The 65,181-nt window shown below is 42.8% G+C and overlaps 1 protein-coding gene across 2 annotated transcripts; it reads left to right on the top strand.

The window, feature by feature from the left end:
* Positions 1-35,451: 35,451 nt before the first annotated feature.
* Positions 35,452-64,348, top strand: LOC137594818 (rho GTPase-activating protein 40). Of its 2 annotated transcripts, none has more exons than XM_068314362.1 (15): positions 35,452-35,596; positions 41,412-41,635; positions 42,428-42,648; positions 43,373-43,451; positions 44,178-44,326; positions 48,398-48,563; positions 49,575-49,666; positions 49,979-50,056; positions 50,746-50,905; positions 55,195-55,277; positions 55,803-56,009; positions 56,310-56,453; positions 56,668-56,819; positions 56,957-57,012; positions 60,500-64,348. In XM_068314362.1, the coding sequence occupies exons 1-15, from the start codon at positions 35,523-35,525 to the stop codon at positions 60,604-60,606; spliced, it is 1,992 nt and encodes a 663-aa protein (XP_068170463.1). In that variant the 5' UTR covers positions 35,452-35,522; the 3' UTR covers positions 60,607-64,348. The 2 variants fall into 2 exon arrangements, with proteins under 2 accessions (XP_068170463.1, XP_068170462.1); XM_068314361.1 differs by lacking the exon at positions 35,452-35,596 and adding an exon at positions 37,332-38,798.
* The last annotated feature ends 833 nt before the right edge of the window (positions 64,349-65,181 follow it).

Below are 65,181 nucleotides of genomic sequence, written 5' to 3'. Positions count from 1 at the left end.
ACATTTTACAATTTTTCATTAGATGAAAGTACCTAAGTGCTTCAAAAACACTAAAAACCAATAAATAAAAGGAAAATACAATTTAAAAATTAGTGCATTATATCAGGAAGTTTGCAAAAGTGAGTTGATCATCAACTAAAGTGCATAGGACATTTTTGTGACACCAGATGTTCCTAAAGTTATTTAGGTCTTTTGTCATTTTATAAAAACCAAATTCTAGTTTTAAGCGACATCTGATGTTACAGCAAAAAACAGTAGCTGCTTCTTGAACAGTATTGTTTTCAATTCTCCTCTTCCTGGTCACGTAAATTGTGAGTTTTGCCTCTCCAGCGATAAAATTTAAAAGCTGCCACTTTCTTTGATTCGATTTATTGTACCCAGCACCGTAAATGAATTTCCTGATACTAAAATTTTCACTGAACAGATTAAATACATTCGTTAGAAGAGTGAAGAGCACTGCAAGTCTCCCACACTCACTAAAAGCATGAAAGACCTGGTTGTTGTCTCATTTCCCAGGTACACACCGAGATATTTGAGACCATCAGTCTTCCAACACAAGTTTTGAGGAAGAACCGGGAGGTTGCCATGCCACTCACCAACAGCAAGGTCTTCACTTTTGTTCCAGTTTACTTTTGCAGCAGTTAAAACATTGAATGAGTTTGTCAAACCCACCAAAACGTCAACATCCCTTTGGTTTTTGATAAGAACAACAACAACATCATCAGCACAGGCAGATAAAAGAATGCTCTCTCTAACACCAGGTAAAATCAAACCGTCGATGCTTTTGCGGATTTTACAGAGGAGGGGTTCCAGAGAGAGTGCATGGAGCATCCCAGACAGGGCACAGTCCTGCCGGATACCCCGATGCACCCTGAAGGGGGCACACAAACTGCCGTTAAACTTCAGAATACTCTCAATGTCACTGTACAAAACCTTGATCTTGGCAATAAACTCAGTGCTGAACCCAAATCTCTCCATAGTTGTCCAGAGGAAGCTGTGCTCAACACGGTCAAATGCCTTTTCCTGATCTAATGAAATGAGACCAGCGTTTATACCCAATGATCTGGAAACCTTCAAAACATCACGAATTAGGTAGACATTGTCTGCCATGGACCTGCCGGGCACACAGTAGGTTTGATCCCGGTGGATGACCTGCTCCATAGCTTCCCTCAGCCTGGTAGCCAAAGCCTTGGAAAGAATCTTGTAATCGGTGCAGAGCAGTGACACAGGGTTCTTGATGTCCTGCAGATTGCCTTTTTTAGGTAGGAGGGCAATGACCGCCCTCCGGCAGGACAGTGGCAAAGAGCCTGAGGCCAGACTTTCGGTAAACACTTCCAGCATATCACGTGCTAGAATGTCCCAGAAGGCTGTATAGAATTCGACCATCAGACCATCGATACCCGGAGATCATCATCCCTGCATGTTCTGCAGGGTAGTGTGGAGTTCCTCTAACGCCAGTGGCTGGTCGAGTTGTGAATTTGTATCCGTGGAGACCTGAGGTAGCTCTGCACAGAACTCCTCTAACAGTGGCTGGTTTTCTCGGTATTCACTGTCATACAAAGATAAATTAAAACTCACAGCTTGCCTTCTGATCTGTCTGGGCTCTGTCAGCTCCTGTCTTGTGTCAGACAGCAGGGAGTGGATCACGTTGGTCTGTCCATGCTTTTTTTCCAGGCCGAAGAAGAAGCTAGAGGGAGCATCCATCTCTGTGATGTTTTGTACCCTGGATCGGACCAGTGCACCCTGTACTTTAGTATCCAACAGGTCGGCTAAAGCCATTCTTTTAGACTTGAGGATTTCAGTACACCTCTGATTTCCTGTGGAAGCGCTTGTTTCTAACTCCACAATCTCAGCCTCCAGGTGTTTCATAGACCGGCAGGTGTCTCGTGTGACGTTCAAAGTATACTGTTGGCACAGGAGTTTTATCTCTGTTTTGCCATAGTCTCACCACTGGCTAAGAGAGGTAAAATCAGCTTTTCTAAGTCTAAAAGTGCTCAAAAAATAACTGAAGATCTCTCTAAAGCCTCTGTCCAAAGCTAAAGTTGAATTAAAATGCCAGTATGCACTCCGAGGTGAAATATTTCTCATCACAACGCAACATAAAACCAGACAAAGAAAGAGAGAAAGATTTTGATTTTTGAAATCACATTTATTTATGAGGTCGATATTACAACATAGTTACCTTAACAAACATCTTACCGTGAACAACATCTAAGAGAGATTCCCTCAAACATGAACTTCTTCTTTTCCTTTTCAAGGAAACACACTTAGTGATTGATTATTTTTCCTCCAGCCATGATGATGACACCAACTTTTGCATTCTCAGAAAAAATGCTTGCAGAGCAAAAGTTTGAGAAGAAATAACATTGATCACATTTGGATTTTTAAGGCAAGAGAATATGATTCTTCTTCTTTTCCTTTCAGCTTTTCCATTCAGGGGTCGCTACAGCGAATCAGTTGCCTCCATCTAACCCTGTCTTCTGTGTGACATCCTCGGCAGGAAAGGCACAGTGGTCAACACAACAGTGCTGGTGTTCAATTCTTGTGAGAGAAGAGGATACTCTTCTCTCACACCAACTACCTTAATGTACTCTTTCATTACATCCATAAACCTCCTCTTTTATCTTCCTCTAGGCCTCCTGCCTGGCAGTTCAAAACTCAGCATCCTTCTACCAATATATTGACTGTCTCTCCTCTGGACATGTACAAACCATCTCAGTCTCGGGCCTCTCTGACTTTATCTCCAAAACCTCTAACGTGTGCTGCCCCTCTGATGTACTCATTCCTGATGCTATCCTTCCTGGTCACTCCCAAAGACAACCTCAGCATCTTCATCTCTGCTACCTCCAGTCTCCTGTCTTTTCCTCAGTGACACTGTCTCTAGACCAAACAACATCGCTGGTCTCACCAGTTTTGTACACCTTTCCTTTCATTTTAGCTGAAACTCTTCTATCACACATTACACCTGACACTTTCCTCCACCCGTACCATCCTGCCTGTACACGCTTCTTCACTTCTTTTCCACACTCTCCATTGCTCTTGACTGTTGACCCTAAGTACTTAAAATCCTCCACCTTCTTGATCTCTTCTCCTTGTAACCTCACTCTTCCACTTGGGTCCCTCTCATTCACACACATGTACTCTGTCTAACCTTTCCAGGACAAACTTCCACCTCTCTAGCTTCTCCTCCACCTTTTCCCTGCACTCACTGCAGATCACAATGTCATCTGCAAACATCATAGTCCACGGAGATTCCTGTCTAACCTCGTCTGTCAGCCTGTCCATCACCATAGCGAACAAGAAGAGGCTCATTCAGAGCTGCTCGCTGATGCAGTCCCACTTCCACCTTGAACTCCCTGTCACACCTACAGCGCACCTCACCACTGTCTTACAGTCCTCATACATGTCCTGCACCGCTCTAACATACTTCTCTGCCACTCCAGACTTCCTCATACAGTACCACAGTTCCTCTCTGGCACCCTGTCATAAGCTTTCTCCAGATTTCCAAAAAAACAATGCAGTTTCTTTTGGCCTTCTCTGTACTTCTCTATCAACATCGTCAAAGCAAATACTGCATCTGTAGTACTCTTTTTTGTCATGAAACCATACTATTGCTCACAAATGCCCACTTCTGCCCTTAGTCTAGCTTCCACTACTCTTTCCCATAACTTCATTGTATTGCTCATCAGCCTTATTCCTCTGTAGTTGCCACAATTCTGCACATCTCCCTTGTTCTTAAAAATGGGCACCAACACACTTCTCCTCCATTCCTCAGGCATCTTCTCACTATCTAAGATCCTGTTGAACAACCCAGTCAGAAACTCTAGACACTTCCATACCTCCGCAGGTATTTCATCAGGACCGACTGCCTTTCCACTCTTCATCCTCTTCAATGCACTCCTCACGTCATCCTGACTAATCTTTGCCATATCCTGGTCCACAACAGTCACCTCTTCTAGTCTTTGTTCTCTCTCATTTTCCACGTTCATCAACTCTTCAAAGTACTCTTCCCATCTTCCCATCACACTACTGGCACCTGTCAATACACTTCCATCCCTATCTTAATCACCCTAACCTGTTGCACGTCCTTCCCATCTCTGTCTCTCTGTCTTGCAAACCTGTATAGATCAGTCTCTCCATCCTTACTGTTCAACCTAGTATACAAGTCATCATAAGCTTCTTGTTTGGCCTTTGCTACCTCTACCTTCACCTTACGCTGCATCTCCCTGTACCCCTGTCTACTCTCCTCAGTCCTCTCAGTGTCCCACTTCTTCTTAGCTAACCTCTTTCTCTGTATACACTCCTGTACCTCCTCATTCCACCACCAAGTCTCCTTATCTACTTTCCTTCCAGATGACACACCAAGTACTCTCCTACCTTTCTGCCTGATCACATTAGCTGTAGTTGTTCGATCATCTGGCAGCACCTCCTGACCACCCAGAGCCTGTCTTAACTCCTTCCTAAAAGTCCTGCAACACTCTTCCTTTTTGGGCTTCCACCGTTTCTTCCTCTGCTCTGCCTTTGTCCTCTTCATCTTCCTCACCACCAGAGTCATCCTACACACCACCATCCTGTGCTGTTTGGCTACACTCTCGCCTGCCACTACTTTGCAATCACTGATCTCCTCAGATTACACCGTCTACACAAGATGTAGTGCACCAACATGTCCATTGAAGTCTTCACCAATGACAACTCTCACTTCTAGGTGTGCTCTGCATCACTTCGTCAAAGTTCAACCAGAATTTCTCCTTCTCCTCCAGCTCACATCCTACCTGTGGAGCATACCCACTAACAACATTGACCATCACACCTTCGACTTCTAGCTTCAGATTCATCACTCTATCTGACACTCTTATTACCTCGAGGACTACTCCATTTCTTTTCCCATCTATACCATGATAGAACAACTTGAACCCTGCTCCTAAACTTCCAGCCTTGCTACCTTTCCACCTGGCCTCCTGGACACACAGTATATCTGCCTTCCTCCTCTCCATCATGTCAACCAACTTTCTAACTTTTCCTGTCATAGTTCCAACATTCAAAGTCCCTACTCTCAGTCCTATACTCTTGGCGTTCCTCTTCTCTCTCTTCCTACGAACACACTTTCCTCCTCTCCTTCTTTGACCAAAAGTAGTCCCATTTCCACCGGTACCCTGTAGGTCAACAGCACCGATGGAGGTCGTTGTTAACCCGGGCCTTGACCAATCCGGTATGGAAGTCTTAGGTTTGATTCGCATGTTTGATTTGGCAAAAGTTGTATGCTGGATGCCCTTCCTGACACAACCCTCTGTATTTATCCGGGCTTGGGACCAGCACAATAAGACACTGGCTTGTGTCCTCTTGTGGCTACATTAAGGCAAGAAAATGTGTCTAAGGTCAATTTTTAGGCTTTTAAAAGCAGATGCAATTGTTTTCCTTCAAGACTGTCAAGAATCAAAAGTATATTCATTTTATTGCCGGAGCTCTCTGGACATAATGACCACGGAAATGTATTTTCATACACAACGAAACATTATGCTGTCTACATAGCCATTTGAATGGTAATGAAACATATTATCCATCAGCAGGCAGAGCAGATCTGTGAAAGTAAAATCACTACATTCATCTCCCTCCATACTGGTTGCTGCTCGCTCACTTCATTTGACATTTTTCATTGTGTCTACAGTTAAAAATCGCTGCCATCACCAGGACATACATAGATAGTTAAGTATGACTAAATATGTTCCTCATTTTCTCCACAGAGGATATGTTCTGTATCTTACGCTGTTGAGGAGAAATGTCCTTAGTCTCTTTTGATTGTATTATAGCTGTGAAATAAAATAGTAGGATTACAATATCCCCATCTGAAATAGGAGTTGAAGAATAAACTAGGATGCTCAATCAAGTAAAGGTAATTGAAACCATCTAAGCAAATTGAGTGTCTTCATATTGATGATTTGTAATGTGTACAAAAGTAAACATTATGTTATAGCTATATTTAAAAGAAAATATTTTACACTTTATGTTTGACAAGTACAGAGAAATGAGTGAGAAATGACTTGAAACCATTCCTCTTTCATCAGTGTAACCCATTATAGTATTGACAGAGCTTTTTGTCCAAGCAGTGCTGTTAACCACATGGCCGCAGGTCAATAACGAAAGTTGCTGTACTCTCCAAAAAGAGAAATAAATTAATACTTTAATTACATTGTGATAAATAATGGACCGACTGAAAATGTGTGCTGATAATAAGAGGATGCTAGCCTGATTCACGGCATGTCCAGAGCTCACATACCTGGGTTTATCGGTTTGTTTCCTTTTCTATGTGTAAATAACCTTGATGCTAAGCTAAGCTAACTGTTGTCTGGTAAGACTTCTGTCAATGTTGAGCTATCAATTTGTTTCCAGAAAATAAAATCTGGCATGTACTAAACTCAAATGTTCTTAGCTGTTTCTTGAAGGTTTACTTTAGTGGGGCCATTAACAACAGAACAAACACCCTTTCATGGATCTCTGCAGAAGTGGGGAAAGTGCAAATCCGTGAAATATGTAAAGTGCAAAGTCTAAGCCTGCATGGCCATAATTTCTAGAAGCTTGGGACCAGGAGGATTATGGTTAAAGAAGAGAGGGTCCACAAACAAATAATTTACTTAACCATTACTGATGACCCACATTCTCAAACTAGCTTGATTTCATATTAAGTTTTCTCCTCATGCATATCTTGAGCCACAAATCCAGTAATACAATTATGATAATCATTATTATTTTCCATGAGGTAAATTTATTATCATGCCTTGAAGATTTACTTCCTCTTATTTTTATAATGTTGTGGTGATTCCCTTATAATCTGGTTATTTTGTTTTGACTGAAGTGCCTGATCAATCAGCATGACTAGACATAAAAGTCTTCCATTCCTCAGAAGTAACTGAAGCACTGAATGATTAATAACTAAAAAGGTCGTGAGCAGAGACTTCCAGAATCTGTGTGGGACTCCTTGGTGCAGTTCACCCTAACAGAGGGCGTCATGGTTGGGGAGCTGTTCTAATTGCACTGCATTTTTTTTCAAAGTGTATTTGCTGTTGCAAATTAGTAGTATTAATAGCATGGTAAACAATATTATTGCTATCTCTAATTCTACTGGTATGTTTTTACGATTAGAAGTCATATGGTGAAGGGCAAACTGTGGTGGGGCTGATGTTTTTAAGTTTAATGTCATGATGGGAAACTGAAATGCCTTGGGCTGTATTCTCTAAGTATTGTCTGGTTTTATGCATTATATCCTATTTCTCCTGCACACTAGACTTTTCAGCACATTCTTCAAATTACGCTACCATGCATATTAAATGAGCACAAGATAATATATAAATATGACTCATGAATTGCTTTCCTTCTCTGAGTCATTTCAGCTCTGGTATTCACATTATGAATGATTTGCTTTTCAAAAAAATAAAATAAAAAGAGTTGTAGAGAGAATTTCATAAATATTGTACACTTCTATCAAGGTGGATCTCAAGACAGCAATTAAAATGAATATTCACCTCACATGATCGCTGGAGGTATGACCACAGAGCGGCAGGAGATATGGGAGGGAAGACGAAAATGTGGGAAAAATAGAAAAGAAGGTGGGGAAAGAAGGCAAAGACAGAAGATAAAGAAAGAAAAACAGGAGATCCCTTAGGGCAGGAGAAAAATCTCAGAGATTCAGAGATACTTTCTCACACAGAGGCTGTCTCATAAGAGTGGTAGTGCAGACAAAGTACTAATTTGATTTTCAGCCTCAATGCATTTGTGACATCTCATGATTATGAAGGAAAATTAATTAGGCCTCGAAGTAAACAATACCAAAAACCTTCTCCATTAACTGAACTTTACCTTTAGCTGGTCTTTAATTGGACTGCTTGCAAAGCATTCATCCTACACACACACCTGCACAAAGATATGACAAACATAACAAATGCTAACAAGCTTGCTTCTCAGCTTTGAAGCATATGGACCATGAGGTCAATGTGTACTCCCTGACTCACGAACCATGAGGTAAACATGTACTCCCTATCTGTTTCTGAGAGCATCCCTCTGATATGGCTAATGATTGTATTCCTGCAAAGGAGTCAGATGAAACCACGCCTGTTATGCAGAATAGTTATGCTGAATAGTATATTAACCACTGTTTCGAGACAAGAAGTTGTCCTTCTCATAATACGTGTTTGGATATTATGTATCTGAGAACGACCCAGAGCTATGTTAATTAAAGTACCACGAACTTCAACCATCATCTCAAGATTTATCAGTCTACCCTGATCATCAAACGAACGTGCAGTGGATGCAGTTAGAAGAAATCCGCTTCCATTAATAGGACAAGTAAAAATACTATAAATAATGGATTTCACGGAAATTCTACAGAAAGCTATTATTTCATTGGGATGGGTATCATTCAGGAAACTTGTAATTAGAGCTGCAAAACAAGGCTTGTTGAATGACCAACTCTGACTATAGCACAACTTTTATAAATCTCTGTGTCCTAAACTTTTTAAGAAGATTGAATTAGATTAGGATTTACAGACTCTGTACACATCTGCTGAAAATTTGGATACCTGGAGAATTCTATTGTTATAACTAATGCTGTACTATAAATCAGTTTCAATAAATATGGCATCAAACAAGATCAAGATATGTTTTTGCATTATGACAAACTTTCATTAGGAGATCTGTAATCCTTACATTAGGAAAGGACCAGGAGTCAGGAGGTGATGATCTTATTTCAGCACAAAGATCTTGATCAAGGGGAAACAGCTATCCTTACACCAGTGGATAAAATACACAGTAAATAAGAACATAAAAGAACACAATAGAAAAAAAAATTATATACTGTGACTATTTTGATGAACAAATCTTTGAAGCAGTGACCTCCTCTCCCCTCCCCAAAAAGTTTTGATATTCTTTTTAATTTTCTGTAAATCCTCTCTGCAATAATTCCCACTATTTCTTTGTAATTTCAACATTTTTCTCTGTATAAACTTCACAAAATAAACAAACAGTAGGGAGTATAATTACAGCAGAAGGGCTAACAATGTATTTTTGATCTATACAGGGTAATTTTCTACTAGCTAATTCCCCCTGATGGTGCGCGATTTCCACCACCAACACCCGGAGCAACCAGCACCTCGGACCCGTGGGCGGCCTCATCGAGAGGAGTCCAAGGGGGACAGGCCTGCATCCAAGAGGGAGGCGCTTGACCCCGGGGGCATGGAGTCCTCGGGGTCCCAGGAATTCTAGCCCGCTTTCCTGTTTTCCCCCACCTCCCGCCCTGGGTCGGTTTTTGGGACGTCAAGGGCCGTCCCTTGAGGGGGGGGGTCCTGTCATGATCACTCCATTCCTGCAATCTGCTCCACAGTTTCCACTATCCCACCTCCCAGCCTGACCACACCTCCTGCTGATCACCCACACCTACAGCCCATCAGCAATCAGTCCGGTATTTAAACCCACGTCTCACACTCAGTCTCTGCCAGATTGTAATCGACCGATGTTTTACTCTCCAGCGTGCTACTCCGGATTGCCTGCCCGATCACGACCTGTTGCGTCCCTGGACTCTCGTCTGCCTCCCAGCCAACCTACCCGCCCTTCGTCCACGGATTCTGCCTTGTCTCTCTGTGCCGGTAAACCTGACCCTCGCCTGTCCAACGACTCTGCCTCCTGTTCCAGCCCCGGTAAACTGACTAGCCTTCTGTCCTTTGACCTCGTCTCCTGCCTGCTCCCTTTCTCTGGAGTGATCCATCGTGTCTCCAGCGTGCCCTGCTGGCCTATCTGTTACCTGCCTACCTGCCGCCTGGGAGACCCATGTTCGACTCCCACTCCACCCAGCCTGAAAATAAACACTGTTGAACTTAACTCCTGTCTTGCCTCTTTGTGCTGCACTTGGGTCCTGTTTGCACCCCGTGACAATTTTGCCAATTACGTTTCCATTGCTCTTATTTTGCTTTCACCAATACACCAACTTTTCCAGCTATAACAGTAGGAGGAAATAGTAGTCATGTTTCTTTTAAAGCACAGTAGGAGGAATTCAAACACTATTAAATTTTAATTGCAATATTATGAGAATAAATTTCTAATTAAGAACAAATCGTGCTATTAGTGGATACGCTGAAGGACTCCAGTTATGGATAAAATGTTAAACTTGTCATCCATCCATCTCCTTGGAGGCTAGACAGTCGTAATCTACGACCTTGCGGGTCACAGGTCTGCTGAAGCCAATCCCAGCTGGCTATGGGCAAGAGGCAGGCTACACCCCTGACGCTTCGCCAGGGCATTGTATCGTATCATATTATGACTTAATAATAACCATAACCCCATAAAATTACAACTTTATTCTTAAGTCTCAGAAATCAGATCATGTTTTAAAAGTGGTCCCAGTACACTACTATTATAAAATAGTAGTGTGACTGTTTTTAATTTCTTTCCATTCATATTTTTAACTTATATTTTGTTTTTTGATTTTTCTCTAACGTTTTCTTTCTTTCTTTCTTGGTAAAGGTTCTAAACAATTATAAACTTAAACATAGGGTTGACACATCATGGAGGTTCACCTTGGGCTAACAACAAATGTGAACCCTCATGGGTGTCTTTCTACAAGCAACTGTTAACGAAGAGGGTTGGAGATCTCCAATGGAGGATTTTACACAGCACTATAGCCGTAAAGAGTTTTATTGTATTTTGAATCCAAATATGTCAGAAAACTGTTTGTTCTGTTCTCACAAGGAAACAATTTTTCACTGCCTCCTAGACTGTCAGAGACTCAGCAATCAATTCCTGTTTTTAGAGGGAATCTTTTTCTCATTTAGTCTTGTTTTTGACAAACAGATATACATTATAGGTTTGAAACACAGGAAGCATCAAAAAAAGGATTGGCAGATTCTTATCTTTCTTATGGGCCAAGCAACGATGGCGATTTATCTAAGCAGGAAGGAAAAGGTTGAAGTTTTGTCTGACTGCAGTGCAGAACCCATTTTAAGAAGAATGTGTCAAACACGAATCAGAATCAATTTGAACTATTTCAGAGCTATGAATGATTTAGACGTTTTACATGTCTTATGTTCTGTGTTAAATGTGGAACTCATGTTCAATCTGTGTTTAGTTTAATTCAAGTATATTTAGTCCACATTTCAAATGATCTTTTTTTTTTAAGTGTGTGTTCCTGTTTGAGTGAATGTGTCCACAAGAGGACACAAGCCAGTGTCTTATTGTGCCGGTCCCAAGCCCGGATAAATACAGAGGGTTACGTCAGGAAGGACATCCAGCGGACAACTATTGCCAAATCAAACATGCGAATCAAACCTAAGACTTCCATACCGGATTGGTCGAGGCCCGGGTTAACAACGACCTCCATCGGTGCTGTTGACCTACAGGGTACCAGTGGAAATTGGACTACCTTTGGTCAAAGAAGGAGAGGAGGAAAGTGTGTTCGTAGGAAGAGAGAGAAGAGGAACGCCAAGAATATAGGACTGAGAGTAGGGACGTTGAATGTTGGAACTATGACAGGAAAAGTTAGAAAGTTGGTTGACATGATGGAGAGGAGGAAGGCAGATATACTTGTGTGTCCAGGAGACCAGGTGGAAAGGTAGCAAGGCTGGAAGTTTAGGAGCAGGGTTCAATTTGTTCTATCATGGTGTAGATAGGAAAAGAAATGGAGTAGTCCTCGAGGTAATAAGAGTGTCAGATAGAGTGATGAGTCTGAAGCTAGAAGTTGAAGGTGTGATGGTCAATGTTGTTAGTGGCTCCACAGGTAGGATGTGAGCTGGAGGAGAAGGAGAAATTCTGGTTGGACTTTGACGAAGTGATGCAGAGCACACCTAGAAGTGAGAGAGTTGTCATTGGTGAAGACTTCAATGGACATGTTGGTGCAAGAAACAGAGGTGATGAGGAGGTGATGGGCAGGTTTGGTATCCAGGAAAGGAACGCGGAAGGCTAGATGGTGGTTTACATTGCAAAAAGGATGGAAATGGCTATAGTGAATACTTTCTTCCAGAAGAGGCAGGAACATATGGTAACCTATAAGAGTGGAGGTAGGAGCACACAGGTAGACTACATCTTGTGTAGACAGTGTAATCTGAGGAGATCAGTGACTGCAAAGTAGTGGTAGGCGAGAGTGTAGCCAAACAGCACAGGATGGTGGCGTGTAGGATGACTCTGGTGGTGAGGAAGATGAAGAGGACAAAGGCAGAGCAGAGGACGAAACGGTGGAAACCCAAAAAGGAAGAGTGTTGCAGGACTTTTAGGAAGGAGTTAAGACAGGCTCAGGGTGGTTAGGAGGTGCTGCCAGATGACTGAACAACTACAGCTAATGTGATCAGGCAGATAGGTAGGAGAGTACTTGGTGTGTCATCTGGAAGGAAAGTAGATAAGGAGACTTGGTGGTGGAATGAGGAGGTACAAGAGTGTATACAGAGAAAGAGGTTAGCTAAGAAGAAGTGGGACACTGAGAGGACTGAGAACAGTAGACAGGAGTACAGGGAGATGCAGCGTAAGGTGAAGGTAGAGGTAGCAAAGGCCAAACAAGAAGCTTATGATGACTTGTATACTAGGTTGAACAGTAAGGATGGAGAGACTGATCTACACAGGTTTGCAAGACAGAGAGGCAGAGATGGGAAGGACGTGCAACAGGTTAGGGTGATTAAGGATAGGGATGGAAGTGTATTGACAGGTGCCAGTAGTGTGATGGGAAGATGGGAAGAGTACTTTGAAGAGTTGATGAACGTGGAAAATGAGAGAGAACAAAGACTAGAAGAGGTGACTGTTGTGGACCAGGATATAGCAAAGATTAGTCAGGATGAAGTGAGGAGTGCATTGAAGAGGATGAACAGTGGAAAGGCAGTTGGTCCTGATGAAATACCTGCGGAGGTATGGAAGTGTCTAGAGTTTCTGACTGGGTTGTTCAACAGGATCTTAGATAGTGAGAAGATGCCTGAGGAATGGAGGAGAAGTGTGTTGGTGCCCATTTTTAAGAACAAGGGAGATGTGCAGCATTGTGGCAACTACAGAGGAATAAAGCTGATGAGCAATACAGTGAAGTTATGGGAAAGAGTAGTGGAAGCTAGACTAAGGGCAGAAGTGGGCATTTGTGAGCAATAGTATGGTTTCATGACAAAAAAGAGTACTACAGATGCAGTATTTGCTTTGACGATGTTGATAGAGAAGTACAGAGAAGGCCAAAAGAAACTGCATTGTGTTTTTTGGAGATCTGGAGAAAGCTTATGACAGGGTGCCAGAGAGGAACTGTGGTACTGTATGAGGAAGTCTGGAGTGGCAGAGAAGTATGTTAGAGCGGTGCAGGACATGTATGAGGACTGTAAGACAGTGGTGAGGTGTGCTGTAGGTGTGACAGGGAGTTCAAGGTGGAAGTGGGACTGCATCAGCGAGCAGCTCTGACTGAGCCTCTTCTTGTTCGCTATGGTGATGGACAGGCTGACAGACGAGGTTAGACAGGAATCTCCGTGGACTATGATGTTTGCAGATGACATTGTGATCTGCAGTGAGTGCAGGGAAAAGGTGGAGGAGAAGCTAGAGGGGTGGAAGTTTGTCCTGGAAAGGTTAGCCGCGGTAAGACAGAGTACATGTGTGTGAATGAGAGGGACCCAAGTGGAAGAGTGAGGTTACAAGGAGAAGAGATCAAGAAGGTGGAGGATTTTAAATACTTAGGGTCAACAGTCCAGAGCAATGGAGAGTGTGGAAAAGAATTGAAGAAGCGTGTACAGGCAGGATGGTACAAGGGGGAGGAAAGTGTCAGGTGTAATGTGTGATAGAAGAGTTTCAGCTAAAATGAAAGGAAAGGTGTACAAAACTGGTGAGACCAGCGATGTTGTTTGGTCTAGAGACAGTGTCACTGAGGAAGACAGGATTAGATGGAGGCAACTGATTCGCTGTAGCGACCCCTGAAGGGAAAAGCTGAAAGGAAAAGAAGAAGAATCACATTCTCTTGCCTTAAAAATCCAAGTGTGATCAATGTTATTTCTTCTCAAACTTTTGCTCTGCAAGCATTTTTTCTGAGAATGCAAAAGTTGGTGTCATCATTATGGCTGGAGGAAAAATAATCAATCACTAAGTGTGTTTCCTTGAAGCACTTACTCTGAGTTATTTTCATATTGCTGACATTCAGACTGAGGATATGAGTTCTGGTTTTAGCATGGAAGACAGCCAGATATAGATTTAAATATTTCTTGTGGTTTTGCCAATCATATCTAGTCATTCACAACATATTTGTGAAGACTTTTTGTGTTTCTCAAACAATAAAATCTTCCTGACAGTGAAATGTCAGAGCTGCAGACATTGATTTCTTTACTTACTATAAGTAAAAGACAAAGTACATCAATGTAAACTACATTTAGAAGTAAATGTCCTTCAGTGATAACCCTAATGAAAGGAAATGAAAGAAGAAATATTATCAGAATAAACTACTATATTGCCTTTTCAGAGAAAAGTATATTATTATGTTATTATTTAATATCATTTAGTTTGACCTGCAAGGCTTCAACTATATACAGTGGTACCTCTAGTTATGAAATTAACTGGTTCTGGAAGAAATATCTTAAGTAGAAAATTTTGTAAGCAGAGACACATTTTCCATGCAAATGCCCTAATCCGTTCCAAGCCCCCCAAAATTCAGACATAAATGTTTTATAAAGCATAAAAATGAATCAAAACATGTAACAAATACATCTTACAATTAGATTATTACATATTAAATAACAGTTGTGCATATTGTAAAAAACAAAGAATGAAGAGTTTTCAACTGCTGTCCTCATTGTTTTTTGCCCTCTTTGGTTCATGCGCTACTTGCCACACCATGCCGAACAAACAGAGTCAATTCCAGTCCTCTTTTTGAATTTCTCGAACCACTCACGCAATGCCTTAAACTTAAACTTTCGCCGACGTTCCCTCGCCTGAATCCTCCTTCACGAGGTCATTACAAATGGCATTTATCTTTTCGCAATTTATGGCCTCGGTCGCCGTGTCACCAGTCATCTCTTTCTCCTTTATCCACAAGAATAACAACCTCTCCATCTCATTTTTCACTGCTGACCTCTAAGTAAATCTACAGAGATGTACTCACTTAACAAAAGAGAGGAATAAAGGAATGTCTGTTGTGGTTCTAAAACCAGACTGGTGGCGCGGAGGTGAAATGTTTCCTTGTGGAATCCTGGCCTCATCACTTTCTCATTGCTCCTCCCCAACTCTCCTGTGTGTCAGTCTGCCTCCTTGTGTGTCCTTTGACATTGTTGATGGTGCTTTCCAGCAGATTCACCTGCCGCTCATCTACTATCAGACCTCTGAAGTATTTCACCTTGTCTCAGTCTCTGCTCTTCCTGATCGTAGCGGTGGTCTCAGCATTCAGGCCTCAGTGTTGATGTGTTCTCAGGTGTGTTTGCCCTGAGCTAATCTGTTTTCTCCTTGTGCTTCAGCTCTCAGCTGGATTTTGCTTCACATTGTGACATCTGCTGCCTTAGCTGCAGGATTCTTTCGAGTCTCGGCTGCCAACAACCTGCACCACCCTCCACCACCACCCCGCCAGGCGTTTTAACACACTGTCTTCACCTATAGCTGGGTTTGAGTCTTACTTTAGTGTCAAATCATTCAACAATAATGTAACACTAACACTAATGTCTGAAACAAATGTTCCTTGAGATGGTTGAGAATTCAAAGCAGATAAGTGTTTCAACTACGTCAATACAAATAAAAGTGATGTAATGCAATAAGTTTCCTCATAGAAATCGAACCACCACAACTACAATTTAAATATTTGCACAAATGTTTTGTTCAAATATGTAAGGGATAAAAAACCTCTGATTTAGATTTATCTGTTAGCGCAGTCTAAGTCATGTATTTGAGGCTACAGACTTCAGTTTCACTGACACTATTCATTTTTTCATTACCTTAGACAGAAGTTCTTTTCCTCATTTTTCTTTTTGATTATATTTAATACATTTAATTTAATCAATCTAAAAGATTTAAATTAATCCCTTTCCTCCACTGCTTGAGTTAATCTAAAGCCCCTAGTTTTTTTGCATTCTTTCCAACGCTGGCTGCATGAAGAATATTCAGTCCCATTCTGGCGCTGAGCTGCTCTCCATCCAGTCCCAGCAGACGATGTGTCACCCTGACAGGAACAATAGCATGGCTGTGAAATAAGACCTGACGGTCTCTGGAGGTTTTTTTTTCAAAGATGTGACAGTAAACCACATCATGGAGCGTCCTCTTTCATCTGGAAATAGCCACAATAAAAACAAGTTCTCCTCTGGCCTCTTATTCTTCTTGGCATTACCACATGCATTTTCTGCCAGTGCCTCAAATGTAAATCTTTGGATAGATCATGACCAAGAAACATTTGAAAAGTTCTGTTTCAGTTACAGTATGGAATTTGCTGTTGCTATTTCAGTGTGGACAAAGTAGACACGGCAGCTTTCCCAGCCTTGAAACGCCCACCAACAGTAACAGCACAGGGGTAATTCACTCTCGGATTGAGGCACACTGTGGTCTGACTCTGTAGCTTTGCTGCTATGGGACTGGCCTCCAGACACCAGAAGAACAGCCATAACAGTGACGCTTTTCAAACTTTCTCTAAACACTGATTGACCATGTGAGGTATGCATACTGTGCCATATTCATAAGAACTAAAGGCAAGTGAGAAGAAAGATAAAAATCCACATCCTTACCAAGCAAATCTTCTAGTTCCCTCCAGGAACCTCCAGATGCATCTGGTGCACCACTCCTCACTCCCTCTGATGCACCTCCTTCAAGCCATCTACACTTAAAATGTGATTGTGTTCAAACCTCTGCCAGTTATCATATCCACAATCTGTGTGACTCAAAAACGTAAACAACAGCACACAAAAACAGTACAGATGGGACATTCGTACAGGGTTAGCTTGAATGTTTTAATCTCCAGCATAGATTAAGAGACTATTTGGATGAGACATGTTGAAAATCACTACATTAATTCAGATTAGATCATGAGAGTTGTTGCTAACACGTTCCATTGGTATGTAGATCGTACTAAAGAATGGATGCTTTTTTGCCATTTTCCCTCTGAGAACCTGCTGCAGGTTTGTGCTCAGTAGGAAGAGAGCGACCTCTGGTGGGCACATTAAAGAACACCTCTGGCGTTCCTTATAAATAGGAACACTGCAGACGAATGAAAAGTCAAAGTATCCATCCATTTTCTGCCGCTGTATCCGCTGTAGCGGGTCACGGGGAGCTGGAGCCTATCCCAGCTGGCATAGGGCGTGAGGCGGGGGACACTCAGGGCAAGACGCCATTTGACCGCGGAGCCACACACAGACAGAAAACCACGCACATAAACACACTACGGACAATTTGGGACTGGCCAATCAACCTGAAGCGCATGCTTTTGGAGGTGGGAGGAAGCCGGAGAACCCGGAGAGAACCCATGCAGACACGGGGAGAACATGCAAACTCCGCACAGAGCGGGACTCGAACCCGAAACCGCCGTGTTGTGAGGCGACGGCGCTACCCACCGCTGCCAAGTAAAAGTATTGATATTTAAAATGTCTTTCATCTGTCTCATACATACATTAAATAATGACTCACTGTCACTACATATTGTTTGCCCTCTAGTGCAGAGAATTATACTATGGCTCTGATGCTCTGATTCTACTATAGTAACTAAATATAGACACCAGGCGGCGCTGATGTGTTGTTCAGAAAGCGATGCTCTTTGTACAATTTTACACTCAACCCAACGACAGCCTTTATGAGACGCTGGGTGGAGGACCTGCAATGCTGCTTTTGACTACACCATGCTGACTTTGCACACTGCCTTAGACTAATATTAATTATAGAATGACCACTGGGGCTCTGCTCTTTCGCCCATTAATGCCCTTAATACCGTACATCCACTGAAAGGGGCACAAAGAACATGGATGTCAACAGACAGAAACTGAAAAAGTTAGTTATTTTAACAAAATGGCACAGAAGTGAATTCTGCAGGATAACTGATTTTATATATTTTATCCTTCAGTTCTTCTGGTGTTGCCAGACTTGCCTTTTAATTTTAATTAAGTACAATTCAAATGCATGGCCTTCATTTTGGGCAATTTTTAAAATTGGAATGTTCAGTACAGTATTATGAAATTTTTGTTCAAATTAAGTGGAGTTCAAAAGCCCTTTTGGTCTAGAATTGAGTGAATTGCAAGATAGGTTTCTGTTCTCACTTTTGAAATCATTGTCACTTTTCACTGTATTATGATGAAAATTATCATCTTCATTCATTTAGTTAGTTCTTTTCCCTTCAATTAATTTCTTCATTTAATTCCTCATTTGACCGTCAACACAACTTGTGCTGCTGAGGCCCCCATTGATACTTTGTTGCCCACGTCAAATCAGGGCTAATCCCAAAGTAGGATATTACCATGCATGAAAGGAGAAGTGGTTAAATATAGCAACTGATTTTAGCCCTGAGTGAATAGTATCCATTGTCTGTGAATTTATGTAATCACCACACTCATGTTAAAATTGTTCTTTGTAAACAGCAGCAAGAAAGAGGTCCAGGCATTTATGTAAGTAATGGCTGTAGTAGAGCACAATAGAATCATGTAGGATGCATGTGATTTCTATTTAGTTAGACTTATTTAGTAGAATTTTGCAGGAATATGAACAGTGGTTAAAGAATCCTCACATCAGCCAGCAGTGATGCTTGCATGTTGACAAAACGGGTCTGACCTCCACACACCGATCTTCTTGTCACTAGAACAATTAAAGATAATAGCATTGCTACTTTGGCAGGGAAGCTAAGAATTGTCACTAGACAAAAGCTGCCACACTGTAGTCGGTTTGGCCCAGGAAACACAAACAGACTCTGAGAGACATCTATTGTGGTGATAGAGGTCGAGACCTGAAGCAACACAGATGCTGCCTTGGCTCAGAGACAAGAGCTGACAGAAAATTAACCTGCCTTGTTGTGCAGTGTACATTCCCTGTGACAGAAAGTACCCCACCCAAAGCCAGTAATCCTTAGTGTAAAATCAAATCTGGTTCCATTCAGTACCTTCAGGGAGAGCTGGGTCACGGTTCGTGTTATATTTCGGGATAGAGCCAGGCTTCTTTTCTTTCTTTCTATCTTTTTGCTTATCGAGATTTGACATGTTTCCACATTTGTCAATGTTTTGACATGAAAAAATGTTAAGGAAAAACCTTAACCATTTACTCAACTTATGTTACTAAATAATATATATAAATGCTATAGTGTGGTAATAACATAGTAACGCGCTTGTGGTGACCCTGTGAGCCACACCTATATAAACTGAAGACAGTCGACCAGTCTGTCTATCTCGGTCTGTCTGTCGTCCTGGTCTTTCATTTTCTTTGGCACATCAGACTTACTGTATATCATGTGGATCTGGTTCTGACCCAGTGCATTTTCCCCAAATTTAAAGTATGTGTGAGGCTTCTAACAGTGCATCATGAATGTCATATTTGTTTAGCCTCACAGTAATCGGTCGTGGCCTTGAATACACCTCCGGACCAAGTCGTCTGGTCTCCCCCACCACCACCACCACCGAAAACAAGGAGTAGAGTTGAACTGGGCTCTAAATGGATTGTAGGTCTGAAAATGTGGTTAAGCCCAGCATAAACAATTACAGAAAATTAATTAATATTTTAGCCATGACTCTTGCCATCTTTGCAATATTTTCCCATCAGACCTTTGAATTACCCAAAATATTTTTTTTTTTAAAAACAGTTTTGAAAACTTAACAAAGTCCAGTCTTAACATGACCCACTATGATTTTAATTTCTGTAGGTGTCTGTGCAGGTTCTCAGGCCCCGTCCACACGATAACGGATTTTTTAAAAAACGGAACTTTTTAAAAACGCATCGAAAATGATTCCCATCCACACGACAGCGTTTTAAAAAAAATCTAGGTCCACACGTAAACGCAGCAGTGCGTTTTCGAAGACTGCTATAAGCATGCCAAACCATGTGGTGGCAGTATTGAGTCAAATTTTATCCAATAGGAATCCTCCGTGTTTTGTTGTCAAAACACACGGGCCCAGAAATATGACGTCACCGCGGTTTTCGTCGCAGGCAAGACGTCAGCGTTTTTAAAGTCGCGGATACGCCTTCCACACGACAACACAGACCCAGCGGGTTTTTTTTAAATCCACCTCGGCCAGCGTTTTTAAAAAGTTGCGTTTTCGTTCCGGATATCTGCGTTGTCGTGTGGACGGAAGGCGTAAACGCAACAAAAAAGTTGCGTTTTTAAAATATCCGTTATCGTGTGGACGGGGCCTCAGTCATCCAGGTCATGGTTATCCAAAAGCTGTCGAGTCGATCCACTGGACATTAAGAAAGTTCTTGAAAACGTTTCGTCTCTCATCCAAGAGACTTCTTCAGTTCAGAGAGTGGCTGATAATGTCCCAGCTTATAAATCCTGTGGAGTGTGGTCAGTGCTTTTCACATTCCAACGATTGTCGTTAAACCCGTCTGGCTTCTGAACAATTGTTGGTGGGGGTGTCAAAGGGGGTCGTTGAGATGTGAATTACACCTTTGTATGCTAATGAGGGTCATTAGCATGAGACACATCACCTGGGTCAATCCACTGAGACAATTTTTTTTGGGAGTTTCAAAAGAACATGATTGTAAATGGGAGAAAGGTGATGTCGCAGACCACCCCCTCTATTCAGAGATGGCTTCTCCACTTTGACGTGGATGGCCTCTTTCACTCCTCTCTCAAACCACTCCTCTCTCAAATCACTTTTCTCTCAAACCAATTTCTGTAGGTGCTTGTAATTAGCCTGGCATTATTACAGAAACCAACACAGGCCTTTACACACAATCCTTCACTGGACTCTTTGACCAGAAAAACTGGACTCACGTGCTGCTCTGACATGAGGCAGCAGAGGCAGCTGGTGTTTGGTTCATTCTCAGGGCTATTAAAGTAAACCATCTGACGGCCTTAAGGAATTTAGCAATCCCACTTAATGCACAAGTCACCGTCAAAGCTAACGCCGGTCAAACCTGAGCACCAAGGTGTCCTGCTATCAAGAATTTGTTAACATATGTCTTTCTGACTTAAAACATATGCACTTTCTTACACCAGGAGCTCGTGTGTGAGAAATGACCAAGAGGAGGAGACATTAGAGAAATCCACTCATTAGTGAAGTTACAGTTTCCTGCTTCAGCTAGTTTCACTTAAGTGTCAAACTTCTGATGAGGTCAGGTATACACATAGTACCATATTGGTCCGAATATAAGACGATGTTTTTTGCATTGAAATAACACTGAAAAAGTGGGGGTCGTCTTACATTCGGGGTCTAGACATTATACCCAGTTACAACGCTAGATGGCGCCGATGTCTTTAAAGGGAATACTGAACTTAATTCTCCAGGCAAAAGTGAACCCTTGTGACGAAGAAGAAAAATAAAAAATAGCGGTGGCACGAAGAAGAAAAATAAAAGAAATAGCGGTAAGAAAGAAAAGAGAAGAAAATAAGAGAAGAGATAGATAGGTAGGTAGGTAGGTAGGCAGGCAGGCAGGCAGGCAGGCAGGCAGGCAGGCAGGTAGGTAGGTAGGTAGTAGGTAGGTAGGTAGGTAGGTAGGTAGGTAGGTAGGTAGATAGATAGATAGATAGATAGATAGATAGATAGATAGATAGATAGATAGATAGATAGATAGATAGATAGATAGATAGATAGATAGATAGATAGATAGATAGATAGATAGATAGATAGATAGATAGATAGATATACTTTATTTATCCCAAACTGGGAAATTTAGGAAATATAAAGACAGATAACAGAAAATGGAGAAACGTAGCGACAATCGGGAGAAAAGCGGGTCAGTTCTCGGATGGTAGCAAGGTTGGTGCCATTCGCCATTCATTTACAAATGTGATTGCACTTTAGTTTACATATTTAAATGTTCAGATATTAAGATGTGATAGACAGTTTTTGCATGATTTGAATGAGGCAAGATAACATGCTTTTTCTCTCAAATATATCGTGATAATCATTTGTTTCCGATGTACTGTAATTATTTTCTGTATAAAAATTAAATTTGGTGTTCAAAAAGTCTTTTTTCAAACTTGAGTCTTGAAAAAGACGGGGTCATCTTATAATTAGGGTCATCTTATCTTCGGGCCAATACGGTATGTGTTCCATACAGGTATGGAACACATACTTCCATATGCAGTTTAAAAAAATGTCAAGGAAATTCTGACTTGCATGTATGAATTGGAAGTTGTGTTATGACGTATGACATGTAAGATGATCTCACACGCTGCTGTGCAGTCTCAGGTGCGTTCAGCTTTACACTGACTCATGCAGAGTTGCTGTCAATTTTGTTTCCATATTTGGTTACTGAAAGTTCTCAGATGATCCGATTGGTTAGATTTGCTGATGTCCTTCAAACATGATACAAAAAGCGTAGGCTAGAATCGATCAGGTCAACAGTCTGCTAGCATGTTAGCAGCTACAGTATATTCATAAACAGCAGTGTTTTTACGCCAACGTGAGCAGGCTCACATTCACACATAAGACATATTTGTAGTGTTTGGAGGGGCGGGGTTTGTTTGCACATTGATGACACGTCTATCACACTAGGTGATTAAGTGATTAAAGATACAAAATATAAAAAAAATTGCCTTGTGTTGGACAGTGAGGTGTTGATTTGTGGGATAATTGTCCCCAACAAGAGATGCAATAATCTGGAAGTATTTTCTTTGTCTCCATGAAAACACAGAGCAGCAGTAGGAGTAGTGAACCAACAAGGGGTGGAGCCACAAAGGGTGGAGCCAACGTAGGATGCTGACCCTCATGAAACAATGACGGGAAAAGGGGGAAATGCTTTAAAGGCCCTCTGTGCTTTTCATCACTCTCTCTCTGTTTTTTTGGCAATCTGAGCATGATTTCCTTTCCCCAATACACAAACACACAACACACACACATACGACACACACGCGTGCACACACACACACACAAACATACACACACACACACAGTGACCATAAGAAAGTAGACAAGACAATGAAAACAAAAACAGGATGTCAAAGAAGACAAAGAGAAATCATTTTCCACCTTTAGGTCCAGTAATGCAGGAGCAGAGCAAACATGCTACTTTTACAGTATGTTCACGCTGTATCTTCTTCTTCTTTTCCCGTCGGCTTTTCCCTTCAGGGGTCGCCACAGCGAATCAATTGCATCCATCTAACCCTGTCTTCTGCATCCTCATCTTTCAAACCAACTATCTTCATGTCCTCTCTCACTACATCCATAAACCTCCTCTTTGGTCTTCCTCTAGGCCTCCTGCCTGGCAGTTCAAAACTCAGCATCCTTCTACCAATATATTCACTATCTCTCCTCTGGACATGTCCAAACCATCTCAGTCTGGCCTCTCTGACTTTATCTCCAAAACCTCTAACATGTGCTGTCCCTCCGATGTACTCATTCCTGATCCTATCCTTCCTGGTCTCTCCTAAAGAGAACCTCAGCATCTTTATCTCTGCTACCTCCAACTCTGTCTCCTGTCTTTTCCTCAGTGACACTGTCTCTAGACCAAACAACATCGTCGGTCTCACCACAGTTTTGTACACCTTCCCTTTCATTTTAGCTGAAACTCTTCTATCACACATCACACTTGACACTTTTCTCCACCTGTACCATCCTGCCTGTACACGCTTCTTCACCTCTTTTCCACACTCTCCATTGCTCTGGACTGTTGAGTACTTAAGATCCTCCACCTTCTTGATCTATTCTCCCTGTAACCTCACTCTTCTACTTGGGTCCCTCTGTCTTACTGTGGCTAACCTTCATTCCTCTCCTTTCCATGACAAACTTCCACCTCTCTAGCTTTGCTTCCACTTGTTCCCTGCTCTCACTTCAGATCACAATGTCATCTGCAAACATCATAGTCCATGGAGATTCCTGTCTAACCTCGTCTGTCAGCCTATCCATCACCGTAGCAAACAAGAAGGGGCTCAGAGCTGATCCCTGATGCAGTCCCACCTCCACCTTGAACTCCTCTGTCATACCTACAGCACACCTCACTACTGTCTTACAGTCCTCATGCATGTCCTGCACCGCTCGAACATACTTCTCTGCCTCTCCAGACTTCCTCATATAGTACCACAGTTCCACTCGGGGCACCCTGTCATAAGCTTTCTCCAGATCTACAAAAACACAATGCAGCTCCTTTTGGCCTTCTCTGTACTTCTCTATCAACATCGTCAAAGCAAATACTGCATCTGTAGTACTCTTTTTTGTCATGAAACCATACTATTGCTCACAAATGCCCACTTCTGTCCTTAGTCTAGCTTCCACTACTCTTTCCCATGACTTCATTGTATTGCTCATCAGCTTTATTCCTCTGTAGTTGCCACAATGCTGCACATCTCCCTTGTTCTTAAAAATGGGCACCAACACACTTCTCCTCCATTCCTCAGGCATCTTCTCACTATCTAAGATCCTGTTGAACAACCCAGTCAGAAACCCTACTGCCACCTCTCCTAAACACTTCCAAACCTCTACAGGTATATCATCAGGACCGACTGCCTTTCCACTCTTCATCCTCTTCACTTCATCCTGACTAATCTTTGCTACTTCCTGGTCCACAACAGCTACCTCTTCTAGTCTTTGTTCTCTCTCTCATTTTCCTCGTTCATCAACTCTTCGAAGTATTCTTTCCATCTTCCCATCACACTACTGGCACCTGTCAATAGACCTCCATCCCTATCCTTAATCACCCGGACCCGCCGCACTTCCTTCCCATCTCTGTCTCTCTGTCTTGCCAACCAGTATAGATTAGTCTCTCCCTCCTTACTGTCCAACCTAGCATACAAGTCATCATAAGCTTCTTGTTTGGCCTTTGCTACCTCTACCTTCACCTTACGCTGCATCTCCCTGTACCCCTGTCTACTATCATCGGTCCTCTCAATGTCCCACTTCTTCTTAGATAACCTCTTTCTCTGTATACACTCTTGTACCTCCACATTCAACCACCAAGTCTCCTTATCTACTTTCATTCCAGATGACACACCAAGTACTCTCCTACCTGTCTGTCTGATCACATTAGCTGTAGTGTCCAGTCATCTGGCAGCACCTCCTGACCACCCTGAGCCTGTCTTAACTCCTTCCTAAAAGTCATGCAACACTCTTCCTTATTCAGCTTCCACCATTTCGTCCTCTGCTCTGCCTTTGTCCTCTTCATCTTCTTCATCACCAGAGTAATCCTACACACCACCATCCTGTGCTGTTTGGCTACACTCTCGCCTACCACTACTTTGCAGTCACTGATCTCCTTCAGATTACACTGTCTACACAAGATGTAGTCTACCTGTGTGATCCTACCTCCACTAGTATAGGTCACCCTATGTTCCTGCCTCTTCTGGAACAAAGTACTCACTATAGCCATTTCCATCCTTTTTGCAAAGTCAACCACCATCTGTCCTTCTGCATTCCTCTCTGAGATACCAAACCAAACCATCACCTCCTCATCACCTCTGTTTCCTGCACCAACATGTCCATTGAAGTCTGCACCAATGACAACTCTCTCACTTCTAGGTATGCATCACTTCATCAAAGTCCAACCAGAATTTTTTCCTTCTCCCATCCTACCTGTGGAGCATACCCACTAAAAACATTGAACATCACGCCTTCTATTTCTAGCTTCAGACTCATCACTCTATCTGACACTCTTTTTACCTGCAGGACATTCCTAACAAACTCTTCCTTCAAGATAACTCCTTCTCCATTTCTCTTCCTATCTACACTATGATAGAACAACTTGAACCCTGCTCCTAAACTTGTAGCCTTGCTACCTTTCCATCTGGTCTCGTGGACACACAGTATGTCTACCTTCCTCCTCTGCATCATGTCAACCAACTCTCTTCCTTTTCCTGTCATAGTTCCAATATTCAACGTCCCTAATCTCAGACCTATACTCTTGGTGTTCCTCTTCTCTCTCTTCCTACGAACACACTTTCGTCCTCTCCTTCTTCGACCAAAAGTGGTCCAATTTCCACCAATATCCTGTAGGTGAAGAGCACCGATGGAGGTCGTTGTTAACCCGGGCCTCGACTGATCCAGTATGGAAGTCATATATTCGATTCGCATATTGATTTGGCAAAAGTGTTACGTCGGATGCCCTTCTTGACACAAACCTCTGTATTTATCCAGGCTGAGGACCGGCACAATAAGACACTGGCTTTTGCCCTCTTGCGACTACATTTAGGGTACATGGACTGTAGCTGCAAGAGGACACAAGCCAGTGTCTTATTGTGCTGGTACCAAGCCCGGATAAATACAGAGGGTTGCATCAGGAATGGCATACGGCGTAAAACTTTTGCCAAATCAAACATGCGAACCAAACCTATGACTTCCATTTCGGATCGATCGAGGCCCAGGTTAACAATGACCGCCATCGGCGCTGTTGAAAAAGAGTGTCAAATAGAGTGATGAGTCTGAAGTTAGAAATAGAAGGTGTGATGTTCAATGTTGTTAGTGGGTATGCTCCACAGGTAGGATGTGAGAAGGAGAAATTCTGGTTGGACTTTGATGAAGTGATGCATTGGTGCAATTGACTAAAAACAATTAGACAGACTTAGAAAAAACTAACCATTTTCATGTTATATTTGTAAAATTAAAGAGTACATTATGGGTCGGTTTTGTGAGTCATCCAACACATTATTTTACAATTATTAACATATAGAGCATTACTTAATTAATTTAAAAGTTTGCATTTTTATACTTAATATTCAAAGTAATTTTAACCTGTGTCAACTAAAATTGGATTCTATATCCTGTAGATAAATTAAATGTTTCAGATCTGAGAATTAAATAAAATCAAAAATATTTAGAATCAGCTTTTTGTGATGAAATCATAATAGGAGTGAGAGTCTGCTGGAGGTCAGCCACAAACATGCAGCTCAAAACAGAAAGAACAATGCAGAAGGTTTATTTGCTTTCAGGGCAAACAAACCATCCTGCTTAAAAACTAAGTAACAGATGGAGCGGCTGCTTTTGACCTGTAAGAACTAAAGCCAGAGACGCATTATTCCCCTGGGTGGAGGAGCCATTAATGGGTCACGTGGTCTGTTGTTGTGAGGTGAGCGCGTGCTAAACTCTCTCTCTCTCTCTCTCTCTCTCTCTCTCTCTCTCTCTCTCTCTCTCTCTCTCTCTCTCTCTCTCTCTCTCTCTCTCTCTCTCTCTCTCTCAGTACTATTGAAAATCCTTTTTACATGAATCCCTTTTGGATTCAGACGGCACGGTGGTGCAGTGGTTGGCGCTGCCGTCTCTCAACACAGCGGAGCCGGATTCGAGTCCCGCTCTGTGCGGAGTTCGCATGCTCTCCCCGTGTCTGCGTGGGTTCTCTCCGGGTTCTCCGGCTTCCTCCCATCTCCAAAAGCATACGCTTCAGGTTGATTGGCCGTTCCAAATTGCCCATAGGAATGAGTGTGTGTGCGCATGGTTGTCTGTCTTTGTGTGTGGCTCCGCGGTGCACTGGCGTCGTGCCCGGAGTGTCCCCCACCTCACGCCCTATGCCGCCGAGATGGGCTCCAGCTCCCCGTGACCCGCTGCGGCGGATATAGCGGTGGTAATCTGTGGGTGACTGACTTTTGGATTCTGTGTCAACGTAATTTTTTTGTAATTTTACTTTTATTAATAAAAGTGATGTTAAAAATTAAAAAAATAAAACATTACTCTCTCTTTCTCTCTCTCTCTCTCTTTCTCTCTCTCTCTCTCTCTCTCTCAAATGTAAAAGGGTTAGATGTTTCTTGTTCAGAAAACGCACAGTACTATTGAAAATCTCTCTTACGTGAATCTCTTTTGGATTTTGTATCAACATGATTACCATATTGGCCCGGATGTAAGACGGTGTTTTTTGCATTGAAATAAGACTGAAAAAGTGGGGGTCGTCTTACATTCAGGGTCTAGACATTATACCCATTCACAACGCTAGATGGTGTCAGATATCTGTAAAGCGAATGCTGAACTTCACTCCCCAGGCAAAAGCGAACCCCTGTCATGAAGAAGAAAAATAAAAATAGCGGTAGCACAAAGAAGAAAAATAAAAACAGCGATAAGAAAGAAAGCAGAAGAAAATTAGAGAAGAGATAAACAGAAAATGGAGAAACGTAGCGACAATCTGAAGAAAAGTGGGTCTTAGATCGGCCAGGTTAACAGTCAGCTGAGGAGAAGTTATGATGCAAACTTCAAGATGATGGTGATAAATGAGGCAGAGTCTTCAAACAATTGCAAAGCGGCTGTGAAATATGTTGTCACAGAGTGTAATGTACGGAGATGTACTGTAATTATTTTCTGTATAAAAATTAAATTTGGTGTTCAAAAAGTCTTTTTCAAACTTGAGTCTTGAAAAAGAGGGTCGTCTGATATTCGGGCCAAAACGGTATTTTGTAATTTGACTTTTATGATTAAAAGTGATGTTAAAAATCAAAAATCCAATCTCCTCTCTTTTTCTCTCTCTCTGTGCCCGCGGTGGAACCGGCGGCGAGAGCCGCTGTGCCGTTAGTTGTTGCTACTTGCGCAGCTGCGGCTTGCCGTCCAGTGCTGTGGCCTTGTGGGCTTCCAACTCCTTTACCCGCTGGGTCGCCAACTACCAACCCAAAACCGCAGAATAACACTAAGGATACAGGTGACAACGCAAAAGTTAAACAAATCGGGGCTGCAATCCCTCTGGTGTCTTCCAGTACTGCAGTCCTGATTTCACAATCGAAGCCATGTGAGTTTCCAACTCCAACCCGCACTGAATCACCGGGCATCAACACCGAGGTCACAGGTGACAGCGCTACAGTTAGACATTTGCCGGCCATCAACCCAGAGCCACAGAATAACACCGAGTCTGAGTGGGCCAGACAAGCAACTGTCAGGATGGTTAAACTTCACTTCCCCTGCGGGATTAAAGAATGTATAGAGATGTTTACCATCCCTTTGTGTTTCATCATATACTTTTGCTGTATTGTCTGATGTACTGCCTGTGTTGTCCTGCCAGAGTTATACTTCCTGTTGTTTTGCCTGTGTTGTACTGCCTGTGTTATACTTCCTGTTGTTCTGCCTGTGTTGTACTGCCTGTGTTGTACTACCTGTTGTACTGCCTGTGTTGTACTTCCTGTTGTTCTGCCTGTGTTGTACTGCCTGTGTTGTACTACCCATTGTACTGTCTGTGTTGTACTGCCTGTTTACCGTGGGTCAGAGAGAACTGCAATTTCATCTGGGCTGTATGTCATGCATATATGGTACACTTGACCATTAAGCTGACTTTGGCTTTGACTTTGACTACACAGGTGCTGGCTGCCAACCCAGGACCACAGAACAGGACACGGAAATCAGCACAAAGGATGGACAGAGTGACTTAGTGAAGGCTGAAGGGGCCAGAGGGATAGTCGCCAGGGTGGAAGAATCTCTGCTGGAGAAGGATGCGGAAGATGATGATATTGTGATAGACGAGGAATAAAGCTCTTAAAAGGAAAAACACTAACACAAGAATGAGCAAAGTGAAGAAAATTGCTAAAGAAACACCTGAGACACCTCCTGATACAAGTAGCTCTGACAACGAAAATGACAACAGTCTGAAAGAGGTCAGAAAAACATGATTCACAAAAGATTTTTTAAAAACTCCTGCAAGACATAAAAGGTTCGAGAGCAAAAGTAGAAAACATTTTTCCTGACCTCAACATGTTTCTGGATAGCATCAGCTTTTATCTGAAAAGTAAAACAAGAAGTGGTGAGCCAGTTTTTACAGACAAGAGTAAAAACTGGCTCAAAAAACTAAGGAAAAAATTAAAAGACATGATTGTAGAAGAGATGATTGTGGAGAACAGATAATTGTTTTTTTTCTTAATTTTGTCTGGGTTTTTTTAGTTTGATAAATGTTAAAAGGTTATACATGGTTATACATATGTATGTTTCTTTGTTCAGAAAATGCACAGAACTATTGAAAATCTTCTTTACACAAATCTCTCTTGGATTTTGTGTCAACGTGATTATTTTGTAATTTGACTTTTATGAATAAACGTGATGTTAAAAATCTAAAAATCAAATCTATCTCTCTCTCTCTCTGAGTGAATCGCTTTTGGATGTTGTTAATGTAACTATCTTGTAAGATCGACTTCATGAAGAAATGTGATTTTAAAAATCAAATCTCTCTCTGAGTGAATCTCTCTTAGGTGTTGTTAATGGTTAGATGTATGTTAACGTAACTATCTTGTAATACCGACTTCATGAATGAATGTGATTTTAAAAATCAAGAATCTCCCTGCTAATCTCTCTCTCTCTCTCTCTCTCTCTCTCTCTCTCTCTCTCTCTCTCTCTCTCTCTCTCTCTCTCTCTCTCTCTCTCTCTCTCTCTCTTTCTCTCTCTCCTTCTCTCTCTCTCTCTCTCTCTCTCTCTCTCTCTCTTTCTCTCTCTCCTTCTCTCTCTCTCCTCATCACAGGTCCATCTGTTGAAGACCTCTTCTTTAGCCGGTCCTCCTCGCTGCAATGCTCTCCCAGGTAGGTAAAGAAAAGAAAACTCTTTTTCTCTTTATTTTCCCTGGAAGAAAAAATAAAAGTTTTTTTTTTTTTAACTTCTTGTATCAGGAACAGTGATGTAACAACACAGGTGTGCATTAGAAACACACACAGTAAGTCACTGATGTGTAGTTCCATGCCTGTATTTTAATTTTTGACTCTTTTGTCTGTACGCGTCTCTGGTTGCGAGGATATAATCACCTGTTACTGGGGGAGTTTTTTTTAAATCCACTCCACGTGAGGCTGTGGTCAGGTGTCTGCTGTTGGGGAAAGTCATGCTCAGAGTAAATGTTATGTTGTTTCTTTAGTTTGTTCCTATAAAATGACACTCGGTGGATTCCTGTAATATTTATTTACGTGTAGCAGTAACGTAAAGAATCGTGTCGTAAAATTACTCTCTCATTGTCAAACTATGTGTGTAGACACTTATTTCACACATATTTTTGTTGTTTGTTTTGGTTGTTATTTATTGGTTGTTGTATGCAGATACTCAAATAACTCAAATAATGCATCATCTTGGTTTACTTGCTGACCTATTTCATTATCTACACAATTTACATGCATGTCAAATTAATTAATTTTGATGATAAATGAATGATTATAATTCCGTTTTAATACTAATATTTAATGTCAGGTAGTACAGGGGTTTCCAGTTTACCTAAGACAAGGTGTTCTATCCTCTCTGCTGACAGTGATTTACAATAGGACTTCATTCGTAAAGTCTGACCAAACATAAAAGTAGGCTTGATCACTGCAGCAACAGTGTCACCTAATTAAAAAAGAATATCTGGTAGCATCAATGTGCTTCCAATAAAGAGTAATAGTAAGTGTATTTCAAAGTACCTCCAGTCCTGTAATCCACTTTTCCTCCATATGGCGAGAGAAAAGAAGGTTTTCCAGCTTTCATTAGGAGCTTAACTCCCACAAAGTCCAGGCAGGCATCTGTGGACCTTTTTAAGTGAAAACCCAATTGTGGATTCACACACACATAGAATTACGTTCAGAATATGATGAAATCACAATGACATCCCGGTCACTGATCCAGATGTTGCCATTAGCTTCTAGAAAGAAAAAACAGCATTTCTTTTAAACAGCCCAGTGAAAGACGATCAAGGGAGTTAGTTTAACTTTTCTCATGGCCACATGTGTGAGTCTTTGTGTCTACAAGCTCTTGAATGTATCATCTCTGTCATACATATTTGACCCTTGTCAATTTGCATACCCTGTTATCATGTTACACTCTGAGTTTCCTGTTTTTGCTTTAACTGTAAAGGCACTTTGTATATTTGTCTTTCTGTAGGTGTAATATAAGCTTAAGTTATTGTTTTATTACATGCTGTATTGGTTTGAAATGACAATCATGGTTGCTATGGTAATATTAGTGTGAGGTTTAAAATGTAGGTCAGACTGGGAGCATATTTACTCTCTGCTTTCCAACCTGATGAGTGATAGGTGTCTTGAAAAGAACTCATGCACACTAATCCAGTGTCACGTGTGTTTTTACAGAATTGCAGTTGTGATAGGAGGTTTATTATCCTTCTGTGTACCTGTCACGTTCCAGGCTCTTACTATTCTGTCCCAACTGAAATGATGCATAGCTGGCTCTTTTGATTTATTACTACACACTGTGCAGTGACCATGATGTTGAATTTCAAACATGTCTATTAAAACATTCCAAACCTCTAAAAGAACTCTTTACATATTTAGTGAAATGAAAACATGTTATGGACCCTACTCTGACTGAAATCGAACTACAATAACACCTATTGACAAAAAAACAAAATCATCACTACACTGATGGGATGACCTCTGTAAAATTATTTAATTAGCTAAACCTGCCAGATAGTCCATCTGCGACTGACTGACTACATTTTCAGGACATATTTGCACATTTTATTGGCTTGAGTGGGATTATTTTTTGTTGTAGTGAAAGAGGACATGAAGGTAGTTGGTGTGACAGAAGAGAATGCAGAAGACAGGGTTAGATGGAGGCCGTTTCATCCATCCATCCATCTTCCACCGCTTATCCGTAGTCGGGTTGGGGGGGCAGCAGCTTCAACAGGGAGCCCCAAACTTCCATATCCCCGGCCACATCCACCAGCTCTGACTGGGGGATCCCAAGGTGTTCCCAGGCCAGTGTTGAGATATAATCCCTCCACCTGGTTCTGGGTCTGCCCCAAGGTCTCCTCCCAGCTGGACATGCCAGAAACACCTCCCTAGGGAGGAGTCCCGGAGGCATCTGCACCAGATACCCAAACCACCTTAACTGGCTCCTTTCCACGTGAAGGAGCAGCGGCTCTACTCTGAGCCCCTCTCGAACAGCAGTGTTTCTCACCCTATCTCTAAGGGAGACACCAGCTATCCACCTGAGAAAGCCCATTTCAGCCGCTTGTATCTCGTTCTTTCGGTCATGACTGTCAGTTTGTGTTTCCATAAACGTGTGCTAGTATGCAACCAGGGTTTACTGGGTAGGAAGCATTGATATGAGAGTTATTATTCACCACGCTGGCTCTGTGCCACATTCACTCACTCCTCAATGTGATTGAAGTTTTTTTGCACAAAATCTTCTTCTGAAGCACTTTAGTGCTTTCAACAATGTAAAATTGTAAAATGTGTGAATGTGAGTAAAGTGTTTTTGCAAAAATCAAAAAATCAAGCCATCTGAATGAGTCTACTTCAACCTGGGCCGCGTTCTGTTTCAGTGCTGACCAACAAATACAGCATGAAGCACAATCCCTGCCTCGTATCATATCACCTTCCCTGTCTGATTCTCCCCTCCCATCATCTCATTATCTTGTTTTTTATCCTGTTCCACTTTCCTGACCTCCCCTTCACCTACCTGGCTCCACGATGCTTTGCCAAGAAGTGGATCAGCCACCTTTAGGGTCACTCTGAGGCGAGCGGTCACGTTCTCAACTTACCTTTTCCTCCAGGCATTCCTGTGAGCTAAGGCGAATTGTCAGAAAAGACAAAAAAAACAGGTTAACTTAGAAAGTGAAACATTCAGAAATGATACATGAGAATGTTTTAAGGATTAGTGGCCAAAGTGGAATTTTAAAGAAAAGTTTAGAATGTGAAGAAGATATGACGGTTTAATGGAGATTAACAAGGAGCAAAATCAAGATAGCAACTGCAGAGAGTTTACAAATGAAGAACAGATAAATGAGGATTTATTTTATTATTTTGAGTTGAGAGAGAGAGAGAGAGAGAGAGAGAGAGAGAGAGAGAGAGAGAGAGAGATAGACAGGAGGGAAAATCCCAAGAAACATCTCTGGTCTATCCCTAATCTGTCTTGATCTGGTTTAAGACCAAGTGAGTGGAAGGAATGAGTGGGCAAACTGCCAAGCAGCTGAGACCAGCAGCACGGAGCAAAGACAACACTAATTCCACCAGACATCACACATCGTAAAGCAGAGAGAAGGTCATTTGATTTCCTTCACACCACATGAAAATGGTGGTTGACTATACCTAGTTGAGTGGTCTGTTCTCTCGGTTATCTCATCTTTGATGTGGCAGAGGAGACGTTTTATGGAGGAACCTTTTGTCCAAGAAACCTCATCTGGTAGTTGATTGGATTAACTTTGACAGTTTAACAGATGCTGACTGTTATGATGACGATTTAGTAGTTATGCTTTTTTTGTCTAAATGAAATAGTGAGGACGTGTTGAAGTGTTGCTGGCAATATAAGTGACCACCAGAGGTGTGTCATCAGGGCTTCAGGAAAAAAGAAACAAGACTGATGTGGACCTTGTTCCCAAGCAACAGAAAATACGTTTCACATTCACACCTATGAACAAGTTTAAATCACCGGTTCTTATAATGCAAGGCTTACTTCTTTGTTATATTTCATACACAAAGATGATTTACATAAAGGCATTTAATGTGAAATACACAATACAAAAAGAAAAAGGAACTGTTCACCAGTCCATTGGCCACCACGGCAGAATTTCACTGAAATCTGTTCAGACATTTTTTTAAACTATCCTGCAAACTATCCGACAAAATGTCATATAGTTTGTAGGATAGTCATGGTTCTGAAAATATCATCTTTATTACATGTAGGAAAATTAATCGTATTCCATCAGTAAAGTTGGGTTCAAGAGCAGGCTTAGGAACATAAAATTTGATTTAATGTGAACAACTTAATTATAAAAAGCAGCCATCAGGCAACATTTAGGTCCAGAAGTGGGAGTTTAATCAGGCCCAGTTCAAGTCTCGGATTGTTTCTTCCTTTTAATGCACCATCATAAAACATAACATAAAAGTTGTCCTATTTCAGATCCTGACTTTCCAGTTTGCAAACTGGTACTGGCTCACAGATGTGAAGGGATCATGTTCAAGTGCAAGCCAGATCTTGATTTTCAGTCTTGTTGAATTAGATTGTGTCACAAACTTATAGGACATACAGTAACACAGTAAAAAGATTATTTCAAAGGATCACTGCTGCAAATTTTTTGTTCATTGATATTAAATCCTGCTGTATATATGCAGCAGCAAATTAGATCATGGACACCAGATACTGATGGGAATCTTGAAGATAAAAACACCAGGTCAAGTTAAACACGTTAACAATAGATGACTTCTGAGTAAATCAGCATAACGTTACTAAAACAAAGATGTTTATTCCTTTTTCCTTTTTTTTCTGGTGGAAACCATGAAGCCTGACAACAGTTTGTCAATCCAACTTGTCAAACTGTCAGCCATGCAGCTGTTTTGTCCCCAGTTTTATCCAGTCAACTCCAGCCATATCCATCCAGCCAGTCATTCAGACAGCCTTTGTCTCTGTCTGGGTTCCAGCCCCGTTCAGCTATTCCACCGCGCAGCTCTTCTCCCTACCCCCCATGCAGACCTTTTTCCTGCTCCAGGATGTGATGTAGGGATGTGCTTTTACCAGCGCAGCTAGGTCATCCTTGTACTGATGTACTTGTGCGCTGAAGAGATTACAAGGAAGCAGCTTGCCAGGAGCAGGCAGCTGCTGTTTCCTACACCTCACAACTGTTTTTGGGGGGAGAACAGCAGGATGCCGTGGGGGAGAAGTGGCTCGGCAGTGCTGCTGCTGCTCTCAGGCAGAACCATTGCACGGGCCAAGGCCAGGTAGGGAGGGCCTCTGCTACCCCTGTGGACTCAGGGGCTGCTGGGACTGTAAACTTATATGTGCTTTAATCTTCTCCACTGCTGTTGGGCTAAACTGGGGCGGTATGGGTTCTGATCAACTGTTTTTGGATAAAAATAGTTCAGATTTACTTTTTCCCTTTGAATTTAAGATTCTCTACAATATAGCTTTCCACTAAAAGCTGTGGCACGGTTTGAGAGGAAGAGTTTTCTGGTAGCGGTATAAAAAAATGTTGTTTTCTTTGGGAACTAAGAGGCCTTTAATGGTATTTAGATGCAAAGATTCAACAGCGTTGCTAATTTTTAGAGGGGATTATTGTATTCATTGGCTGGATTTTTGCATTTAGGTTAATTTATGTTCTTTCCCACACTGCTGAGTATAAATGCAAAACAACTCTGTGACATTTTGTCCATTCTTCTCTTAGAGTGGATAATTTCCTGTTGACGCTCATTTGAAGTCAATTCAGAAAGAAACAATCCCACCACGACATTTCAAAGTCCCCATTTTCAATTGCTGTTTAGAAGAGTAGCTTGTGATTTGAAGGTGAGGTTTATATCTCACATGCAAGATTATTACTGTTTAAAAGCAAGACACTGTTCCCTTTGTACTTGGTGAGGTAAGACAAAGGAAGGACGGGGAAAAAATTTAAAGCATCCTTGATCTTTATACAATAATTTGCATTCCTTGGATTTTCAAATGAAATGTCAAATTCAATCAGGCTTACATCAAAAGGGAGTGGTTGTTGGGAAAAATACGTTTTTCTGGCTATATTAATTTCTTTTTGTCATGATGTGTTGATAAATGTCAGCCTATTTAATATTTTTCCTTAGTAGCACTGGTAACACTAGCACAGGAAGCCACTTGATGATATTAATAGTCAGTGGAATATTTCTGAAATTACATCACCAAGATCGACATCTAGCTGTCATTCTGGTCCTCCTCAAGATATTCTTTTATTTAATTTCAGAAACATACTGTATGTAGACTCCAAGAGATGTTTAGGTCAGATGTCAGGTTGAAAGGGTATAGAGCAGACAAATAATATAGAAAGCACAAACCCAACTACTTAGTAAGAGAATCAGACGGGTTCATTTCACTATTGATGCCCAGGCTCCCAGGATTGACCAAACAGTGGAGGAACTAACACCTGTCCTGTCCAGGGAAATCTTGGAGGACGTTATTAAATTTGTGGAGGAAACACCGATGGCGCAACATTCCAATGCCAAGGAAACAAAACAGGACCCAGATGATACCATGGCCTCCTATGACGTCAAATATCTTTTCACCTGCGTTCCAACCGCAGAAGCAGTAAGGACCATTAGGAAAAAATTCCTACAAGACTACCAAGCAGAAGACATGTCACCCCAGACCATATTTGACATTGCTGGACCTCTGTCTGACCACCTCTGACCACCATTGTTCTCCATCTCCAGAAACCACAACAACCATTCACACCTGAGTGCAGCTCACATGAGAGTGGGCGGGACAACAACCTCCTCATGAATAGTAATGACCCCTCACAAGATTCATTGTCTTGATGGTTTCTGCTCCAACAGGAGAATAAGTAGCAGTCAGTCAGAACTGAAGGACCCTCTTGAAACTTCTTCAGCCAACCTTAAGCAAGTCCAGTTGATTTTTTCATGCTTCTTTGGTTTACCTTGACACAGATTGACCGACCAATAAGCATTAATTTGCTCGAGAAAGGAAATGGTAGGCAAAATTGGCTTGCTTGTGTATAACAACAGAACATTGGTTTTTGTTTAACTTTTGAACTATAATCAGAACTATATTTGATTTAATAAAATACAATGTGGGAAGTAGGTTGAAATAATTCTATTCACTATTTATCTTAATCCGAACATATAAATTAAGGCGTCCTTTGCCCTTCAAGTGAATTGCAGCTGATTTTGAAGTTAAAGGGAGTAAACAGATTGTTTTTTAGAATCACTGTGCTGTTAGCTCCTGCAGCACAAGCTCAGAGGTCCCACCGGCAACACTCATGATGTTTGGTGGCATTTTTACAGAACAGCGAAGCAACAGAAGGTGCAACAGTTCTGGTTTAAACAGGCTAGGTTAAAAGGGCTGAATATGCCAAAGGTCAAAAGCAGTGGAAAGCTTTTCTCACTTTTGTTGTGGCCTTGCCTTGTCTGGTTCATCTGATCTGAGAGCTGTCATAAGCATGACAATAGCATGAACGAATGAAGATGAAGCAATCATTCTTTACAGTAGTGTCGACAGACCTGTTGCACTTCTTTAGAAATTTCTACTTGGAGCCTGCTTTACTTAGCGTATGTGTGCCAATCGCATAAATCACATCCGCTCTCGGCTGCGTGACACAGAACATGAGATGACAGTCAATGTCATGATAACCTTTTGCAAGTAATTTGTTTTGTTTTGTCTTTGTTCTAGCAGCATTATAAGTTACCGTTTTTTTTATTTGAGATGGATGTGTAAATGCAAAGGAGAACTATCCTATTTGATTAAACCAATTGTTGACGATATAACTTGTGGCAAAGCAAAGCCACTCTAACCTGTCACAACGGTATCTTTGACTGTGGAGCTTTCTTTAAGAAAACTAAATCAATAAAAAAGGAGCACCGGAAGCATACATGCTTGGTGTATTCAGGTTAGTCAGCTTTCACTTGTGCACCTAGAGGCTTATCTTTTACATCCCCTGAAGAATGATAACAATAAATATTTTACATGCAAAGCATTTTGTAAGGCTGAGCAATCTTGTTTCAAGTGGAAGTTGATGGTAGTCAGGTGAGGCTTGTCAACTGAGGCAGGCATGGGAGGAAACGTGTGTGAATGATTTGTTAATGTTCAAGGTGTTGTCATTCTGTGCTGCATTCCACTCAGCTCACACACAGCAGTCACAAGCCACAGTTAAGTCCTCTAATGTCTCCTACCACCACTAACACATAGAGACCAGAGTAGCTTTGAGACACACTCACATGGTGTTGAGCCACCGGGACTGGATTAAGCTAGGTTTTATGCTGGACTGTAATTCCTGGATTCCTTTAGTATTGTGGATATGGGAGGCAGAGAGGAGGTTCTGGTAAGCAGGATGGAGTCCACCACGCACTTTCCACACACCAGGCTGAGCCGCTTCAGGTTCCGACCCACCAGAGGCCTGATGAGGGGCATCCCTGTGAAGCCGACTTCCCTCATAAGAAGAGTCAGGTATGTGTCCTGACATGAAGCACGACAGAAACTTCAGAGAAACATGGTGTGTTGAATGGCGCACGAAAGCGCCGTTCAGACAGCTGCAGCTGTATTTCTTTTTGTCAGGAACTGTAACTGGTGTTTGAATGGACCACCATTGTGAGGGAACACGTCACACCTGTGGTTGGGTCTTTATCTCACCACACGTGTTTCATATATTTTTAGAGAGCTGTGCAGAGATTGTGTTTGACACACATCTCACAGAGCTGGACAGAATATCTCTTCTTTGGAATCATCAATCATCATAACTGAATTTAATGTGCTTATGCTAATTTCAATATTTTATTTTATTTATTAATTACTGATCAGTATATATTTTTTTACTTAACATCTACATGGAACTGATAGGGATCATTTTTCTTTCTGTGTGGAAATATTCACACAACTTTCTGTACAATTTTGCCAAAACTGTAATTATGTGGTTAGATACTTTGCACTAAATTTTTTGCTAGTGCACTAAAAACATAACATAAGTGCATCATCAAGTTATCTAGATCTGATCAGCTGACCTAGTGCAAAGTGGACAACAACTATATATAATAACTGATTATTTGTTGTCATGAATAAATCATATGTTGAATCGGGTCTGAGGATCTCTTTCCTGCTTTTTGCATTTTTGCTGTTAATGTAAGAAAACCTTTGGAGTCACTGGTTCGACTAAACCACTAATCTGATCTGATGATGTTAGTCATTTCATTTCATTATTCACAGATATCAATACAGCATGTTGATGTTTCCATTATTTATTTATGTACCTGTACTTGGGAGGATTTGTTTCACTGATGATAATGTGTCTGTCTGACCTTTAGCGAGATTTCCCAAAAGAAATTCGGAACAAGTCTTGATGAAGTTGTTGTTGTTTTATTTGAGTGGAGTTACTACCCAAGAACCAAACCTTTTCTGTTTTGTTTTTGTTTGTTTTCTTTTTTTTTATGTAATCAAGAATTATCGTCCCACAATGTAGTGTTCATGATTTTCTGGCTATTCAATATATTCATAAGAGAGATGAAGAGTGATGAAGATCTGCTCCTGAGGGCTTAAGACTGTTGTGGATGCTCCTTTTCAGATGTGCACATAAGTGTGTCACGGCGAGATTTATTGTCTGAGATAAACGTGGGGCCACAAAATGCATTGAGATGTAAATTTCAGAAACAGAAACTGCATGAAGAAACTGAGGCAGAGACGTTTTCAGTGTTTAGAATCCATTTGATGCCTAATTAGTTCAGGTAGTTTTACTTCACATTCTTGATATTTGGAAGGAGGGCATTGTTTTCGGAAAGCTCTTGGAAAAATAAATGATTCTGTGTCGGAAGTCTTTCAAGTGGGGAGACAAATTTGACTGAATTTTCACACCACATTACCACAGACTCGACTGTGCCAGGTGGAATGTAACCATTCCAGTTAAATCACAATAAAACAATAGCTTGCATCACCATTTTTATAGGAGACAGTGGTGAAGAACTACATGCATACTGAGAAAATATACAGTATATGTTTCAGTGAAGAATTTGTCTTTCTGGTCAAATTCACTGACATATTAACTCGTATCTCTTATGATCCACATTTGTCTGTCTAAACTAAACAACACAAAGGAAGCTACTATATGAGCCTACTCAGAAATAATTATTACCATTAACTATTAACATATGTTATTATGGTTCTCTATTTGTATTACAAGCTTTGAAGTATATATTGATCTTCCTCCCGCACACGACCCACACAATCATCTAGAAATGTCATCTGCCTGGTCGTGTGTGTGTTGGTGTGTAGCAGGAAGAACATCTGAAGGAGACAATCACTGCTGAAATACAGCGACCATTATCATTATTAATGTTTTGTGGGTTTTTTGTTTTGTTTTTGTTTGTTTGGGGGTTTTGGGGGGATTTTTTGTGGTTCTTAAGAAGTGAACGATCATTTCATTGTGTCTCTTCATTCATGTAGACTGCTGCCATTTCTCAATTACCCAGTAATGGGTATGGTATGTCCCTGAGGTGTCTGACTAGAAGAATGCAACTGAATTTGGCAAGAGCCTTCTTTCCACTTCAAGTATCTGTGATCAATGGGTCACATGTTTGAGCTGGGAGGTGTGTGTGTGTGTGTGTGTGTGTGTGTGTGTGTGTGTGTGTGTGGAGATGTGTGCAGCTCCACACACGCTGCACGGGAAAACATATGGCCTCATTTCTCTGACTTGTGTTTTGAAAAGAATCTGAGATTAAACTGGTTTCTTCATGTCAAACCGTCCACTGCATGGCGCCCATTGTCGCAGCCTTGGTGTCCGTGTTCAGGGTGTGACCCGCGTGGATTCCTCTCCTGCAGGGACATCTAGTGGGGCTTTAATGCACTGGCACTCAGGCCAATATTTTCCAAGAACAATAGAGCCACCCCCCACCGCCCCTTCCTTTCTGTCCGCACTCTCCATCTCTCTCCTCACTTCATCCCGCTCCTTTTGTCCCTACCGGCCGAACCATCAGCCCCCACGCTCCTCTTGTGTTTGTATGTGTCTTTGTGTTTGCGCCCGTTTGTTTGCATGCACCCGTGTGATTTCTTTACGTGTGTGTATGTCTGCACCAGAAATCCCAGCCCCACCGAGATGAGCGTGGAGTCATGGGTCAGCCCGCAGGACCAGGCAGCCGCTGAAGACGCACGCAGGACGCACGAACCGCTCCCGCAGGACCAGGAGCAGCACCCCGACAAACTCTGTTTGGACTCGTTCTGGAGTGAGGTGGAGACCATCCGACAGGGGAGTGGCTACTCAGAGCTCGACTGCATCAGGAGAGACTCCAGACAATCAGAAGGTGAATTTAATTCTCATCCTGTGATCACTGACCAATAAAGGTTCGATAGAGGATCCAGAGCGCACAGGAGGAGAGAGGAGTGTGTGCGTGCGTTAATGCGTTTTCATCTTCAAGAACAGGATATGCAGGGTTGGGATGTTCTCTCATTTGCATATTTCGTGGTATTCTTTGTGGAGTTCAATAGTGATACAAGCTGCTGAGTCAGCGCAGTAACAGTCATTCAAATGAAACAGAAATCATCAAGAGTGTGTGTTAGAATCACAAACCATCGCAGCTGAGATCCGCCAGTAAATTTTACACTTGCCATGGCAACATATGGATTTTCGGTCATGCACAAAGTAGGATCTATCACCATGGTAACAGTATCAAACTGTCGGGGAGATGTTTTATAAGCACAAGCCAAAGAGCCATTAGTGAATGCTGACTGGATAGGGATCCTCTTTTATTACATCCATTCAAATGATCTGATTGTGTTCATGTTGCCCTTTAATCGATTGTTTTTATGATTCGTGTTGAACAGAAACTCTGTTGTGACTTATTGTTCACTCCGAAAAATTACGTTCCTCAGATATTTGTACTAGACATTTATAATCATTAACTACTAGAGGCTCCTTTATGACCTGTTTAGAATAACAAGTAAAGAGTTAAGATCATATTTGACACATCTGACTTGTTAAAATGTGATTGAATTTCACATCAGACTGACTTTAGACATGATCATGAATTCGTACAGTAACATTCTGCGTATGTACAGTACATCTAGTATTGTCTTGATTGTGTATTGTGTCTCAGAGGGGGAGCAGGAGGAGCAGTGGTTGGCCGATGCCGGTCTATCCAACCTCATCAGTGAGGACAGTGAGGACGCAGACAAGACGGTGCTGCTGTCCACCCTGACAAGAACCCAAGCCGAGGCCGTCCAGCGTCGGCTGGATTCCTACACACTGTCCCTCCGTAAGAGGAACAAACCAGCGCCGCGGGACGTTCGTGACGTCTTCAACTCCCCCATCGCTCAGGTCAGGACGGCTTCAACTCTTGAGTCATGTCTAGTTGAAATAAATCTGTTCTGAAATGATGACCAGAACCTTTGAAGTCCTCGTGGGGTTTGAAATCAGATTACCAAAATAAGAGTGAAAATATGTGAGATGAGATACCTGAAAACACACTATTTTCAGATTTCTATGTTTGCATTTATCCAAAAGAAAATGTAATAAAGACCTTTACCTCTATTTGTTTTCTAAATGTAAAGCATGCACATAGAGAATGCATTAGATCTTATATTTGCACCTTAAAAAAGACGAAACAACTACATTTGTAGTTTCTCACCCTGAGTTTCAACATGTCTTATATTTTCCTCTGTGGTTTCAACATCAAGCAGAACATGTCAGAAATAATGTTTCATGAAGTCACATAAAGAAAACGCCCTTTCCCAGGTGACAACTGTGTTCGGTGAGGGACTTTTCATTGTTCTGTTGTATTGTGTAGTCTTGTTCCATGCAGAGCGGCTAACCTGCAACAATAAAGGAAAATCATATGTAAAGGCCACATTTTATCGGCCCCGCCTATCAGAGATACTGTTCCTCTTATTCCATCTGGTCTTTATCGGAGGGAACATGCTTTGTCAGTTACTATCCCCCAGTCGACCGACACTCCCAGTGGGGCAGAAAATGTGAAAATGTGATATTTCAACTCACAACGTACTGTATATGTTGGAGTCAATAAATCTCACTCTCTCACCAGACGCTTCTACCCGAATCTCAACATAGTGAAGACCTCGCTGAAAACAGCATGGCTTCCGTTGTCAAAACACCACTAGCAGGTAAGAGTGGCCGTATGGCTGGTTGTTGCACTGAAAAATCAGTTCAGTGCAACAAGATCATAACCAGCAAAAAACATAAGAGAATATCAAAGAATAATAGTAATGTACAACATTAAAAAAAAATCTAGGGATGCATTAAGGTGTCAGTTATCATCTTATCATGTCACCATGCCGATGGCAAGTCTGGTAAAGACAATAATTCAACAAATATTCACAGCAAGTCAAAAACAATATTAATAGTGGTAGCACATCGATAAAATGCCTCATGTAGCTTGAATGGTGTATTGTTTTTCTTTTATTTTTACAACATTAACCTTCATGATGTTAAAACCTTCACTTTAGCCTCCAAGCTAACCACTTTAGCATACACCCAGTCTGTGGACGTTCCACCGGCAGAGGAAGCTCTGTGGAAGCATCAGCTGCAGCAGCCACAGGTTCAGGCTCTTACAAGTGTGCGAGCAGAGCTCTTGTGTGTTCATCAGGTGTAGTCGTCTTAGTACACCCGGACACAGTGTAATAGATCACGTAAAGTCGACCCAGATAGAGACATCAGGAGTAATTCTATCATGTTTGCAGCTCTTAGGCTTCTGATGAATGTTGTTTGTCATGTTTGTCTATGCTGGAGGTGACCATGGGATGAATTTAAATTCCTGAATTTAAGTTTGTCGAACATCCCTACGCTGGGCTTCAAGTAAAATAATTGATCGGTGTGTGTTTTCCACTCAGCTATGACGTCGGAGCATCAGCGAGGCACCTCTAAAGAGGAGTTCTTCATCACAGATGTGGCTTACTGTGAACAGGCCGTCATCTTCCTCAAACAGGCCAAACTGCCATACAACAACAGCCATTGCAGAAAAGAGGACGGCACCCTGCCTGTAAGCACCAGAACACAGAACACCCTGTTCCCACGCATTCTCCCACATAATGTGGATGTTTTTAATTTAAAGGGAATTTTAGAATTGTTCAGGTTATGTCATGAAATCAGGAGAGAGTTTGCAAATGAGGCCTAAGATCTAGGTCTGTTTGTCTACATGAGATCTTCTGCGCATGCGCGAGCAGGCTGCAGTTTCCTCTGCTCAGAGCGAGTTTGTTTGCATAATTTTGCGTTTTTTTCTATGTTTCTGCGTGTATTTTTCTAACGTTAAATTATATAATGTATAGTAATATGCTAGTGTACTCCAGGGAGGAGTTGATGTCCATGAGGGTCAAAGGAGACCCAGCAACACGCGATCTCATCCCCGCTGAGCTCCGACGGAAATATCGCGGATGCCGAGCGGGTCACGTTGAAAGGACTAGACTAACGGCTAGAGCCGCTAACCGGAGGAGAGTCAAGCCCTCCGTCCCCTCCGCCATCATGGGGAACGTGAACTCTCTACCCAACAAGTTGGACGAACTGACGGCGCTGTGCAGGACTGATCATCGCTACCGGGAGACCAGCTTGTTGGTGTTCTCAGAGACGTGGCTAACTGGCGACGTGCCGGACGCTAACGTCCGACTAACCGGCTTCTCCTCCGTACGAGCGGACCGGGACACGAACACCGCCGGTAAGAAGAAAGGAGGCGGATTAATCATCTATACCAACGATAGATGGTGCCATCCAGGACATGTGACGGTGAAATCAACACTGTGTAACCGCGATCTGGAGCTAACAGCTGTTAGCATCAGACCCTACTACCTGGCGCGTGAATTCTCACACGTTATTGTCCTGGCTGTCTACATCCCTCCACGGGCGGACCCTGAGACGGCACGAGAGACCATCTGTGGGACCACCTCTGCTCTTCGGACCCGGCACCCGGAGGCGCTCGTCATCATCACCGGTGACTTTAACCACGTCACCTTGGACTCATCTCTCCCCACAATGGTCCAGTGTGTAGACTGTCCCACACGGAAGAACAGAACCATCGATCTGTTCTACACTAATGCTAAGGAGGCATACACCGCCACCCCTCTCCCTCCACTAGGTAAATCAGACCATAACCTAGTGTACCTACAGCCCACCTACATCCCGCTGGTGAAACGGCTGCCAGCAACAACACGGCAGGTCAGGAGGTGGTCCCCGGAAGCAGAGGAGATGCTGAGGGACTGCTTCCAGACCACCGACTGGGATGTTATTGTGGTCTCACATGGGGAAGACATTGAGGGGGCAGCTCAGTGTTTTACAGACTACATGAACTTCTGTGTGGACACCGTGGCCCCTGTCAGGACAATCAGGTGTTACCCCAACAACAAACCATGGGTAACCAAGGAAGTCAAGGCTGTCCTGAACAGGAAGAAGCGGGCGTTCAGGAGCAAGAATGAGGAGGAGATGAGGAAGGCCCAGAAGGAAGTGAGACTCTGCCTGAGGGAGGCCAAGGAGGCGTACAGGAGGAAGCTGGAGAAGCAGCTGGGGCGCAACCAAGTGCGGGAGGTCTGGAATGGGATGAGAACCATCACGGGAAAGGGCGCAGCACTGTGGAGGGGAATATTGAACGAGCGAATGAACTTAACAGCTTTTTCAATCGGTTCAGCTCCCCCACCACTCCCGGCTCCTCGTCCCAGGCCTCTCCTGGCCTACAGACCTCTCCTGGCCTACAGGCCTGTCCTGGCCCTACAGACCGCTCCACTGATGCTCCCTCCTTCTGTGCTTCCTCTCCTTCCACCCCTGCCACTTCTCCCGAGCCCACTCCAAGAACTGCGAAGCTCAACGGCCCCACCTCAACCACTGGACTTCCAACCTCGCCACAACCTCCTGCTCCCACCACGACCGAGACCATCATCACTGCAGACCTGGTGACGACAACGCTGAGGAGGCTCCGTCCCTACAAGGCGGCTGGACCAGATAAGGTCTCCCCAAGACTCCTCCGAGCCTGTGCTTCGGAACTAGGGGACCCCCTGCAACAATTGTTCAACCTCAGTCTGCGGCTGGGGAGGGTCCCGTCACTGTGGAAGACCTCCTGCATTGTCCCTGTACCCAAGAAAGGACGCCCTACTGAGCTCAACGACCACCGACCGGTCGCTCTTACCTCCCACGTAATGAAGACCCTTGAGCGACTGGTCCTGGAGCTCATGCGTCCACAGGTGCAGGGTGCTATGGACCCTCTCCAGTTTGCCTATCAGGCCAAGGTTGGGGTTGACGATGCTGTCATGTACCTCCTCCACCGCACACTCTCCTACCTGGACTGGACTCTGGGGCTGTGCCGTCAGAGTGCTCTTCTTCGACTTTTCGAGTGCCTTCAACACCATCCAGCCCCAGCTCCTGACCTCCATGGCTGTGGACCCCTACCTCGTGAGCTGGATTACGGACTACCTAACGGACAGACCCCAGTACGTCCGTATGGGGGACTGTTTGTCTTCTATAGTGACCAGCAGCACGGGGGCACCACAGGGGACCGTTCTATCCCCCATTCTCTTCACCCTCTACACATCAGACTTCAAGCACAACTCGGATACATGCCACATACAGAAGTACTCCGATGACACTGCGATAGTGGCATGTATCCGGGAGGGTGATGAGGGGGGGTACAGGGTATTGGTGGCTGACTTCGTGGAGTGGTGCCAACAGAACCAGCTCCAGCTCAACGTCTCCAAGACAAAGGAGATGGTTCTGGATTTCCGGCGGGCACCTCCCTCTCCACAGCCGGTGATCATCAAAGGCAGTGAGGTGGAGGTGGTAGAAAACTATAAGTACCTGGGACTGCAGCTAGACAGCAGATTGGACTGGTCACTCAACTCCAACTGTGTGTACAAGAAGGGGCAGAGCAGGATGTACTTCCTGAGGAGGCTGGCCTCCTTCAACATCTGTCCTAAGCTCCTTTTCATGTTCTATCAGTCCGTAGTCTCCAGTGTGCTGTCATACGCCATTGTGTGTTGGGGTGGGGGGGCCAGGAAAAGAGATATGGACCGTCTGAACAGACTCATCCGCAGAGCGGGCTCAGCAGTCGGGCTGAGCCTGGACTCTGTGGATATGCTTCTGGAGAGCAGGACCATGTCTAAAATTAAGGCCATCATGAACAACACCAGGCACCCCCTACACACCACCTTCTCCCAGCAGAAAAGCACCTTCAGCGGCAGACTGCTGTCACACAGCGCCTCCACAGAGAGGCTGAGGTCCTCCTTCGTGCCCCGTGCCGTCAGGGGGTACAATGACTCTCTCAGGAGGAGCAGGGGGGAGGTGGCGAGGTCAGGTCTATCTATCTATCTACATGAATTCCTTCAGGTGCTAGAATGTTTGAGATCTCTTTGGAGGAAAGAAGATTTATATTACATAATGTTGGGGAATGTGGACTCTAAACACTACACAATGAATAATAATAACCCCTCTATCAACAGTGTGTTTTGTGTGCCCCGATGGAATTAACCCTGTGGCAATGGCAGTTTTTGTCTAGCCTTTGTTCTCTGGAGCGACGGAGCCAAACGCCGGGTTTCTACTTTAGTGTTAGATTATTGCAAAACAAAATGATATGAACAAATATCCAAAAATCAGACACACACACGCTGGGGTGTGTGACATGAGATGTGAAACTGATGGTCACTTGTGTCTTCATGTAAATCCTATTAAAACACACAAACGTCCCTGATAGGCATTTTTAACTGGTGCTGCTGTTGATTAGATAACAGCTTTAAGACCAAGGAAAGAATGAGGGAATTAACTCCAAACAAAAGAAGAGTTGTTGAGTCCAGCGGATTATCTCTCTGTTCCAGGCAAAATTAGTTTCCACAGTAAATAAGTGGTTTTCAAAGATGTTAATTATACATGCATTGATGCTGTAACGAAATTATTTTAGAGACTGCAGACAGTATTACTCAAATGGATGATAAAATAATACACATTATGATGAGTATTGTGTAAATGATTTGACACTGTTGGAATTTCCTTCTTCCTTATCAGTTCTTCATTCACTTCTCTTTCTTTACCTCCCTGCCCTCACCTTCCTCACCCCGTTCTCGCCCCCGTCATGGCTCCTCAGCGGGTGATCTGCCCCAAGTGCCGTCTGGGGGTGACCCGAATTCGGGACCTTTCCCAGGCTGACATGAAGAAGGTTCGTCAGTTAGCCCTCATCGATATGACGGCGCTGTGCGACCTCTTGGAGCTGGAGGTCAAAAGGCACAAAAGTAGCAAGAGGAAAATTCCAGGTATGGGAACACTCTTACATTGAGGAGTCATAGGTTTAACGTGCTGTTACTTTATTTTTATGCGGTAACATTTTAACAAAGTAAGATGTGTTTGTCCATTTTCACACTTTGTTAGTTTATGCAGATATTTACTCCTGTAAATATCTGCAGGAGTAAATATCTTCAGTTTACAGTCCGGGATTTAAACTGCTACTTTTTTTACACGCTTCAAACCCTGAGGTTTTTACAACAATGTGGCTAATCTATAGTGTTACAGGCTAAAGACCTTCAGGTGGCGCTCTAGCAAGAAGTGCAAAAGTGAAACATATACGTAGGTAGAAGAGATACTGCAGCAGTTTGATTGTGTTTTGAACCGACATTTTGTACATCATTCACACCACTTATGATAGAAAACATGCAAAGAAAGACACGATGCAACTTTTAGTTAAAGGCAATTGATATGGCTGTTGAACCAGGAAATAGAGCTGCTACACGTAAGCTTGGCATCAATGAACTGATGGCGAGACATTGGAGCAGTGTTTTACTACCATGTTACAGACACTGTTAGGGAAAAGCAGAAATTAAAAAATATTAAAATCTTTCTGTGTTTGAACACCTGGACATCTGCGGCTTATAGACAGGTGTGGCCTATATATGTACAAAGGTTTTATTTGAAAATTTAATTGGTGTGGCTTGTATTCAGATGTGCTCAATAGTCCAGAAATTACAGTATTTTCCTGTGACATATTTCAATTAAATGTAATGGGGGTTTTTTGCCGAAATATGTTTCTGCCTTTTTTTCAAATATTTTTCACAGCCCTTTTTTTTTGTTACACATTATACTAGATTATTCATTCATTCATTCATTTTCCAAATCCGCTTAATCCGCTAACGCAGGTCGCGGGGTAGCCAGTCTCAGGGCGTGACATATATATATATATATACATGCTGCTGTCTATATATATACTAGATTATACTATACTATATTACACATTACAAACTATACTATAGAACAACTGATTGGTCTTTCAGAGAGTTCTCTCTTTGGGGTGCCACTGGCTTCACTGCTGGAGAATGATCAGAAAATCAAGCCCAACACCTCAACTCCTCTACTGCTGCAGACGGTAAGAGTCTGAAATCATTGTCCTTATTTTATCACAACATAAGCAGAAAGCGATTTTTTAATGAAGGCTGACGCTACAAAACCATTCAGATAGAGGTCAGGAAACTGTCTCAGTCCTTTGAATGTGAAACACTTTTGCCACACCCTGCATGTAGCGGCAGTTACTGAGAGCAGCCAGCAGAGGTGACCAAGAGATTCTTATCTGCAGACGTCTGCTCCCTGCTAATCTCTCTCTCTCTCTTTCTCTCTCTCTCTCTCTCCCTCCCTCCCTCCCTCCCTCTCCCTCTCCCTCTCTCCCTCTCCCTCTCTGCAGTTGTTGTCTTTTTTGGAAAAAAAAGGAGTTGATTCAGAGGGAATTCTGCGGGTTCCAGGATCCCAGTCCAGAATAAAGGTATATGTTGATCTACACCTATATCTGTTGGACAAGGCTGACACATTTTTTAATCTCCAAACTGATACTTTATTGTACCTTCTCTCTAAAACAAAGAAATAAAAATGTATCCACAACTCAAAGAGCAGTAAAATATTGACATACAAAAAGTCAAAGGCGATTGGGCAGCAGTGTAAAACTCATACAGAATTCATTTAAGAATTCATTAAATTAATAGCTGACATATAGAAAAATTAGGTCCAGTGAGAAAAAATAAATCATGTTTTTCAGCTGGTGATGCTGCTAATGATGCTGTATTTAACACAGTACAGGGTGTGCTGGTTAAATGAACACAGACAGAAGAGAGCGTTGCTCAGCCCTACTGGAGAAACAGGATGAATTAACTACTGATAAATTTTTGCACTTTTTTCTCGTTTCTTTCTGTCATCTTTGCTTCATAATGATGGAATAAACCATTGACATCATCATCTTCTTCTTCATCTTTTTGTTCTTCATTCATTCATTCATTCATTCATAAATTTTGTATAATCCACTTGTCCAGTCAGATCTTTAGGACACACATTTTTCTGTTTTTATGACAACTGAAAATAAGCATGATTGTGATCAACTACTTGTGTGTTGAATTATGGCTGTAATCGGATCGGTTCAGTTTATGTGAATCATCGTCTTTGAATCTTTTCCTTTTGCAGCTGCTGCAGCAGAACCTGGAGACTAACTTCTACTCAGGGCAGGTCAGCTGGGAGGAGGTGAGTCCCAATGACGCCGCTGCGCTGCTCAAGAAGTTCATCCGGGAACTGCCTGCCCCTCTGCTCACCACCGAGTACCTCAACACCTTCAGCGCTGTCAGAGGTCAGTGGGTGCAACGTGACTGTGGGATGTGATGAATCATAATCATCACGTGACTGATATTGACTGCATAAACCAGGCTAAAATTTACTGCCCCTGCTCCTCTTCCACACCTCCATGACAGTTTGCTGCACACTTTTCGAGACAGCTTGGCAGGGTTGGCCTCATAATTACCAAAATCTCTTACCTGTGATGACAACAATGTGTGACGCTTATCTTTTCTGCTCCGGCTGAGAAATGCACTTTAAGATGAGCAGTTTGATGGCCTTTAAAAGACATCCTCGTTCTGTCAGAAATACAAGCAGCAAAACAGAAGAAAAGCTCTCCTATTTTCACATTAGCTTCAACCACATAAAGGGTTGGTTTGACATTACAGTTTTTCAGTCGCTAGCAAGCGTTTTTCCAAACAGCAGTCACATTTTCAAAACTCTAAACACAATTAGCACAGCATTGGTCATTCGTGCCCATACCATTCACACATTTCATGTTGTTTTCACTCAATATGCAGTCAGTGAACATATTTCCACAATGCTTTCATTTTCTTAACAGACAAGCTATACCTCCCAACAAAATTATGGATTTTTTTTTTTTTACTATTGACGAATGTTAACACACAACATCCCACAATAGCAACAAATATATTCCAAAACTTAGATACAGTATAAAAACCTCTGCTTCTGCAATGATATCAGTTCAAAAACAATATATTGCAGCTGATAAACAAACAATTGAATTTTATTTATTTTTTTCAGTCGCCAACAAGCGTTTGTCCAAACAGTGGTCACATTTTCTAAACTCTTAACACAGGCTCCCACCTAGAAAGCACAGTTGTCCAAATGGTTAATTTTCTTCTCAAAAGCATAATGTGTTAAATAAACACTAACTCTTCATTTAAAAATAGAATACATCTTTTTCTGTACACACACTTTACCAAAACACTGGATATGCGACTCAAAATCAAGTTACTTTGTCAAATAATAATGCTTGTTTTCACTTCATAAGATACATGCAGTCAATCAAAGTACACAGGTTTCAAAATACTGGGTATCATTGACATTTGAAAAATTACATATACTTTTATGTTTCAGTTTTACTGGTATTTGCCTGCAAAATGTACACAAAATTTCTTGGTTGGGAACTTTATGTCCACATGCAATTTTCACATCCAAAAGCATTCCAATAAAGAGCAAATCATTTTTTTTCCTTTACAGTTTATTACAGGAGGTACAGTAAAAATACTGTTTACAATATGATAGAAAAGAAAAAGCTTACAGTGAACAAAATTGCCATGAAACACACAAGAGCATTTTGAACAAAAAAAACAACAGCAAAAAGCCTGGAAAAAGGGGGTGGGGGATGGGGGCTTACGTAAAAAAACACAAAATTACTGTCTCTAATCTCTGCGATCTCGGATATCATCCGAGGTGATGCCCCTGGGATAGAACTGCTTGGTACGCCGGATCCACCCTTGGTAATGATCAGCTGTGTGTCAATGGGGGCCAGTGACTCAGTGGTAGAGTGGGTCGTCCAAGGTTCCATGATTGGCAGTTCGATTCCCCCTCCCACCCAAAAATGCCCGGAGTGTGAGCTGACAGTGGGAGGTATCAGGTCACCTGCGGAGCAATGCCGAGGCGCCCTTGAGCGAGGCGCCCTTGAGCAAGGCGCCCTTGAGCGAAGCGCCCTTGAGCGAGGCGCCCTTGAGCAAGGCGCCCTTGAGTAAGGCGCCGTCACCCTTACAAGTTGCTCATTTTTGCGCACCATAAAGGAGCTGCCCGCCACTCGACCCCCCCCCCCCACATGCATACAGGATCCCTGTGTGTATTTGTGTGTGTGTTCAGGGCCTGTACACACTAATATATGCACGTATGAATTACTAACACTAGAGTGTGCCACTAATTTCCCTTTCAGGATTGAGTATATCAAATTTAAAAAAAATATTTAAAAATTTTTTTTTAAATTTAAATCGTTTATCAGCTGTGATATGTTTTTGAACTGATATTATTGCAGAATCAGAGGTTTTTATACTGTATCTAAGGTCAGGAATATTGTTGTTGCTATTGTGGGATGTTGTGTGTTAACATTCGTCAATAATAAATAAAAATCCATAATTCTGTTGGGAGGTATAGCTTGTCTGTTAAGAAAATGAAAACATTGTGGAAATATGTTCACTGACTGCATATTGAGTGAAAACAACATGAAATGTGTGAATGGTATGGGCACGAAAGACTGATGCTGTGCTAATTGTGTTAAGAGTTTTGAAAATGTGACTGCTGTTTGGACAAACGCTTGTTAGCGACTGAAAAAAACTAATCCTGAAAGGGAAAATAGTGGCACACTCTAGTGTTACTAATTCATACGTGCATATATTAGTGTGCACAGGCCCTGAACACACACTCACACAGATAGGGGTCCTGTACGCATGCAGGGGGATGTAGAGTAGTGGGCAGCCCCTTTATGGTGCGCCCAAATGAGCAACTTAAAGGGTGACGGCGCCTTGCTTACGGATGCCTCGGCACTGCTCCGGAGTTGAGCCGACACATCCCACTGTCAGCTCACACTCTCTGGGTATTTTTGGGTGGGAGTGGGAATCGACCGCCAATCTTGGAACATTGGACAATCCACTCTACCACTGAGTCACTGCCCCCCCATTGACACACACCTGATCATTACCAAGGGTGGATCTGGCATACCAAGCGATTCTATCCCAGGTGCATCACTTTGGATGATATCAGATCGTAGAGATTAGACACAGTAATTTTGTTTTTTTACATAGGCCCCCCGTCCCCCCTTTTTTTCTGGGCTTTTTGCTGGGTTTTTTCAGAATGCTCTTGTGTGTTTCATGGCTATTTTGTTCACTGTAAGCTTTTTCTTTTCCATCATGTTGTAAACAGTATTTTTACTGTACCTTCAGTAATAAACTGTAAAGGAAAAAAACTGATTTGCTCTTTACTGGAATTGTCACGGGGTGCGAACAGGACCCAAGTGCAGCACAAAGAGAAAAGACAGGAGTTAAGTTCAACAGTGTTTATTTTCAGGTCGGGCTGAGTGGGAATCGAACCTGGGTCTTCGAGACAGCAGCCAGGCAGGTAACCACTAGGCCAGTGGAGCACGCTGGAGACACAATGGATCCCACGACACAATGGGAGCAGGCATGAGACTAGGTCAAGGGACGGAAGGCTAGTCAATTTACCGGGGCTGGAACAGGAGGCAGAGTCGTTGGACAGGCGAGGGTCAGGTTTACTGGCACAGAGAGATGAGGCAGAATCCGTGGACGAAGGGCGGGTAGGTTGGCTGGGAAGCAGACGAGAGGCAGAGTCCAGGGACGAAACAGGTCGTGATCGGGCAGGCAATCCGGAGTATAACGCTGGAGAGTAGGACATGAGTCAATTACAATTTGGCAGAGACTGAGTGTGAGTGTGAGACGTGGGTTTAAATACTGGACTGATTGCAGATGGGCTGTAGGTGTGGGTGATCAGCGGGAGGTGTGGTCAGGCTGGGAGGTGGGACAGTGGAAACTGTGGAGCAGACTGCAGAAACGGAGTGATCATGACAGGAATGCCTTTGAATGTGAACATTGCATGTGGCCATACAGTTCCCAACCAAGAAATTTGTACATTTTGCATGCAAATACCAGAAACATAAAAGTCTATGCAATTTTTATAATGACTACAACACCCAGTATTTTGAAACCTGGTGTACTTTGATTGACTGCATGTACCTTATGAAGTGAAAACAAGCATTATTGTTTGACACAGTAATTTCATTTTGTGTCGAATATCCAGTGTTTTGGTAAAGTGTGTGTACAGAAAAAGATGTATTCCATTTTGAAATGAAGAGTTACTGTTTATTTAACAAAATGTGATTTTGAGAAGAAAATTATCCATTTGGTCAATTGTGCTTTCTAGGTGTGAGTCTGTGTTAAGAGTTTAGAAAAAGCATTTGAAGTATGGGTAAGCGCTTGCTAGCAACTGAAAAAAACTGTAATATCATCTGATTGATGACTCACTAATGTGTAAGTCGGGTGAAGAATATGTGTGAAGTGATAAATGACATGTGACCACAGATAAAAGCTGACAGAACTAATGTCTGACTGTCACAATGTCATTAATCTTTAAGTATCCTATTATTTTTAGCCAAACACGCAGGAAATGAATGCTGTGTGTGTGTGTGTGTGTGTGTGTGTGTGTGTGTGTGTGTGTGTGTGTGTGTGTGTGTGTGCGTGCGTGCGTGCGTGCGTGCGTGCGTGCGTGTGTGTTCATTCAAAAGTCTTTCCTTTTCGTCCTCTGCTTCAGACATTACAGAGCTGAAGCAGAAACTCCACATGTTGAACCTGCTCATCCTGCTGCTGCCGGAGCCCAATAGGAATACCTTGAAGGTATACACACAAGATTGAATCCATCATGTGGCAATTTGGTTATGTCATTTAATATGTTTCATTAAACACTCTATTCTGTTAAAGGAGAGAGAGAGACCAGTGGCACAGATGAAGGAGAGAGAGAAAGAGAGTAGAAAAAGTCAAGAGTAGAAGTTTTTCCACAAATTTATAGAATTTTATAGAATCCAAACTCAACGGTTATGAGCATAGCTTTATATTTAGCTTTGTTAGTTTTTCTTGAATGTGACAGACCCTCTTTAATAACGTGTAATCCACATTTTGAATACAGTACTGTGAGCTGTTATATGATCACCAATGTGAACTGTGACTCACCCTCACCGCAGTCAACTCGGCTTAAGGAGCTTGAAACCCACCTGAACTAATGACTTTGACTTCAGTGGTAGCTGAAACTTCCTGTCTGTTTACATTCTTCAGAGTGTAGGTGTCATAAATGCTACATGCTCCAGTTTTATTTTAAAAAAATATCGATTCCACTAACGGTTGAAGGCCTTTGTGTTCTTGTAGGCCCTCCTTGAGTTCCTCAGTAAGGTGGTCTCTAGGGAGAAGAGGAACAGGATGAACCTGTGGGCCGTAGCTACCATCATGGCTCCCAACCTCTTCCTCCACAAGGCGGTATCCAGCAAACTGCCCGAGGGGGCAGAAAAAGGACATGCAGAGAAGGCAGCCGATGTCATGAGGCTCCTGATCCGCTACCAGGATCTTCTCTGGACGGTAGGACTGGCCTCTAATAAAAAAATATAAAGTGTAAAATTATTTATATGTGGACCCAAAACATCGGATTTCTGTTCAGCGTTTCTCAAATTCCTCCTGTCATCTAGTAAAGAAATTAAATCTCTGAAAAATATTTTTTTAAAGTGTACTAAAATTCAGACAGCATATTATAATTAATGGATTTTAGTTTTAAGCTTTAGCCTTGACCCTAGAAACACCAGTTCAACTTATAAATTCTACCCTGTTTTGGTTCATGATTGTGAGTTAACTAAAGATGGATTTATTTTTGGCCCCCCACAGATCCCTAATTTTCTCATGAGTCAGGTGCGAAAGGTAAATGAGAACAGTAGCCGGCGTTACCAGTTCTACGATCGCCGCATCAAGAACCTGCTTAAGAAGATTCACACCGACAGCCGGGACAAACCGGATAAAAACACATCCGAGGTCAGAGAACCTGTTTCATAAAACAAAATGAGGAATAAGGACTTTATAATCTAATTTTATAATATGGCAAAAAGAACAAACACTTCTGCATCCTGATACTTGGAACAATTGTCCGAGCCAACACATCGCTGTTAAAGTGAATTCAGTGAGATTTACAGTAGATTGTTCAAAAACTGTACTGATTATACTCTTTAACCCTTTGTTTGCCTTACAGTTGTCCCGTACGGTGAAGATCCAGGTGGGAGAAGTGGTGAGCGGCACCATGGAGTATCAGCTCAACATCAACTCCAGAGCCTCAGACCTGCTGTCCCAGTTTCAAAGCCAGTTTCTCAGGAGCCCCGAAAACGGAAAGGGCAAAATGCGAAGGTAGGGGACCCCACAAATTTTCACCATGCTGACTCCATGATGGAAGCAAAACAGAATGGGGCTACCCTTTACCCCTAAGAAGTTTAACATTCCTCCTTTGAGATATTTCAGTCAGTTTATGTTTTGTCTTTCGACAGGAACGGCTCAGTGGCGTATCCAGACTGTGACCTGTATGAAGTGGGTGGGAATATTGGTAAGTGGAAGTGGCTGCACCATTTCCTACAGTGGAGTTGACATTTGCATGTCTTTTTCCTCAGTGACCTGATGAGGTATGGAAAGTCTTATGTCATGAACATGCAGCAAACAGATGCAAGTAACACATCTGCACTTATCAGAGCAGACAAACGCCCATTACGCGTGTTTGTGCCATCATAGGAGGGTCGACACAGTGGACAGTAAAATGTCCTATTCTGGTTGTTTGGCTGTGTTATGTAAAACTCCTGCATCTGCATGCTATTTGAGATTCATGACTTACAATTGTAAAAAAATTAAAATGTATATACATTTTTTATATATATATATATATATATATATATATATATATATATATATATATATATATATATATATATATATACAGGTATATATACAGTATATAAATCTCATCCGAGAGCTGCCACTTATCATGGTGGGTGAGTTGGAGTGCCCGACTGATCCCTGGAGCTATGTTGTCAGGGGCTTTATGCTCCTGCTAGGGTCTCCCTTGGCAAACAGATCCTGGGTGACGGGCCAGACAAAGAGAGTACAAAAACCCCTATGGCAAGACAAAAATCAAGAACTGTGACGTCGCCCAGTATGGCCCAGGGCCCCACCCTGGAGCCAGGCCCGGAGTTGGGGCTCGTATGCGAGCGCCTGGTGGCCGGGCCTCTGCCCACGGGGCCCGGCCGGGCTCAGCCTGAAAGGATGACGTGGGCCCAACCTCTGGTGGACTCACCACCTGCCAAGGAGACCGTAGGGGACGGGTGCACGATGACCCAATCCCCAGACAAAGAGTTTTGCTCTAGTGACATGGAATGTTACTTTCCTGGGGGGAAAGGAGCCAGAGCTTGTGAGGGAGGTTGAGAGGTAACGACTAGATAAAGTTGGGCTCACCTCCACCCACAGCTTGGGCTCTGGAACCCAAACCCTTGAGAGGGACTGGACTCTCCACTTTTTTGGTGTTGTGCAGGGTGAGAGGCGGAGGGCTGGTGTGGGCTTGCTTGTAGCCCCACAACTCAGCTGTCATATGTTGGAGTTCACCCCGGTGAACGAGATGGTCGCATCCCTGCGCCTTCGAGTTGGGGACAGGTGTCTCACTGTCGTTTCGACCTACGGACCAGATGGCAGTGTGTAATACACGGCCTTCTTGGAGTCCCTGGGAAAGGTACTGAATATTGCTCCAACTGGGGACTCCATTGTTCTCTTTGGGGACTTCAACGCTCTCATTGGCAATGACAGTGAGACCTGGAAAGGGGTGAATGGGATGAACGGCCTCCCTGATCAGAACACAAGTGGTGTTCTGTTATTGGACTTCTGTGCTAGTCACAGTTTGTCCATAACGAATACCTTGTTCAACTACAGGGATGTCCATAAGTGCACATGGCACCAGGATACCCTAGGCCAGAGGTCGATGATCTCCGATCGCATGTGTTGGACACTCGAGTGAAGAGCGGGGAAGAACTGTCAACCGATCACCACCTGGTGGTGAGCTGGATCAGACTCGGCAGGCCCAAACGTGTTTTGAGAGTCTGTTGGGAACGTCTGGCAGAACCCTCTGTCAGACTGTACTCTGAACTCTGTCAACTCCCATCTCTGGGAGAGCTTCTCCCAGATCCCGCAGGAGGCTGGGGACATTGAGTCAGAGTGGACCATGTTCTCCACCTCCTTTGTCGTAGTTGTGGTCATAATGTCTCTGGTGCCTGACGCGGCTTTAATCCCCGAACCCGGCAGTGGACACTGGAAGTAAGAGATGCCATCAAGCTGAAGAAGGCGTCCTATCAAATCTTGGTGAGTTGTGGGACTCCAGAGGCAGCTGACAGGTACAGGCAGGCCAGGTGTACTGCAGCCCGAGTAGTCGCGGAGGCAAAAACTCGGGTCTGGGACAAATTCGGGGAGGCCATGGAGGAAGACTATCGGTCAGCCTCAAAGAGTCGGGGACAGTACCTCTGGATTGGCTGACCGGGGCGGTGGTACCTTTTTTCAAGAAGGGGGACCGCAGGGTGTGTTCCAACTATAGGGGGATCACACTCTCCCAGGGAAAGTCTATTCCAGGGCACTGGAGAGAAGGATTAGACCTATAGTCGAACCGCGGATTCAGAAGGAACAATGTGGTTTTCGTCCGGGTCGCAGAACACTGGACCAACTCTACACTCTCCATCAAGTGCTCGAGGGTTCATGGGAGTTTGCCCAACCAGTCCACATGTGTTTTGTGGATCTGGAGAAGGCATTCGATCGTGTCCCTAGTGGTATCTTGTTGGGAGTGCTTCGGGAGTATGGGGTCCGGGGCCCTTTGCTGAGGGCTGTCCGATCCCTGTATGACCAAAGCCAGAGCTTGGTTTGCATTGCAGGCAGTAAGTCAGACCTGTTCCAGGTGCACGATGGACTCCGGCAGGGCTGCCCTCTATCACCAGTTGTGTTCATAATTTTTATGGACAGAATTTGTAGGCGCAGCCACGATCCGGGGGGAATCCGGTTTGGGGACCAAAGGATTTCATCTCTGCTTTTAGCAGACGATGTTGTCCTGTTGGCCTCATCGAACCTGGACCTTCAGCGTGCACTGGGACGATTTGCAGCTGAGTGTGACACGAGTGGGAAGAGGATCAGCACCTCTAAATCTGAGGCCATGGTTCTCGACCGGAAAAGGGCGGTGTGCCCTCTTTAGGTCGGTGGAGAGTCTTTGCCCCAAGTGGAAGAGTTAAAGTTTCTCGGAGTCTTGTTCACGAGTGAGGGAAGGATGGAACGCGAGATTGACAGACGGATCAGTGCAGCCTCTGCAATGATGCAGTCACTGTATAGGTCTGTCGTGGTGAAGAAGGAGCTGAGTCTCAAGACGAAGCACTCGATTTACCGGTCAATCTACGTTCCTATTCTTACCTATGGTCATGAGTTTTGGGTCATGACCCGGATACAAGCGGCCGAAATGAGTTTCTTCTGTAGAGTGGCTGGGCGCACCCTTAAAGATAGGGTGAGGAGCTCAGTCACCAGGGAGGAGCTCGGAGTAGAGTCGCTGCTCCTCCGCCTTGAGCGAAGCCATCTGAGGTGGCTCAAGTATCTGTTCCGGATGCCTCCTGGACGCCTCCCCGGGGAGGTCTTCCGGGCATGTCCTACCGGGAGGAGACCTCGGGGAAGACCTAGGAGACGCTGGAGGGAGTATCTCTCTCAGCTGGCCTGGGAACGCCTTGGGCTCCCCCCAGAGGAGCTGGTGGAGGTGTCTGGGGAAAGGGAAGTATTGGCATCCCTGCTGAGACTGTTGCCCCCGCGACCCGGCCCCGGATAAGCGGTTGAAGATGGATGGATGGATATATATACAATCAAATTGACAGAAAATACTGCAGTCAAATTGACAGAAAAATACTGCAGATAATAATAAAACTGATATTCAGTAGTTTAAAAAAAGATGATGATTAGAGATTATTACTACATTAATGATGTGGTTGCACAAACATTGCTATAGGTAAAAAGGAAATGTTTCTTTTTGGCAGGAGAGCACTGCTTGGATCCCGACACACACCTTCTGGATTTGTACAACTTTAACCATGGAGGGGAATGGATCATCAGGCTGAAACCCATTGCTGGCAGAGGGTTGTGATGGATAGGGAGGCTGACCGGGGAACAGTTCCCTAAAGATGGACGAAGGCAGAGCCTGAAACAGTTGAAATCCACTCAGACCTCTTCTCGTCACACGAGGAGCAGCATGGTAGAGAGCAACAGATAGACAGACAGAGAAAGCTGACAGATGCAGAGATCTGCTGGGAGCAGAGCCTAAAACTGTCTGATCATGTGACCATGCTGCTCCTGCCTTGCTCTCACTCTTCTCTTTTTAACCTTCCACTCTATTCATGTGTGACACCATGGGCACTTGCTGGTGGAGTCACAGACTCCACTTCTCCATTTGACATTTTATTTAAACAGAACAGACGGAAATGCAGACTCTCTGGTGATAGAAAGCCCAAGAGCCAACAGATTCCTCAGGCCAGACAGACACTGTGTTCTGACGTGGGTTTCATTCATTCATTCAATCTTTTTTTTTCTTTAAAGTTAGTAAATTCACCCATGTTGAAGGTTTTGGCTGGATGAGGTTGGAGATCACCCCCCCCCACACACACACACACACACACACACACAATACAGGGAGAACATAAACGCCACACAGGAAAGTCCCAGGACCTTCTTGCTGTTTGGGAACAGCACTACTGTGCCTCTGTGCTGTTTCATTTGTCAGTCTTATTTAGAAAGAAGCATGATTCAGGATTTCTCTACTTGTGATCTTGGCAAAATTGTTTCTAAGTCGACACACTTTGTTTGGATTAATTCTAGACCTTGAAAAGGCAACTACAGTAGTACCTGGAGATTGTGGTTTAATATGTTCCATGACTGATCTCTTAAGTCAAACAACTCGTAACTCAAACAACATTTGCCCATTGAAAATAACTAAAATCATTGTAATCCATTCCATCCTTGTAAAAAAGCCCCAAATACCCTAAATTATGAAAGAATGTATCAAATAGCAGTGGCGTCCCAAAGCACAGCTTGTAACTCTGAATTGTGCTCGTATGTCGAACAAAAATATGGACAGAGCAAGGGTTTGTATCTCAAATAACTCATATGTGGAGCAGCTCATATCTTGAGGTTCTACTGTATTCATAAATTCTCCAGACTTGACTGGCAGAGTAACTCTAGTTAGAAGCCATATCACTCTCATTTAGACCTTATGATCTAATGCATCATTGTGATCACCCCAATGTGATCACAATGATTGGTTTAACTTATGACATGGATGGAAAGCTCTAGCATCATTTTTAAAAAGTAAACCCTGATCATTTAAAAATCACAGGAAGAGGAAAGGAAGTTGTCAGGAACAGGAGCTGCACTGGGAGCTGAGCGGGACCTCCGGTCAATCAACTGTCTGATCCTTCTTTTTGTTTTTCCTCTCCTGCTGGCCTGTCTGCATGGAGTCATCTCCTCGTCTGACCCACATGAACTGATCCCCCCTTATCTGTGAAACACTACAATCTCCTTATAAAAAAAGTCCATGGGCTTCCAAGGACCCTTGACCTGTAGCGTACAGAGCTCAGAGACTTTCTTTTCTTTGATATTAAGGGATTTGATACCTGAAGGAGGGTTACTGCACATCTAAAGGGCGCTGAGGACACACAGTGAAGCCGGCCTTCAACTATTTAGTGTGAAAGGCACTGCAGCGGATCATGGGCAGTATTGTGATTGTTGTTATTTATATGAATGTGACAGTGTTGTGGCTTCTGTGATGATGAGTGTTCTGTAGGATGTGATCGTATGCTGTCGTATTTCACTAGTACTACTTGTTGGACTTTTGCACTGTTCTCCTTCATATTGTTCATCATCAGTACTGTAAGATAAACTTCATGTGTAAATATTGTACATGCCGTTCAGGATCTTCTCTGGACACTGAAATATTACACACACACACTGAAGCCGCAAATGAATGTTTACATTTTAAAGCAATTGTCCAGTGAATCATTTATTCCTTGCAATCGGAGCCATGTTGGTGCTTCGCGGCCATTTTGTGGAAAGTATATCTCACGCTTCACTCAATAGATGTAATGACAGCCAGCTCGGTGCTGGCGTCCATCACCCCCCAATAATGGACCATAATGACAGTGAGGCGCATACATCATGAGCAGACAGAGGAATCACTTTTCTCTGATAAGGGAGAAGGTAATAAATGGCTGTTATAAATTCTGCTGCCCTGGACCAGTGACAGAAATGGTGTATGTGTGTGTATGTGTCTGTGTGAGTGTGTGCACACATGCATGTGTGTGATGAGCTTCATTACACAAGTCCAATCTGTCGGTCCCAGAGTCGCCAGCACAGCTCATCGCCTCTGCACAAAGCGAGCTGATGAAGCAGCCTTCTGCTGACAATCAGGAGAAGTAGGTCACCTCTGAAGCAGAGTCCCAAAGGGCAGGCCATCCAAACACCCTGAGGACACCAGCACACAGACACACATCATCTGAACACACGCGGAACAACACAGACACACAGAACATCATGAGGCGCAGGTTTAATACATCAAACCTGACTCTGACTGTATATACAGACATGATAAAAATTGTAAGACCAGTTGAAAAATTGCAAGGATTTCCATTTTGCACTGTTCAATCTAACAAGTTTTTAAGTAATAATTCGAAATACAAAAAAAACAAAATGGGAGTGAGACAAAAACATATTTGAGTAAAGAATTAATTGCAAACAACCAAGCATCTTGACTTTTTTTTTCTTATAACCCTCGGGATCTTTTAGTTTAAAATGACTGTCTTACTTCATCCAACTTCAGCAACAAAGGCACGCTGCAAAAGGCCTTGTTGATCCAGCTAAACAATCCAAACATGTTCAAAGACAAAAAGTGTTTTTGCATAGGCATCAGGAGGTCATAACAGTGTGAATACCTGAGAGAAAATGGTACTGAATCCACAATTTATGAAGATTTGGGCTTTTAAAGGCCGTGGTCTTAAACTTTTGATCAACTGATGAACAGCCTATTTCAGTCTAATGGTTGTTTGCAATAAATTGCTCAAATTTTTTTTGTCTCACTCCCATTTCTTCTTTTCGCATTTTGAAGCACTACTTAGAACCTTGTTAAGATCCAACAGTGCAAAATGTGAATTCTTGCTATTTTTGTCTTAAATTTTTGATCAGGTGATTAATATGTGGATGTGTTTGCTGTGTGAGAGATAAAGACAAAGGGGTTTCCTTCTGGACAGTGTTATCTACAGGGAAACAGACCCACTAGTGGACACCGAGAGCCCTGATCAGGACAGTTGTGGACCTGTGCTCATCAGTGTCCAGACTCTATCGTCTAAGACGTGAGACGTCAGTCAGCAGACATCAGAATGTATATTTATGCACTTTAGGCCAGTTATTGCTTGTAATATGTCTGTGACAATATTTTAGATTTTGCTGTAGAGAGAAAAACATTTGAAAAATTTTCCTTCTTTGTCAATAAATGTGAATCTGATGATAAGCTAAACATGATTTATTTTTTCAATGTGGGAGAGTGATGGTGGTAGAAAGATGGTTATCAGCCACCACATTGTTCATCATTCTTTTGAATCTACTATTGCATGGCAGAAAGAAGTAAACACATACGTATGTGAGAGGAGAAAATCTGTAGTGAAGTATTGGATTATTCTGCTGCCGTAATCAATAGACGGATTAACCTCGTAATGTGACCGGTGAAGAGGCCAGAGCTGCACAGCCACTTGATTAATCATCACCTTCGCTGGTGGAAAAACCTTTGGCCACTAACTGCCTCATCAACTTTGATTATTCAGGGTCTCAGCGTCTCCAATGGTCACCCAAAAGACAAAAGGAAGAAGAGCAATGGTCATTGTTTTTATGCTTTTAGAACATTCATCAGTGATGGTTGGGAATGAAGCTGTCAAAGCAGAAATTAAATGTTAGTTATTTGAAAGAAATTTATTGATTACTGTTCTGGCATTATGGATTAAATATCTTGACTTTTATTGGAAAATATAATTTTGTACATTCCTGAAATCCTGATAAGTCATTTTCATCATTACTTTAATTTTGGCTCAGAGGTAGAGCAGACCTCTTGAAGACCAGACATCGTCCACCCATCGGTGGTTCGATTCCAGCTCCTGCCAAGACATCCTCCAGAGTGTGAGCTGACGGTGGGAGGTGTCATCTCACCTCTCAGCCACTACCGAGGTGCCCTTGAGCAAGGTGCCATCCCCCACACAAGTTGCTCATTTGGTGCACAACCCTTCACTCTGCCTCCCCCTATATATTTACTATGCATACAGGCCCCTGGTGTGTTTGTGCAAGGGCCCGTATACAACATATACATGTGAATGTCTAACTGTATTTGGTGAGTGAAAAGGGAATTTCTCGTTTCAGGACAAATAAAGTATGATTATTATTATTCTTACTTAAGGCTCAAGAAGACGTGGCTCATATCTATATTCAGTGTCATGTCTTTCAGAACTGATGTTTTATGTTTAGTTCTCTTTTGAGATTTGTTCACCCATTTCAGTAAAAAAGAAAACCAGCAGACAAAATGAAGTGCACCCCCGCAGACAGCAGCAGCTTCAGCCAGCCTGCCACATGCAGGCCCGTTTGGCCAATTGCGGATCTAAATGACTGTAATCAGTTGATGAAAAGCAAT

This window comes from Antennarius striatus, chromosome 5 (genome assembly GCF_040054535.1).
Source record: "Antennarius striatus isolate MH-2024 chromosome 5, ASM4005453v1, whole genome shotgun sequence".
Lineage (NCBI taxonomy): Eukaryota > Metazoa > Chordata > Actinopteri > Lophiiformes > Antennariidae > Antennarius > Antennarius striatus.
Note: the sequence above shows the minus strand (reverse complement) of the source record. Positions and strands in the feature narration are given on the sequence as shown.

What these genes read in the sequence shown, in the direction of transcription:
- LOC137594818 (XM_068314361.1), top strand. Translation starts at nt 38,650, where the DNA reads ATGGGAGGCAGAGAGGAGGTTCTGGTAAGCAGGATGGAGTCCACCACG. An exon ending in TAGCAAGAGGAAAATTCCAG is followed by an intron (nt 48,564 to 49,574) that starts GTATGGGAACAC and finishes TTGGTCTTTCAG; the next exon opens with AGAGTTCTCTCTTTGGGGTG. An exon ending in TGAAGTGGGTGGGAATATTG is followed by an intron (nt 57,013 to 60,499) that starts GTAAGTGGAAGT and finishes TCTTTTTGGCAG; the next exon opens with GAGAGCACTGCTTGGATCCC.